General features: G+C 37.0%; 6 protein-coding genes, 1 non-coding gene and 2 pseudogenes across 10 annotated transcripts; 5 read left to right on the forward strand and 4 right to left on the reverse strand.

Annotated features, from left to right (window-relative positions):
• Positions 1–12934: 12934 nt before the first annotated feature.
• On the forward strand, positions 12935–14731 carry LOC121754712 (protein AMEIOTIC 1-like). Its single transcript, XM_042150026.1, has 4 exons — positions 12935–13015; positions 13782–13841; positions 14366–14438; positions 14538–14731. The coding sequence occupies exons 2-4, from the start codon at positions 13782–13784 to the stop codon at positions 14729–14731; spliced, it is 327 nt and encodes a 108-aa protein (XP_042005960.1). The 5' UTR covers positions 12935–13015.
• A 44-nt stretch (positions 14732–14775) lies between these two features.
• Positions 14776–17598, forward strand: LOC121754713 (protein DYAD-like). Its single transcript, XM_042150028.1, has 7 exons — positions 14776–15584; positions 15667–16050; positions 16130–16189; positions 16288–16441; positions 16533–16586; positions 16794–17237; positions 17311–17598. The coding sequence occupies exons 1-7, from the start codon at positions 14776–14778 to the stop codon at positions 17449–17451; spliced, it is 2046 nt and encodes a 681-aa protein (XP_042005962.1). The 3' UTR covers positions 17452–17598.
• Positions 17599–18194: 596 nt separating this feature from the next.
• Positions 18195–18266, forward strand: TRNAG-UCC. The gene has a single exon. It is a non-coding gene; the product is annotated as a tRNA-Gly (tRNA).
• A 134-nt stretch (positions 18267–18400) lies between these two features.
• LOC121754714 lies at positions 18401–20312 on the reverse strand (the record flags this gene model as incomplete). The annotated part of the gene is made up of 5 exons (XM_042150029.1): positions 18401–18716; positions 18786–18928; positions 19047–19137; positions 19673–19750; positions 20136–20312. Coding segments are annotated over 5 exons (705 nt in total), but the record flags the coding sequence as incomplete, so codon positions are not given.
• Positions 20313–21892: 1580 nt separating this feature from the next.
• LOC121754115 lies at positions 21893–25872 on the forward strand. Of its 3 annotated transcripts, none has more exons than XM_042149463.1 (2): positions 21893–22101; positions 25128–25872. In XM_042149463.1, the coding sequence occupies exons 1-2, from the start codon at positions 21957–21959 to the stop codon at positions 25304–25306; spliced, it is 324 nt and encodes a 107-aa protein (XP_042005397.1). In that variant the 5' UTR covers positions 21893–21956; the 3' UTR covers positions 25307–25872. The 3 variants fall into 3 exon arrangements, 2 of the variants coding, with proteins under 2 accessions (XP_042005397.1, XP_042005398.1); XM_042149464.1 differs by lacking the exon at positions 25128–25872 and adding an exon at positions 22343–22606; XR_006040546.1 differs by lacking the exon at positions 25128–25872 and adding an exon at positions 22178–22606 and having other exon boundaries at positions 21964–22101.
• Positions 25873–26350: 478 nt separating this feature from the next.
• Positions 26351–29133, forward strand: LOC121754114 (annotated as a pseudogene).
• Positions 29134–37882: 8749 nt separating this feature from the next.
• On the reverse strand, positions 37883–44078 carry LOC121753565 (polyamine oxidase 1-like). 2 transcript variants are annotated; one of them, XM_042148775.1, is made up of 10 exons: positions 43937–44078; positions 43557–43806; positions 42852–42980; positions 42705–42766; positions 42456–42613; positions 41303–41446; positions 39973–40122; positions 38785–39039; positions 38607–38688; positions 37883–38519 (listed from the first exon to the last, which is right to left on the reverse strand). In XM_042148775.1, the coding sequence occupies exons 1-10, from the start codon at positions 43986–43988 to the stop codon at positions 38314–38316; spliced, it is 1488 nt and encodes a 495-aa protein (XP_042004709.1). In that variant the 5' UTR covers positions 43989–44078; the 3' UTR covers positions 37883–38313. The 2 variants fall into 2 exon arrangements, with proteins under 2 accessions (XP_042004709.1, XP_042004710.1); XM_042148776.1 differs by lacking the exons at positions 43557–43806; positions 43937–44078 and adding an exon at positions 43074–43513.
• Positions 44079–52936: 8858 nt separating this feature from the next.
• On the reverse strand, positions 52937–53512 carry LOC121754715 (dirigent protein 22-like). The gene has a single exon (XM_042150030.1). It carries the CDS (start codon positions 53510–53512, stop codon positions 52937–52939), a length of 576 nt encoding a protein of 191 aa, XP_042005964.1.
• Positions 53513–55104: 1592 nt separating this feature from the next.
• On the reverse strand, positions 55105–66209 carry LOC121756484 (annotated as a pseudogene).
• Positions 66210–72089: the final 5880 nt, after the last annotated feature.

Below are 72089 nucleotides of genomic sequence, written 5' to 3' on the forward strand. Positions count from 1 at the left end.
ATTCACACGAGCACTGATATTGCACTTAGACTAGGTCACTGGCGGAGGTCCTCTTTCCAGAGGGCTCCCGCCTTACATATTAGTTTTCTTGTACCTTGTTTGATTGCTTGGTTTCTTTGGACGGAGAGGAACGACTGCAAGCATGATGGTCGTCCTTTTCGTCACTCTCATGTTATTTGGCAGGTCACTCACCACCTGCACGTGCTTGTCTTGGCCGGCAAGATCACCCCGATCCACTGGAGGGGATGTTCGCCGTCGGTTGATTTCATGCCTTCCTCCCCCAGACAGAGTGTTTTGCGGTCACTCATGGTCCTATGGCATTCCCCCTGATGCCCCTTGGGTGAAGCTAAACATTGACGGAGGACTTCTGCGTGCCTTCTGTGCTCCGATAGCCGCATCATCGAGCTTTGAGGCGGAGCTGTTGGCTCTGATTCGGGGGTTCGAGATGGCTATGGAGCTTTCAACACACATATGGATTGAGCTTGACTCAGCGGCTCTGGTTACCTAGTTGTCATCTGGACAGCTTGGCGCTGCGAAGTTCAGACATCACATGGCTTTGATCCGGAGTATGACTTCTCAGCGGCATGTTCGGTTCTCACACATCTACAGAGAAGGGAACCGAGCTGCTGATTTTCTTGCAGGTAGGGGGGTTCAGACTCCTGCCCTTACTTACTATGATCCAATCTGTGCGCCTCGGTATCTGAAGGCGCTGGTTAGGATGGACCAGCTGGGATATCCTAACTTCCGTTTCCGACGTAGAGATGTGGGTTGATCCAGCCTCTTTGGTGGCTGGTTTTGATAATTTTTCGTTTTCCCCTCGTATATATATTGTCAGTTCTTTTCCACTTGATAGTATGGAGGATCTCGACCTGTGGGACCTCTATTTGGCTTCTTCAAGTTCTTGTTTAGATCCTAGTCACTTTTAGGCTAAGATCATGTTGTTAGAACATTTTATTTTGATATTATTTACGGGTTGGAGGTCTGCCTACACCTCCCGCCCACAAAGGGCGTTTTTTATTAAAAAAAATAATAATAATAACGCCTTTTAGCAACCCTGCTTCACAAATCCTTTGTGCTGTTAAAATAATCGTTTCACGAATACTTGGTGAAGTAAACAGAATATCCCACAAACTTATGAATCATCCTCAAGATGGGTTTTCCCGTGGAGAACAAAAGAATGCTGAAAAAAAATCTCAACACTCTTATCCACAGGTTCTTGAAAACAAGTAGTTTTGGCAACCACAAGGTAGATGACGCACCCAGGATAAACAGGAGGAAAAGAAAGGGAAGGAAATTGTAGTGAGTAGCAGAAAACTGCACATGGATGAAATTATTAGCCTCTCAAGCTATCAAACTCTTGGTATAGGCGCAGTGTGCGCAATTCTACTTGTAAACTTAAGCACAAGAATCCTTAACATCTTGTTATCACCTGCTAGTGTGAAGATGTTCTTCTACCTGTTCTGAAAGAAAGCTAGAGTATCAACACCTTGGGACTTTAGCTATTTCCCACCCTTCATTGATAGACTACTCAAAACTTGCACCACTGACAATCATTAAAATGCCATTTTTAAAGCTGACGAGACAGCTGAATCTAAAAGATTCATGTTTCTTGGTGTTTCCTTATACTACCAATCAGAAAACTATTGGCTTCCTAAAGCTAAGATTTGACACCAAATAGTGTCCATGTGATGTGACTATAGATGGACTTTTGCATTATTTGATGTGAATCATGAATCAATACAATTATTCTAGCATTAATGTTCTCAGGAACATTTATCCAGTATAGAAGATTGATACTGCTATTTTCTAAGAACATACAAGGACCCCTTGTGTAGCAAGGAAAGGATTAATCTCTATACACTAAATCGTATCTCCAAATCCAGTCTACTTGGTTAACTGAATGCACAGCATCAGAAAATGTTGACAGGTAATGCTCCGTACCGGCTTTAATAAATCAGAGTCAGACAAGTTTAACTTGTATAGTACCTACTTGGAAACCGGAGCTTGAAACTACTTACGGTGTGTGAAATTTTATAAATGAGCTTCTAAATAGATTGGCCTTGAAATGATTATAAGCTCTAGAGTTGATTAAAGAAATTAAGATCACAGGTGAAGATTTCAACCTTAGGAACATGACGACTATCTAAAGGTTGTGTCAAAGGCTAGTGATGATGGTGGTTAGGCATAATAGTACACTCAATGAGATATCTGCAACTGTAAAATCTCAGAGGACTTTCAGCCGGGTATATTTATGACAGAACAGTTAAACAATAACGATGCTTAAGACTTCAGTTTCATTTTGAAATAAACGATATCATGGTTTGAATTTTCACAAGAACCGACTTGATGTTATCAAGTTGGACAGATTATGTGCACACTTGTATATTAATGACACTGGTAAAATATTGGTAGATAATCATGTGTGTCATAGTCCTCTACAGGATAAAAAACTCACTTCTAAATCTATATATATATGGACTAGTGAATATGAGTGATACCAATCTATGCATGTGCTAATCATATATGGAATTCTAGTTTGGTTCTAACCAGTAGAGCTGTAGCCTACCAGTTGTAATATTACAGAGATTAAAGTATCAAGGTTCTGCACTTGACAAGGCTACCACTTTCTGTTTTTTGCTTCTCCACGTGACAAGATTTCCTCCCACAAAGGTAAAATATCCAGCAGTTGATTTTCTGTCATTTGGGTTCCCTGCCCAATCAGCATCCGTGAATCCATGAATCTCTAAATGTCCATGATTCTCGAATAGAATCCCATGGTTCGCTGTCCCTTTCAGATATCGAACAATCCTCAGTGTTGCTTCCCAGTGAGCTACTTGAGGTGCATGCATAAACTGACTAACTACTCCAACTGCATAAGCTATGTCGGGTCTAGTGTGGGATAGGTATATCAATTTCCCAACTAAACGTTGATATCTCGTGCGGTGAGTGGCTTCAGCTCCTTCAACTATCCGCAGACCATGATTCTGAACCATAGGAGTATCTGCTGGCTTACAGTCCAGTAGTCCTGTCTCGGTTAACAAGTCAAGTACATATTTCCTCTGACTGATGAAGATCCCCTTCTTTGACCTTAGCACTTCTATACTCAGAAAGTACTTTTGTAATCCCAAGTCCTTCATTTCAAACTCTGCAAACAAATTCTTCCTTAGCTTGCTTATTTCCTCTTCATCATCTCCCGTGAGAATCATGTCATCTACATAGATGATGAGGCATGTAATCTTTCCTTCTCTTTTCTTCAAGAATAATGTATGATCAGAGTTGCTTTGTTCATACCCATACTTCTTCATTGCCTCAGAGAATCTCCCAAACCAAGCTCTAGGTGACTGCTTTAGCCCATATAGTGTTCGTTTTAGTTTGCAAATCTTTCCTCCTTCGAAATCTCCAACAAATCCAGGTGGTGGCTCCATGTAAATGGGCTTCTTCAGTTCCCCATGTAAGAATGCTTTTGTCAGGTCGAACTGATGTAGTGACCATTCCCTGACTGCCGCTATTGAGAAGAGCACTCGAATAGTACTCATTTTTGCTACCGGTGAGAATGTTTCAGCATAATCAACTCCATAAGTCTGAGTGTATCCTTTGGCCACAAGTCTCGCCTTATACCTTTCAATCGACCCATCTGGCCTCCGTTTGATAGTGAAGACCCATCTGCATCCCACAGTTCGAACTCCATCAGGTTTAAGACATACTTCCCATGTATTGTTCTTCATCAGAGCCCGCATTTCTACTAGCATTGCTTCTCGCCAGTGAGCAATTTTCATAGCCTCCTCGGCCGTATATGAGATTTCTTCTTCTTCGTAAAGTGCTGCTTCAAACGCACTAGCCATCTCTGTTAGATTTGCTTTAGCCAGATTCGCCATAGAATATCGGCTTCTACTAATCCTCTCAGGACTGTATCTCTTAGCCGGGACCCCACGAGTAGTTCTGTTGGGGAGTATATAGCGGCCGGTATCACCATCAATTGCTGCATTCTCATTCTCGTCTACACCAAAAGTGTCAGGAGTAATAACTGTATTATCTGAGCTAGTTTCAGGAATTACCTCGGATATCACTGGAGGAGGACTCGATTCAGGCGTAGGCGGGTGAGGAGGTTCTACAGCAGATGTGACTGACTCGGCAGTGACACTAGCTTGTTCTGTTGGTTCCACGTTTGAGATACTTGGATGTGGCATCGGAAAACTGAGGGGTCCAATTTTATCACACTCCCCCTGAACAGCACTCCCCCCCTGACCCCGAGGTTGGGTATGATAGAAGTATTCACTTTCTAGAAAATTACAATTCATGGTTGTTATAACCTTCCTAGACCCCGGGTGATAGCATCGATAGCCCTTCTGATTTACCCCATACCAAAAAAAAACACATTTTATTGCACATGCAGAAAATTTTCCTCTTTCGTGTTTCGGTACATGCACATAAACGGAACAACCAAAGATTTTGAGCGGAAGTATGAGAGGTGGGGGAATATCAGTAAGGGATGCGAGAGTCTGCAAAGGAGTTTTCATACCCAAAATTTTTGTAGGCAAACGATTAATCAGGTAGACAGCAGTGGCAACAGCTTCGGGCCATAAAAATTTAGGAACATTTGAGTCAAAAAACAGGGCTCTCGTGACCTCTAGGATTATCCTATTCTTTCGTTCAGCTACACCATTTTGTTCAGGAGTGTAAGGACAAGTAGTTTGATGAACTAACCCCTTTTCTTTAAAAAAAATAGTCATGTCTTTGTTAACAAATTCCCTACCATTATCGGATCTAAGAATTTTGATCGTGGTTTGGAATTGTGTCTGGATCATTGTAAAGAAACGGGTAAATATTTCAAAAACGTCAGATTTATGCTTCAAAAAATATACCCAAGTCAATCTAGTGCAGTCATCCACAAAAATGAGAAAATATTTAAAACCATGATCACCAACAATAGGAGCTGGACCCCAAACATCGGCATGCACTAGAAAAAAAATAGTCTTAACACGAGTATCACTTGATCTAAAGGATTGTCTGTGGTTTTTTGCCAAAACACAAGATTCGCAAGTAATATCCTTAAAATGGGAAAACTTTGGAAAAAGCAATTTTAAATACCCCGGGGATGGATGCCCCAATCTGCGGTGCCACAACCAAGCTTCCCGATTTGCAGATCCGTGAGCAAGCATTGCGGTGCCACCTTGTTGAGTAATCTCATCCACATAATAAAGACCTTGACGCTCAGTGCCACGCCCAATTATCCTCCTCGTCCTGATATCCTGTAATACACAGAAATTTGGATGCATTAGTAACGTACAGTTTAATTCTTTCGTCACGTGGCTGATAGACATAAGTTTATGAGATAATTTGGGCACATAGAGGCAATTTGTAAGCTTCAGGGTTGGGGATATTTCAATGGTTCCACTCCCACCCACAGCGGTTAACTCTCCATCGGCAGTTTGAATTTGGCTTTTAGTTGCCCCATTAAATTCACAAAAATCTTTCATATCGTAGGTCATAGTATCAGTTGCCCCACAATCAAAAATCCACTCACTCTCCTTAGGGTCAATTTTACTTTGGGCAATGCATGCAATAGGTATATTTTCCAAGGGTGCAAAACGATTAGGGCTTAAGACGGAACTTTCAGACAGTTTTGGGGTCAAACGTGGAATATAGTTTTTCTGGGGTCCTAACTGTAATTTTCCCGGGTCATATTGCATATATTCTGAACTATAAGGACCAGAAATTAAATTACTCATGCTTTGGGGTTTATTCTGAAAATCAAATTGGGAATCGGGGTTTCTCAACCCCAATCTGTTACCTCCATATGACCCGCCTCCTTTATTCTCCACGAAGGCTGCCTCGCCTTGTCTGCCGCCTCCACCCGGTTGAGGACCGGTATCTCCTGCTCTCCCACGGGTGTTAGTCATCTCTCTATTCCCTGCTCCTTGCAGAAATAATCCGCCTCCATCTTCGACTCCGATGGCTAATCGAGCTTTAGCCTTTTGATTTTCATCCCACCATTCCGGAAATCCAACGAGGAGGAAACATGTATCTCGAGTATGTCTTTGTTTTCCGCAATGAGAGCACCAAAATTTTGATTTGTCGGGTTTGAAACCGCCTTGGCGATTGGGCTGTTGCGCGGCGGTTCGTGGTGGTGGCTGTTTTGGTCGCGGTGGTGGCTGGTTTTTGACGGCGAACCCGTGTCCGACTTGGCCCGATGATGATCCATCATTGATTGCGCCGGTCTGGAGATCGATGTCTGCTGCCGGCATGATTTTCAACCGCGTAGCTTCTCGTTTTACCAGACCGTATGCGGTCTCGGCTGAGGGCAACGGGGTTTCCTTGAGAATATCCCTTCGGATCCCGTCATATCTTGCATTCAAGCCTGTTAGGAATTTGAACAGCCGTCTTGTTGCTACATACGTTCGAAGTTGGCTAATCCCCTTGTCGCAGCAATCCACAGGTTGATGTTGGCATCGGTCAATTTCGACCCATATTCCGTGGAGATGTCGCCAATATGTTTCTAGCCCATGTTCCCCTTGCACGATTCGGCCTGCCTTTTCCTCTAGATCGTACAACAGATATGGATCTGCAGTACTTTCGAATGTAGTTTGTAGGCTCTCCCACAGAGCTTGCGCGGTTTGGTGATGTGCAAAGTCGACAACAATTTCTGTTTCGGCGTTGTCAATTATCCATGAGAACATTATCATATCGGCTTCCTCCCATTCTGTGTACCCCTTCATTCCAGGTTCCGGCGGCTGCGGTGTACCGGTGATATACCTGTTTGCTCGTCTTCCCACGATGGCTACTCTCATCAGCCGTTTCCATAGGGGATAATTCATCCCGTTGAGTTTAACAGCTAGAGTAACATTCTTACTCATCTTTAATCGTGTCTCCTCCATATTTGGTTTCTCTTCATCGTCTGACATGTTGCAGGTTAAAAATAACCGCCTTCTTGGTCGGGAAATGTATTAGGCTATGATGATTTGGTTATGAGCCTTTGCTCTGGTACCATGTTGAAAGATATGAGTATTATTCATTCAACTTGTTCAGAGAATTACAATAGGTACGCCTCCTTTAAATAGGCCAAGGGTTACATAAAATTGGCAAGATTTGCCATAATACTCATTCCCTAATTAAATTTTTTTCTTTGCTTACCTATTTTCCTTACTTACATATTTTCCTTTCCAACATGAACTTTATAATTTAATTTAGTTTTTTAGTTGGTGCGGTTTAGATTTTTGCAAAATTTTAATTTCTTCTCTCTATATCATAAAAACAAGCTATTTGGGACAACACAATTTTAGTACATTGATGAAGTAGGAAAAAATGAGAAAAGTAATTGAAATAATGTATTGGATGGTGGGATTCATAAATGATAAAGTAAAAGAGAAAGATAAAAAGTGTTCATAAATGGATATGAACTATTTCTATGGAAATGATGGAAAAAAAAAATTCAACCAGGTGGAGTATATAATATAATCTCTAGCTTTGAAAAATATATGTACTTTTGGAACGACACTAGTTTAAATATACAATTGATAGAGTAAGAGAGATGAAAAAAAAGGTAAAGTGTGGTTGTTTAGTTTTAGTGGCTTGCGGCATCAACATTATTATCTCTTTTATTTAACTTTTTCCACTTTAACTATATTTATTACTATTATTTTTTGAAAATGAGTACTCAAAATAAAACGGGTATGCTATAGTTGGACAGAGCAAAATACTTTTTTTAATTTTGAGGGTCACAACACACATACGATGGACCATAATTAGAAAATTAGACGAATATTATATGATTGATTTTGATCAAATTTTGTTTGTATGATTCAATATTTGATAAATGTGTTTGTATTTTTCATTGCAATGGAAATAGAGAAAAATATAAATATATATGTAATCTATGAATGCTTATTGTAATATCTTCGCAAATAATTTCACAACCACCACGAAAGCTTTACATATAGTACTAGTATTTTTTTACGGGTCCCTTATAGTATAAATTATCTCAGTGTAAAACTAAAGACCAAATTATAGTCATTGGATCTAATTTTTTATGGATAGGACGTGATGATCATTAGAATATCAATTTACTTCAACCCAGGGCAATTAAGTTCTAACACATTTAGTGGGTTAATTACTTCATCACTGACATTCTTTGGTTCATTATTTAGTAAAAACAGTTCATCACTACCGCTTGACGCCTAATATAGTTAGCTTGTTGTTATCATTATTGTAATTCTATAAAGTAAAGGTCTAAATTATTTCATCACTAATGCTTATTTGGTTCATTATTTAGTAAATACAGTTTATCACTACAGCTTGACCTCACTACCGGTTCATTATTTAGTAAATATAGTTCATCATATATAACATCATCTCATCTCATCTGTCAAAAACGAGATCCAATCATTCTAATTTTGTACTCTTAGTACGATCTTGTAAATTAGTCCAACATGCATGGATTACAACTCTTAATTTTATGGCATAAATTTAAATAATTTAAATTTGTTTCTGACTTTAAAATGTATGATTGGCCTTAACATTCTTTTATATTACCTCAAATTCATATTATAGTTATTTAGTTATAACTTTTTTTGTTATATTTAAATTATATTTCACATTTCAATTATTATTATGTCCATACATTTATATTTTTTTAATTAAATTATTGTTAGTATTAAATTATATCCATACATTTATAAAGTCTGTGCATAGCCATTATGTTACACTAGTTTTCATAAATATTCAATTTTTCGGTTTTGTTCGATTTCGTCAAAAAATTTGAACCGGAAATCGAATGCTCACCCCAACAATGATATTGAAAATGTTATGTATCCAAAATAATAAGAGATTAAATTTTATTTAAATAAATTAGAATTGGGTTGACACCAATATAATGTATCGTCTCATATAGTACTATATGATTATATCCTTTTTTTGGTTTGAGCTTCTGAAATTGGACGGAGCCTTATTTATTATGCGTTTAAAAAGAAAAACATGTGTTTGCCGGGAATCATACCCGAGTCTATTGTTTAGCAGGCAATTACTATTAGTTTGATGTTTTAATTAAAATTACCAACAATTTAGGATATTTTTTAAAATCCGAAATAGTTTGGAATTTAAAATGATGGTTATCAATAAAAATTCGGCCCATTTTCGATGTATATTCAAGGTTTGATTTATATTGGTTGCATCACTAATTTATTTTCAAGTAGCAATCATCATTAAAGGAATAAAAATTATACACATAAAAATAAATAGCATATTAACCCCCAAAACATTATTTTGTTCATTTCAAATTTACTTGTAAATACAAAACATTATTATTGTTTGCCTATTTCTACACATCCTAGCTCCTCCTCTGAAATTCAGCACTATACATCAACGACCTCTCACCCTAACCAACTCCATATAACGAAAAGAATAAATGATTAATTATTACTACTATTTACGTATCACATGTTTATAATATCCCATCACGTAATGATTTATAAGAACTTTAGATATTTAACAATAAATACAATTAATCTTTTAATTATTTGGAAACAGCATTTCGGTTTGGAGTGTGAATCTATAACTATATAAAGTGGCAGTTGTGGAGATATTAATAGAAATGCCACTGAAAGCAGTTTGAGCGGGAAAACAAGAGTCCATTAATTAGGAGTAAAATATTCATCATCTCGAGAAATGGATTGACTGCAAATCTGTTGTCATAGAGCAAAAGTGGTCTCTCTCTTCGTGCTCTCCATGCGTTTGCTCTTCCCAAAAAGAGTTGGCTTACCAGAAAAGTTTGGTAGAATTATTTATGAAAATGAACACTTATTAAAACCAAACCTCTCTCCCTCACCCCAAAAAATTATCCGCCGCTGCAGTTCGTCTGCCTCGAGACCTCGCCTCCTCCGCTCTCCTTACTTTCTTCGTCCAGAGGTTGTGGAGTGGCTCCTGACCGTCTCCATTGATGGCGCTCTGCCGCTGCCTCGCAGACTCCGGTGCCGCACCGTCGTTGCGTGGGTCACCGCGGCTTGCTGTTGTCGTCCGGGTCGTCGTGCGGCTGCTCGCCGACATTCCCACCCATGAAAGCTAAGCATTTTATTTTAAAATCATGCTTAAAGTTCGACTTTTGAAAATTCAAACATTTGGTTATTGATTTGAAACTTTAGTTTGGAAGATGTAGATGGTATTGTTAGTTGTGTGGAGTTTCCCATGAGTTACATATTTTAACATGCTCATGCTCAGAATTTGAAAGTAGATAACCTTTACCTTCGTTGAAAAAAAGTGGAGAACTCTTTTGACTGTGGTTATTTTGATTTCTGCCAAAATAATATGAGCTTGATTGTAAGAGATTGGAAATATAAGGAGATAAATTTGGAATGTAATCTACCTTGAACATGATTCAGACTGATATAGGAAGTGTCGTGCTCCTTCCTCTGCACTCTCTCCTTTTCTTACTCTAGACATTTTTTTAATTGTGAAATGTGAAATTTGGGATAAAATTCTTTATAGATTGCGAGAATCTGCTGAGTATATACCGTGGTGTAGTGTAGAAGGGGTTAATTTTGGTATAATTGGTATTGATGGGGTATTAATTTGGTTTAAATTGGTTTAATTGTCAATCAATGGTTTTATTTGCTGATATTAATCATGAATTGATTGTAGGTAACGGTTGGAAAAAAAATTACGGAGCAGATTGGTCATGATAAATCGTGAAGAACTCATCGGCGACAACAGAGGAAGCAACCCGCCTGATGTGGTGGGGCTGGCAGTGCTGTGGAGTCTGTGTTTTCTGTACTGGACAAGAGGGCAGATAAGGATCTCCCACAAGTGGGCTAAGTCGGAGGCCATTCTGAGGGAGTTGCGGAACTTCCACCGCCAAGCTCCGCCAGGTTGCTGATGCTATGACGGTGGAGATGCACGCTGGTCTAGATTCGGAGGGCGGTAGTTAGCTAAGATGCTCATAAGTTACGTTGACAATCTTCCCACGGGGTGTGCTTTTATATATGACTGTGCACAAATGTGTTTTGTGTTTCCTGATTGAATTTGATATGCTTTTGTATCTATTCTATTTGATTTGATTTTAGCAATCATCTTGCTCAAATCTGGTGCATTTGGCCCTTAGTCGAAATCTCAACTGCCATTAGCTAATAATTCTTGATTTCAGACACAATAAACATGTTTTTATTTCAGATTGGAGGTATGGGGAGTAGGGCGATGGTAACATTGATTTGTATGGTGGGGTTTGTACAGCTTTTGGGTTTTCCAACTACATAGTAAAAGTTATTTGTTGAAACTTTTACTTTTAGTCACTGACATCATGATTTCTGATTTTGTTATGTTGACATATGTTTATGCAGGAACTATGATTAATTTTTATTTTTAGGATGTCCTTAATATCTCACTTTGATTGTGTTGTATACGATAACACTATTAATAAAAGTCAATGTTAATCACTTGCTCATGTTGGGTTATATGTGAAAAATCTCTGTTGTCATGGACAATTAATATTCATAATGTTGCGTATAAGGAAGTTTTTCAAAACATATGAACTTCATTTACTTTTGTATGATTTTTAGTTTTTATGCTTCTTCGAAAAACATTATAGAATCAACACATTTTTTAAATTGACAATATTGGCTTACGGAGGAAGATTTGAAGTATTACTCCTTTTTTTCTAACTAAGTTGAGTCAAAACTTTTGGGCACTAGATTAAGAAATTGTGTTGAAAAATAGGAGAGAAAAATAAAGTAGAAATTATAAAGAGAGAGTAAAGTAGGTGATAGAATAAAGTAAGAGTGATTGAATGTTTTGTCTTTTGTCAAAAGAGGAAATGACTCAACTTAGTTGGGACATCTCAAAAAAGAATACGACTCAACTTAGTTGGGACGGAGGGAAAAATTAATAGACATAATGTGATTTTTTTTCCTATGACAAAGTTGAAATGCCATGTAATGTGATTTCTGTGAACTAGGAGTACTTGCTTCTGTACCAAAGGCTACACCTACACTAGGCAAACTTGTAAGTGGCTCCGGGCGATGACGCAGAGGAGGATGGTTGCAGTGGTCGACAACTTTGGAGGAATCGGAGGGAAAGCGAACCGTAAAAACAAAGAAAGGTGACATAGAGAGGATTTTTTTTCGGCAGGAATTGACTAGATACAAATAATTCAAGATTTAAGCTTCAAAACTTCACTTTAATGGGTGATTTAAAGTTAGGAATTTCTCGGTAGACCAAAAAGAAACCTAGAGGAGACGATTACATTATATTATCTCTCTTTTTTCCATCTATGTGTGTATATATGTAGGTGTGCATAAAAGGGGTTTTGCGATGAAGGGTGGCAACAACGATGGCATTGCCGGTGGTGGATGGCAGTTTCAGACAACCGAGACCATGGCGAAGAAAAAACATGAGAGACAGAAAGGAGGTTGATTGGTTACGCCACCTTCAAGCATGTTGATTCGCTGTCGGTGGCTCATAGCGATTGAACACTGGACGTTATGAAAAAGTGTGATTATTCTGTTCGAAAAATATACAAAACTGTTCTAACCAACATTTCTATTTTACTTTAATTTTCAATTTATTTAATTTTACATTTGTAATGGTCTAAAATAGTGTTATTAGTAGTCCAATTTTTTATATTTAAAGTCCACAAAATAATACTTATTTTCACTATTTTTTATTTATGTTAATTTATTGAGAATGCGTAATAAGTGAAAATTATTTGGTCCATGCTACTACACTAGTTTGGTTGGAACAACAGTAGACACAGTAGGGGCATTTAAGTCATTTCAGATGGTGCTGGGACCAACTTTTCTCTCTCTGTTGCTGCGGCAGTGACGAGAGTGTCATTTAAGCAGATTCCGAGCTCAACCATTTCCATACTTCTCAAACATATTTACGAATCCTTAAATCATCTCTCACTCATTTCTTCACAGCTTCACCATTCCGATCTCCTTCCGTTTTCCATATTTTTTCACTCCTCTCTCTCAGCGCAGATGCTTGAATTTGCACTTGTTCAATCAATTTTCCGCTACTTTTCACACTACAGGTACATTTTTTTCGCTCTGAATACTTTACGTTTTGCTTTTCACTTGAACAACAACATCTAGGAGTTTAAGCATTTGTAACTACATGTTTGCGTAGAGAAACTAGGGTTTTCTGCATTTACAGTTAGATCCTAAAAATTTCTTCTCCGCGTCCAAAAACTGCTTCTGAAATTCAGCGCCAATCGTTCTTTTGTGATAAACATCGCTGCAGTTTTCTATTTCTCCGTTTAATTTTCGTCTCTTTCTTTTTTTTTCAACTTTTGAGTTTTTTTTATTTATTGTTCATCTTCATTCGAAAAACCACCTTCTTGAGAATCAAAAAATTAACTACAGTCATCATTTGAAAAACATGTTGGTTGATTCAATATTGTGAGTAGAAAAAAACATATCTTCTGTTACAGATTTTCCAGACTTCGCAGCTTTATTGTTTTCTCCTTCTCTGCTGTATGTATACGTGCTGCATGGAGTGTTGTACCGTTCAATTTTCATAGGGAAAATAATTAATTTTCCCCGAATTGTCTGCTGCGATTTCTATAAGAGATTAAGAGTATTTGCAACTTTCTGGTCTTAACCGCACCATTAATGAGTTACTACTAATGGAAATTTTGTTCCCATTCCTCATTTTCCAAAAAACCTAAATCGCCAACCCCAGTTTTAATTTGTGTGGCTCTCTTGATTATTCTTCTGCACCAACAACTTAAGATTACATTATATTTTCATCAGATTTTAGTTTCTTGATCAACGTGTTTTTGTGCTGAATGCCAACAGATGATGGTGATAGAGACCTACTACAGGAAACGCTCAAAGAAAGCCCATCAGCACTGCATGGTTCTCTCTCTCTCTCTCTCTCTCTCTCTCTCTCTCTATAGCTTTCTGTCTGTTATTTGTGTCCCACATTATATCTCACGCGCTGCCAAAAATAGTAATCTTTTCAGCTCAAGGCTATGAGAGTCATACATTTTGTTTTGCTTGGAATAAGCGTGTGTGCTCTCTGCATTGCGTGTGTATTGTCACTATTACTAAGATACCCCAAATAAAAAATGCCAAATCTTTTTCTTTCATCATTATGCTTGGTTAACACATGAGTGCGGTGTGTAATATAGTATAACCATTTTTTTTATCAACTACACGTGGATTTGAAAAGTGCAAAATGAATTTAAATCCCATTTTTTAAGAGTTTGTTTAAAACCCAGTTTTTTAATTGAAATCTTGAGTCTGTCTTGCATGGGCTGCAAAAACATGTGTATGGTTAATAACTTTAGTAGAAACATTCTATGTTGATGCCATGTTTAATCAAAATAGGGAGCTCACTGCCAAACTTACAAAAGGACTGAACATTAATTACGATGCAGGAAATGAACCAAAAAGATGCTGTGCAAGGCAGCGTTGCTGCGGCAGAGCCGCGCTGTACTCTTCTGCTTGAAGGTAGGTACCAGTATATACGTGTTTCTATTTTACCTTTTCTTACCTTTGCAGCTAAAATAATCGTTGAGGATTAACAAACATAAATCTTTATATGTGCAGATAGCCAGTTCTTGATTGGGGGCGGTGGAAATAAATCCCCGACAGAAAACTATATGAAAGAGGGTTATCTTTACGAGATTGATCACGCTCAGTTACCCCCACGAACCCCAGCTCACCTCCGCTCCATCCGAGTTGCTATGGCAAGAAATATGATTTCACCAATAAATTATATTCAACGAAAAGCAACTAATTAGTACTCCATATATTTATTGTTACTAGTATATGTTATTTAATGTTAATGAGTAATGTTTTGGAACTTAAGGTCTGCGAGAAGACGGAGGTGAATGTGGCAGCGAGGTATCCAAGCATGGAGTCGCTAAAAGCATTCTTCAACTACAGCTTGAGAGAGTCTCACCCTTCTTTGGATGAGAAGTTTGTGATGGGGTCGGCGCTAGCGGCGAAAGTGCTTGTTCGGATAGTTCCGGCTGAGGTCTTCATGGAGCAGAAGAGTTGGATTGCATTCTGGCTGATTGCACAAAGGAAAGGAAGTAGCTGTCTATCTGAGGCTCTCAAGGGGAGTGGGATGGTGACATGGGGGATAAGAAGGCAAGTTAAGTATTTAGGTTGGCATAAGGAGAGTGATGATAATAATGATGTTTATGTTGCTCAGAACTCATCTTCGAGTTTTGTCAATGGAGTTGAGGAATCTCAGATGGGATTATTAGCTACTTGTGATGATGGGGAATTTAGGGAAGATGGCCAGAAACTTGAAGATGGTGATTGTGGAGAGCGAGGGGAAGATATGGAAAATTGTGATGATCAGGAAAATGCACAGGATGAAGAAGAGGATGAAGAGGAAGAGGAAGAAGCAGAGGAAGAAGAGGAGGAGAAGATCAAGGTTGAGGAGATTAATGAGAACATGAATAGAAAGAGGTACTCTTTTAGGAATTTGAGCATAAGGAAAACGAAGAAACCAAAGCTTGAGATCAGAAAGCAAAAGCAAAATCAAATGCAGAAGAAGAATCAGGTCAAGAAAATCAAGGGTAGTAAGAAATCAAGGGGATCACTCATTCAAAGAGATCCAAAAGATCGTTGGTCAACTCAAAGGTAGATATTCTATTTATGTTATCTGGCTGTTTGTACATCATTAATTTGCTAGTTTTATTGATCAAAGCAAGAAAATGTGAAGGTACAAGCTTGCTGAGCAAAACCTTTTGGAGGTGATGAAATCAAAGGGAGCAACAGCTGAGAAGCCAGTCTTGAGGCCTCAACTGAGAGCAGAAGCAAGAAAGAGGATAGGAGATACAGGACTGCTTGACCATCTCCTTAAGCATATGGCTGGAAAGCTTGCTCCAGGAGGGCAGGAGAGGTTCAGGAGGCGGCATAATCCTGACGGAGCAATGGAGTATTGGTTGGAATGCGCTAATCTTGTTAACATCAGGAGGGATGCTGGGGTGACTGACCCTTATTGGGTGCCACCACCTGGTTGGAAACTTGGTGATTCCCCAACTCAGGACCCTATATGTGCTAGAGAGTTGAAGCTGCTTAGGGGTGATGTTTCAAAAATTAAAAGGTGGAAAATGTTACATTATTGTTTGATGATGCACTTAATCTTAGTACTCACATTTAATAATATTTGGTTTCTTGAACAGAAGTTTGGAACTGATGGCAACAAAGATGCAGTTGGAGGAGGAAGTTGGAAAGTTGAGAAGGTGAGGATATATTTATCCTACATAAGTACTCCTATAATATAGTAAAAGAGTAATGCAATTTTGTTTTGAATCACTAACTATAATTAACATGATTGTAGGGAGATTGGTGAAATTTGTTACAAGAAAAAGCAACAAGAAAATCAATCATTCACTGAAGAATCAAATACATATGACATAAGTCAAAAGCTGGATCAGCTTACTGCTTCTTTTGAATCCTTAAAACAAAATTTTAGCTGCGTGCACCTTTCAGAGGTATAGTTAATGTATACCGTTCAGCTTCAGTAAGTTGATCATCAAGTTGTGTACCTTGAACTAAACATTCTATGGTGTTTTGATTTTTTAGGAAAAGTACAGGGAACAATTGATGACCATCTCTGATTTTGTGAAAGACATTGAGGTATGTATTAAATGAAGGGCTAATTAATGCCTTGAGACATCATCTAGATTTGAACACAGTAATTTATTGTCAGTTGCAATACAATTTATAGGCTTATAGCTATAAATGAAAGCAAGACTTCTTGTTAGACTTAGAGATAGACCTGTTCTTCATCTTCATATAAGTAGTTAATTATGCCATCTGTTATGAATGGAAATCTTGAAACAGGGAAAATTTGAGAAGCTAGCTCCAAATGTGACAGAAACAGAAAAAACAGGGTCTTCATTAATGATAATGGGGATGAGAGAGAAAACAGCACTGGAGAACAAAGAAGAGCAAGTACATGATGCATTAAGTGCAGGTGGTGAGGGAAAAAAACTACAGATAGAGGAAAAAGCGGCAAAGATAGAAAGGCTGAAGAGTGGTTTCAGAATCTGCAAGCCACAGGGCACTTTCCTGTGGCCAAACAACAACAGCAGCAGCAGTTTTGTGAAGGTCCAAGTTGAGGTTCCCACCCCTCCTTCAGTTTCTTCCTCCACTGTGCCACCTCAGCTTCCCTACCACTATCAGCCACCACCACCACCATCACCATCCATAGTCAAACCATTGGCTGAAAAACGTGCAGTCAAAGTCACAATCTCCAACTCTCCTGCTTCAGTCAATCTAAGTCATGTAAGCAATCATGTTAATTTTGAGCTATGCAAGAAATTCTTGATCTTGAAATGTTATCTTTTTTTCTCTACAGTACAAGGTTTCTGCAAATAGACCGGCGTTGGAGAGTGGTGGTGGTTATACAGAGACAGCAACGAGCTGCTCTGAGGCAGGAAGCTGGTTGGCACTGTCTACTACTCTCAAGTCTGCATCTGATGATTCCAGCCATGGTTGAACCCATAATATATGTACTTACATATATATTCTGCTAGCTTTCTTTCTTTCCCAGTCAATATAAAACAATATGCTTCTGGAGGGGGATTGGAATATGCCATTAGTGATTAGGCCTTCTGCCTTCATATATCAATCTGCTAGTATATTTTTTGAGTATTTTCATACATTCGTTTGGTTTCGACGCTCATAAGTAATTAATTGGCATTCGGACGTTCATAAGTAATTAAGTGAGTTTAGTATATTAGTGCACCACCTTTTTATTGAAAATGTATAACATATATTGATTTGAGGCTTTAGAGAAATAAATGACTTCGACTAATTCAGTCTTCAAGTTTTCACCATGTTGATTCGAATTCACAAAAGTTCATCAAATTTTGATGTGCGTATTCGCAACTCGCAAGGTCAATACTATCACGTTCAAGTTTATACGTATAAATTCAGGAAAATGCATACATCAAATGAAATTGTACTATTTTTTAGTAATCTTAATAGTTGTACTATTTCTTACGTATGTTCAATTCATTGAAAATCTTAAGTATCCAAAATAACAAGACATTAAAATGAAATTGGATGGAGTCTCATTTATTATACGTTTAAAATGACAAAACATGCGTTTACCGTATAAGGCAGCAATGTGTTGTTAATCTAGATTCTCGATACGCAACACAAATGCTGATGCTGTATATGGTAAATATTCAAATGGTAAATATTCAATAATTTTATATTTCATTATTATAATATCAAGCGTTTGTAGTCCAACGGTTAGGATAATTGCCTTCCAAGCAATAGACCCGGGTTCGACTCCCGGCAAACGCATATTGTACTTTAATTTTTACATTTTTGTAGTCACAATATATTTATTAGTTTAAATATGGATTATCCATCATAATATATAATAATATAATTGCAATTATAGTTATATGGAGTATTATAATCATAAATGATAATAATAATAATAATAATAATAAATATAATTATCATATACAAATATACTCCCACTAAGGTGAATTATACATTGATACAAGCAATGGTTTTGTTCTGGATGGGGTGTTAATGCGTGTCGTTTTTGTGCAGATTGTGAAGAATGTACAAGGATGCCGACGACAAAAATATACAAACAGAGTAGCTCAACAAGTCCAGCCCTGTTACTATGGTTACCATCTTGCTCCTTTCGAACATTTTCACCAAAAGGATCATCACTATCACATGCCCTACTTTCGTCTTCAGCTCGTCCAGCGAACTGATCTTCATCCACTGCGGCCTCTCCTGCATCCCCATACCGTTCTTAATTATAACCACCGAAATCCAAACCCATAAAGGGAACTAGGATGGTACCTTCAAAGCAAACATCCCAAACAAGGAAGACCCTTTTAGTGTGCGATCCATGCTAGGAGGTACATCCGGAGGCACGTTTGAAATGAATAGTCCGTACAAGCCCATTGCAAATATTAGCATCACAGTCCCAGCAAGATATACATCTGGATTAAACAGAAACTAAGGAATATATGAGTTGAGTTGATGCCTCGAGATGGAAATGAAACATTTTGGTAAATGAAAATGCTAGATTTGCACTACTGAGAAGTTCAAGAAACTCACCAATTGCTTCAACCAATCTCAGAACCATTTTTCCAGTATGGATTCCTTTGACACAGCTCACTTTGTATGCATCAAATATGTAGACACACCCCTACAAAAATTCAGACTCATCTGATGCTTATCTTGTTATATTTGCTGATTGACTTTGAACAAAAAAGAAAATTTATGTTCATTAAGAAATAAACTAAAAAGTCTTCACTGATGCTATGATAAGAGTTTTGGTTTCAGGTAAGGCTGAAACCAAGACTTCTTCGACCAGAGACCAAATCCAAGTACATGAAAGCAAGTGAAGCTCAGGATCAACATCACAAAAATATCAGAATGTGATTTGCTTTGCAGTTCAATATACTATATTGCATCTGGGCACAATTCATGGTGACGATCATTCTGCATTACATAGCTAGGTTCCATTTCATAGTCTAAACTAGAAAGTTATTGGTCTTATAAACCACTAGAAATGTTCCAGGGAAGTCCTTAGCTACCAACAAGCTAGTTTGCTGAAAAGATTAGACTAAAATGCACATAGTAAATACTGAATACTAGTACAACTTTAGAGCTATAATCCTATTGTTTTCTACCTAATAAATTAAGGGTGGGGAGCAAGCAATTCATGAAAGAATGGTTACATTGAGAAAGCAGAGCAGAGAGCCTGCCAATGATCCTCCAATTGCTAGAAGTGCAAGAAAACGGAAGTCAAATATCAGCTGCATCGACAGATAGAAGAACTAATCATTCGAAGAAAGATTAGCTATGTTCAAAATTTGTACTATACTTCATAAGCTATCACCACAATTCACCATATTATGAAAGATCATCAGAATGCAGAGCTGATCACCAAACATTTATCTCTGTATTTTATATTTTTACCAGAACTGTAAACTCCTGAAAAACAATATTGATTCAAACACAACTTCAATTTTTTATTTATTTTGACACTGATTTTTTTAGGCTAGGGTTAAGATCGACTTGATATAGGCATTAGGAATTTAGTAATGCAAACTCTCTTCCAAAACACAAGAAAAGTAATACCAAAACAGAATTCAGCCGATTAATAGCGCGCTTGGTAAATAATTGAGGAAATTGACTTACTCTTTCAATCGTAGATTCCGTAGACTGTAAAAATCGTACGACGGGGTCTCCGCTGTAGGGAAATTCTGGCTGTTTTGGAGACGAGTCTTTTCTTGAGAAGCTGATGCCGAAGGGTTGGAAGAAGAAGATGGAGAGGGAGGAAGAGGGCTTAGTGAAGGTAAATAATGTGTGGCAACTTTTTTAGGAGTGAATAGATGAAGAGAGATGGGGTTGGGTGAAAGGAGAGATGAGAGCAAAGCCATTGAAGAAAAAAATGGGAGTGGATGCCGATTCTTTGATGCGGTGAAAAACGAGTGTTTTTTTTTTGTGGACGGGAAAGAAAAGGAAAATCAGTTGTCATGGCGGGAGGCCGGACCCCACACCAACGGTTATCCCTTTTCTTTTTTCTTTTTCTCCAATTGCAAATTCTAACTAAGAAAAGTGTTTTGATAGCAATTGTCAAGATTGGACTCCAATTTTAAGTAAGACCAATAATTGACAATGATCACCTAGATAGTATTACATTGAGCACGTGGCACCACGTGCGCAATGCCTTCCTGAAGTTGTGGTCAACCACAACAGTGCAATGGAAAGTGATGTGCCACTTCAGCGTAAATGTTTAGACACCTCAACTTTAAATATTATAAGTCCAACATTTAAACATTTTTGCTTTGAGAATAATTCTAGTTTTTGAAGAAGACTTATCTGTTAGGCTGAATCCGTGAAGATTTTTTGCGATTGTAACATGATTAATTGATAGCATAGACAGGCTCAACACTTATGGTTGAACTGAAAAATATCATCCTAAATTAATCAATTTAGTTAATGGAGAGATGTGGCCCACCAACAAGAACTAAAACCAGTCGGTTCAGGGTGATATATTTTGGATCTGATTTGGTTTTGTGCCACCACTTTTTCAATATAATTGGGCTACACATTTATGAATCAGGGAACGTGAACAATTGAATGACCATGAGTTGAGCCCTAAACTGGCCTATTCTCATTATGACTTAAATCAATATAATTGCAAATTTCGTGTTTATTATTTTGCTTTAACTTTAATTTCCGCATTCCATTGTTCAAAATCAATGATATAGTACATCATTATAAGCAAAGGTTAAAACATAAAAATGCCTAATTTAAAAGATGGGACATGATATGAATCACTAATATGTGAACTAAAATCGAAACCAGAACCAAAACTAGAATCGTCCGTTCATAATCAGAATTGTGAAGCCCCTCATGGCCTGATTATGATTTCAACATTTTTGGAACCAAAATCGACGATTCCAGAGCTATTAACACCTCTACTCATGATTAAAATTGGAGTGCGATTAGTAAGTTATACTCCCTTCATTCCATAAAAATATGGGCAATGTGTATGACGCTGAAATTAAGACAAAATTGATAAAGTAAGAGAGATGAGTAAAATGACATGGTAAAGTAAGAGAGAGGAGTAAAATGATAGTTAAGACAAAATTGATAAAGTAAGAGAGATGAGTAAAATGACATGGTAAAGTAAGAGAGAGGAGTAAAATGATAGTTAAAGTAGTGTTAGTGGATCGTGAGACCTACATTATTAAATTGATATAACTTTCTAAAAATTGAATGCACATATTTTTATCGATGGAGAGAGTAGTATTTGCAATTTCATAAGACCAAAATAAAAACATTTACCGTTAATAAATCTTAATTAAGTCTTAGTTAATGTAATTTATTAGTACAGCCGGCAAAGAGCGTTTTTACCTATATATATGGCGTAATATCCACGAGGCATAAAGCCAAGATTATCACTTTCAATTATAAACAAGATAGCAAAAGCCCTAAATTCTGGGAAAAAAAATGCCGATGAAGGTGCTGGAAGCAACATTAGCTACATTTGATGGTGTGTTTCAGCAATTTACCAATGAAGCCGCGAATAACAAGGCGAACTTTATCCTTTTCTATGCTGATAAAGAACCATCCACCAATCTTAGTTGGTGCCCAGGTACACAGCTTTTACTCATTCATATGTTTAATTTGGATTATTGCAGTCCATTTATCACAATTCAATATATTGACAGGTTCAATTCGCTTTCTAAAATTATTCTGTAATAGTAGTATCTTTCTATTGAGTTGATCTCCCCTAAATGCGCCAAGCTTTTAATTTCTATTGAGTTTGTCTATTTGACCATGATGAGAGTTTAATTGAAGCCAAATGTATTCTATTGCCACTCTGTAAATGCCAGGTGAGAGGAAGATATTGGCAGTGAAATTTCTGTTCAGAGATTATGACATCTCTATACTTGAAGGAACAATTCTATGTTGCTTAGGCCTGGATGATAAGTCTTTAGAAAGTTTAACCAGAAAGGTTACTGTCCTCTCTTTGTACCTTGGATCTGAATGCTTTGTTCCAATATAAGTATATGTATGTTTCTCTGTGTGTGTGTGTGTGCGCATCAATTGTACTCCTATTTAACAAATAAAGTGTTGAGTATATTTTTCTTTTCATACTTCTCTGGTTCCCGATTTGTTGCCTCATTGTAGTCCGAACGATGCTCTGATGCATTACTAACAAGGCAACTTTCTCTTAGTGATCGATTTAATCTTATGTTGGTTGTGTTTGCCTGAAATTCTGTCAACCTTGTTTTCATTGAAAATTCCTTGTTTCTGTTTCATCTCCTGTCAGCTGTTTTGGTCTCTTGGGTGATGATTTAACTGGTTTTCTACTTCAGACTGTGTTAGAGCTGAACCGGTGATAAACAACTGTTATCACATGGTAATTGGCTTTACATTTGAGGAGGAACCAACAAAATAAATGTTTTTTCTTGAAACTCCTAACTCAAGAAACTAAAACGCAACTTCTCTTTTGAATAGAATGAGCAAGTCAACATTATCCTAAATTGTGTTGGCAATCCACAACTTAGTTCTCTTGCAGGAATAGGAAACCTCGTGTGTTGTTGAACCTATTGAAATATTCCTATACCAAAATCTTGTTTCATACCCATTATATATGATATATGAAAATTGGTACATATGGAGTAGCATATTATTGGTACCATGATGTATCAAAATTTTAGCATATACTGAAAATTACAGTATAGACCAAATAATGAGCATTATTTTTGGACGAAGGAAAAGTTGGGGAGAAAAAGAGAAGGAAGAAAGGGGAAAAAAATTAAGAGATACTATAAATTATATATTTTAATAAAGAAAGAGAGAATAAATAAATTGAAATCCTATTTTTGGGCTTGAGGGTAAAAGTTCCCTCTTTAGTTTAATTATTACTCTCTTCGTCCTCAATGGAATTTTATTAAGTATTGTTAGTGGAGAATGAGTCCCACCTCGTTAAAAAGAAGAGAGTTTCCAAAATTAGAATGTTCATATTTTTTAGAGGCGGACAAAAAAGGAAATAGTTCATATTTTTTGGGGACGGACGGAAAAAGAAATAGTGCATACGCTTCGGAAACGGAGGGAGTATAAGAAAATGAGGATAATAATTTGATAACTTAGAATTATGCTACTATAAATATTTAAAAAATCAGGATTTTTTCCATGATTTAGTATTTTTAATAGCCATTAATTTAATACTAATATTTTATTTTGTAGTATACTTCTATATTTTATATTTATTAGATAAGTTTAAGAATAAAATTATAATTTCAAAATCCTAACCCATTTTCAAACACAATAATCAAATTTGGTAGGAAAACATTTCTCAAGAATCATAAATCATAATTTTAAAAATAATTTTCCTAGTAATTTGATCATGTTAATTCAGAATATACTACCCAAAATTTATAACTCAAAATACAGAAATCAATAAAGTATTTTGAGCCGAACCACCGCCGCCTGCTTGCTGACCGGCAACGCCGTCACCTGTCGCTCTTCTCCTCACCGTTGGCCACATATTAGTTTTCGAAAAGGTGAACATCTCAGCTTTCTAAACCCTAATTCCACCCCATAACTAGGTATTGTCTAGAGAAAATCGGGTTTATAGGGTAGTTTGCCTTTAAAATAACGTAAATGTACTCATTTTGTTATCTATTCCATATATGGGGAAAACGCCATCCTCATTGGCGTGTTTATAAGTGAAGACGCCACCCACATTGGCGTATATCGTCGTATTGTATTGAAATACAGTAGTTGTTAAAACACGCCAAGAAGGTTGGCGTGTTTTGAATAAAAACGCCTTCACCACTGGCGTGTTTCAATTCTTCATATCAATTCTCCACCGACGCGGTTCAAGTTAAACACGCCTTCCGTGATGGCGTTTTTCATTAGACACGCCAACGAAACTGGCATGTTTCATTAGACACGCCAACGCAATTGGCATGTTTATTCTGAAACCGTATATCAGTATTCCTCCCTCAAATGCGAAACACACAGCACACACATCAAATTATCGTCGCCCTTTTCATCTTCTCCTCCCCAAATCGCGATTCTCTCAACCTCTCCTCCCCGAAATCGGTGATTTGGCCCTCCCTCCATCAATCGGTGCTATTTTTCCCCGTATTTGATAAATTTCCCGGTTAGTATGCTTATTTTTTACAATATTAGAGTAATTGAATACCGTTGTTATTTAGGTTTATTTGGTTTGTAAATTGATGTTGTATTGTTTGGGTTTAAGTGAATTTGTGTATTGTTGAGATAGTTAAGATATTGGTGTTTAGCTAGAGTATAAATTTGATTATAAACCTAAACCCTAGGGTTGTTGTAGCTTAAAAATTGGGCAAATTGATTTGGTTTATGTGGGTTTTGGTTTATGTGGGTTTTGGTTTATTTGGGTTTTATTTGGGTTCAATATTTGGTTTATTAAAATTGTTAGGTTGATGTATATTGTTTAGTTTGAATTGTTAATTTTGTGTAGGTGAATTGTGTTATGATTTTGTGCAATGTTGTGTAGGTGAATTTGTGTATTGTGAATTATTTGATATTGGTGTTCCATTTTATGATATTGGATTAAATTGTATCTAATTATTGAAATTGTTTAGGTTTGTTTATTGTTTAATTAGAATTGTGAATGTTGTGTAGGTAAATTATGGGATCATCTTCAACTTCTCGTCGTCGGCTCTTATGTGGTCCGGCGGATCATTCTGTATTGTATTTTCAGAGACAACACGTCTCTAATAATATATGGGCAGGAGTTCCATCAGAAGACGTATGCTGCCGAAGATTTGAAGGAATCATACATCCCCGTGTTTTGGCAGTAGTGAACCAGATGGGGTTCGGCGGTATATTGAGGTGTGGTCAACCAAAGGACATTGACCACCATCTTATCACCGCATTGGTTGAACGTTAGAGGCCAGAGACTCACACGTTTCACTTTCCAGTCGGTGAAGCGACTGTGACATTGGAAGACGTGGAGGTCTTATGGGGCCTCAAAGTTGACGGAGAGGCTGTGACGGGTTACATCCCCTCGAAGGATGTGGGATATTGGAAGGACGTGTGTTTGGATTTTCTAGGATTTATACCAGACGCAATGGAGTTGAAAGAAATGGGTTGGAATCAGACAAGCTTATCAAAACAATTGAGGATTGAGCTGAATGATGAGCACGATGACTACATATATGTTCAGCGGGCTCGTATCTATATGTTCATCATCCGACGGATCACCATCTGAGTCTTTACTATCCGGGTCGACATCTTCAGAATCGTAAGGTGATTGTGGATCAAGAAAGTCGGCTTTATCAGGACCTATTATGTCCTCAACCACATCACAATTGTCATTGTCCCCTAAATGCACGCCTCCAAAATCAAAATCTTGTGTTGCAGCGAAATATGGTTCTTGGCCTCTCGTAGACGTACCAACATCATAACTTATGAGATGATGACTATTTTGTTGAGTAATTGCCGAATACTCAACATATAATTCAATCTGACCTCCCATAGCCATACTCTCACTAAACATCAGTGGCATGCATACTTCTTCTAGTAGCATACCTATAAACGTGACTGAAGATCCATAAAATATATGACGTCTCCATACTATTTGAACTTTGTTTTCAAATATGATTATCCTCATCCTTTCACAAATTGTTTCCACAAGCTTATCGTAGGAAATACTTTCATCCAACATAATGAATCCTTTTGCAAAAGGAGGATCATATGAAATAACTGATCCGGTAATTATCTTTCCACCCCAATATAAATTGACACACCACGTCATACTATCTGCAATAATGTAAAACACAAATAAATATGTTTTATTTTCACATTCATCATAATATTTCTATTAATTACACTACAACATATAATACCGTAACAATCATCAAATAATTATATAAATTACACTACAATATATACTATCATAACAATCCATCAAATATTGGTAGACTAATGTTTGGAAGAATGAGTCAAAAATTAGACATACTAACCGAATAGGAAGACTAATATTTGGAAAAATGAGCCAAAATCGAAATCTCCAAGCTAAAATCCACCACCGGGTCGACCCGAGCAAAGGTTTCCTTAAAGAGTTTTCGCCTTGGGGAGGGTTTTTCGCATTTGGGGGAGGGAAAGTGATTAGGGTTCGCGCTTATGGGAGAGTTCCCACTGATATCTGGTTCAAGCCAAACACGCCTACCCCGTCGGCATGTTTGTGGATGGAGACGCCAACTCCATTGGCGTGTCTCTTGGAAAAACGCCAGTGCGGAAGGTGGGTTTAACTTGAACCACGTCAGTATTGAATATCTCTCTATATTGAAACACGCCAGTGGTGAAGGCGTTTTTATTCAAAACACGCCAACCTGCTTGGCGTGTTTTAACAACTACTGTATTTCAATACAATACGACGACATACGGTTCGAAATTGAAAAACGCCAATGTGGGTGGCGTCTTCACTTATAAACACGCCAATGAGGGTGGCGTTTTTCCCATATATAGAATAGATAACAAAATGGGTACATTTATGTTATTTTAAACGTAAAGTACCCTATAAACCCGATTTTCTCGTATTGTCTACTTCTAATGGGCTTTGTTTTCCTAGTATACTTTATTCGATTATGCAATTCGCTATACGGGTGTTAGATTTCTTTTCTCTATTCGTTTTTTATGTAATTTTTGGAATATTGCATGCTTGGTAGTATGATATACTACTACTAATATGGAATAATTTCCATGCTCAAGAACACACTTTGTCAATTTTGTTCCGTTTAATTTCAGTTTTCCTGATATAAAATCGAAGAACTTTGTGTTTTAATGCATCTAACAATAATTGTGTTCTTATCTGATTCACGAGAATTTTCTCTTTATGAGGTCTGAGAATTCGAATCTACATAAAACAGCCAGCTTTTTTTGCAAGTATATGAGATATATGGAAGTAGCCTTTGTCTTGCACAAAACTTCTTTTATTATTCCCCCGAGGGTACTCACTCTCAGGATGCTTAGATATCTTCAAGTTCTGATTTTTGACATTTAGGTTTGTATTTAGAAGAGTATCTTATCGATGTCGTTGAGCTCAGCTTGACATAAAAAGTTGTTTGCAAACTTTGTTAATGCTATTAATGTGTAATTAATTTAATCATTTATGAAGTGTGACATTCACATATTTTGCAGCAAGTCTTAATTTTTTAGACTGCAGGGAGTCTGGAATAATCTTTCTATAATTGCCTTGATTTGCAGTTTTGGGAGAATGGCAAGACCTTTAGCTAATACTATGTTTTACAAAGGCATTTTTGCAGTTCCAGCTGCTAGTTCAACTGTATGTTTATTTAGTTTAATGTTGCTTAAAGATCTCTAAACTATTATACAGTTTCATTGCGTCATTTTCTATTTTGATTGGGCTGAGTTGGGGACTTATCAATTGCCAAACAGATTGGTCTGTTGGTTTCCTTGTTTCCTACTCCTTAAAATAAGAAGCATGAGCTTCAGTATTCCTATTGCATGAGAGAAACTTGTTGGTTTATTTTAGTTAACTTTATATCTCACTATCATATAAATTAGAGTAATAGAAAATTATACCAATACTGTTCATTAATTTGAGTCACCTTAAGCCTTCTGATCCATAAAATGTGAGAACATGATGACCTCCAGAATAAGGTTACAGTGGGCCATAATCATACTATAAAGACATATTACCATACCCCTTGATTGAGAACAAAAGCAGGTACTACTTGTGCTGCCAGAGAGGCAAGCATAATGTGTATCTGCAGTATTTCTTCCAAGCTTTTTATTAGCAGGCTCGTGATGATAGATGTTAACTTGTAGTACGTATTTAGTTTTACGCTAATTTACTCGGGAATGTGTGGAACTAGGAATTAGTATATCATTATATAGTCTTCCATCCTGTCTTAAATGCATGCTTACCAACTGAAGTGCTTAATGTGATAGTTATCATAGTTTACAGAATTCTGATTCTGATATTCATCTGACTTGCATTACACCCTTTAGGCATCTGGATCCTTTTATCAGGGCATACTTCGTTTTTCCACTTCTGTGCCCAGTGATCCCCGATACACATGAAGATTTCAGACCCACGACTAAAGTTGAGACTTCTGAAATCTCCTTGAAGGACATTGTTGAGCAGGTAGGAACTCTTGAGTTTACCCAAGCTTCTGCAACATGGTTGTGAATCACTGAGGATCTGAAGAATTGGTGTTATAAAATTTCATAATGCTCTAAAATTTTGTTTTTCCTATTAGTTATTTGGCCTTCTTTTATTAGTACCTTTTTCTAGTCTCAGTTTCTTTCCAATAAAGACATTAGCCCAACCTGTTAGTTATTTTATGCTGAATATGCAGGATATTAAAGAAAACCCTGTGATGTGCCAGAAGGTCCTCGATGTGGATTCAGTGCACTAGCAGTGAGGGTTTTGCGAGAATATAGAGGAACATTTATTTTTGTGCATCCTTACTTTGTTTCTGTCTTGAACATGTTATACAACAATTTTTCTGAACCAGCCACGGAGGGAGTAAGTATATAGAGCGTTTGTTCTAAGTAGTGCAATCCATTTGTACTATTTTTGGTTACACCGACACTTATTTATCTTTCGTATAGATGTTCCTATTGCTTCAAGAAATATATTAGAAGACCTTGAGATAAAGAATGCTGTGAAATCCTTCAGGTGACTTTACATACTTGAATGTTTTGGAGCGTGTGATGACTGAGTATTTGCAAACATGTAATTGTCCTTGTTCTATATATAACAAAACCTAAAGGCCTGGAATAAGATTTATACGAGATAATGAGTGGGTTACAACAATTGCTAATCACCAGCACTTCCTTTTAGTGCCGTTTTAAACATCTGTCGTTCTTCCAATTGATATTGACACTATTGGAATTTGGACAGAGCCTTTATGAAGACATTTAATAATCAGGGGGAAGTGATTCTATATGTAGCCCTAATCTTTTGAGGTGTTTAACATTATTATATTGGTTTAAGTGTTTGCTGTTGTCCATATTCGTTCTTAAATCCTCCCTCCCTCCCTCCCTCCCTCCCTGCTGTTGTAGCGTTATATTGAGAGAACATGTAGGGTATCCTTTTTGCCTAATACTAGCTCAATGGGTGGGGATTTTATATCGGAAAACAAAAATAAAACGTGCAAACACATCGAGTCATCCATAGTATGGTTACAACTAACAACTATTGAACAATAAATTAATGTTATATTTAGAACGTATTTCTCTATGTTAATAAGTTGAAAGATTAGATATAAAACGGCAAAATGAGACGAATTGAGGAAAAACAGTAGTAAAACAAAGGTAACAAGATGCAAGCCCAAAATGTGAACTTGTTAAAAACGACTTTATTTGACTTTTGCTTAAACATGACGACGAAACTGGATCTATCTGTAAAAGGAAGAATCGAATCGAATCGAGTCGAGTTGGATTAATTTAGTTGACTCGAAAAATAAATTCAACAACTAATTAATTTGCGAATAATCTTACTCCCTCCGTTCACGAAAAATAATCTCATTTTACTATTTTGGGATGTTCATAAAAAATAATCTCATTTGCCATTCTAGGATGTTCATAAAAAATCATTCAATTTCTAAAAACAGAATGTTTTCTTCCATACTTTACCCAATTTTTCTCCTCACTTTGCAGGCCTTGTTAATTTTATTAATAAATACTCCCCCGTCCTGACTAAGATAACACATTTTTGTTGATGGAAATGATGTGTTACAAGATAAACACTAGCCGGACGTAATACAACTCAATGAAGAATGGAGAAATTAAATAGAAATAAACTGAAACGAAAATACAAATCAGAAACTATAAATCGTAGAGGTAATTTGTAAGCCGAGTCGAGGAATCCTCTTTCCGCAAGACGAGATACGGCCCCGCTAGTGCTCTCTGATTGGCGTGACTTCCCCAAATATAAAACGGCTCCGTCTAGTTCGTTGCAGTACCGCAAACAGAACAAGCTCTGGCGAACTGGATGATGGCGAGGGCAAAACTTCGACAGAAGACTATGCAAAGAGAGAGGGAGAGAGCTATGCAAATGATATGCTTGGTTTGCTTGTGTAGTGTGTAGGGAATGCAAGAGATGCATGCATATTTATAGGTCAAGTCCACTCATTGATTGTTAATGGAGTAAACAGTCATTGTGTGTCATGATGGCTTGACTGTAACCGCCGAGGGTTACAAGCTGTTACGGGAGCTGGATAGACATGATGCATCTGGACACGTTACACGACGGGATTCATCATGGACCTTTTGGCACACGATGCATCGGGGTCCATCGGGGACCGTTTGGGACCCGCTATGTGTCGGGATCCGTCGTGGACCTTGTAGTACTCGTTGTGCGTTGGGTCAATCGCGAACCTTTTGACACATGGCACCCGTCAGAAGTGGCATGGGTCACGGTGCACTGAGCACAGAACACAAGACACGATGCAAGGAGCGTGGCTCGCGGCTCGTGATGAGGCAGCGTGCACGCGTGGGCTCTACTGCCCATCTTAGTCCACTATAATTATTACAAGTAATAATTCATCTTATTAAATACATGTTTAATAAGGTTCCCTCCACCAATGTGGGATAATTAACACTTTTAATTAATCTCTTAGTTTTATCTCATAGCTCATTTATAGCTCACAGTTGTGACAAACTTTAATTCATAATTTCTCACTCACCGGGAATCGGTTTAGAGAAAATGAATATATCACAGTCATCTACTCTGAATCTAGATTGTCGCTATTACATTTAATTTTACAAAATTGAATGTCTCGTCACATTTATTATTGGTCAAAGTCCATTGACCAAACACGATTCTAACAATCCCCCACATGAGTGGAAATTGCCAAATGCATATGTATGCAGACACAAGCTCAACCCTCAAGAGGTATGTGATAAGGTTCGTTTCATGCATTTGTTCTATGATAAAACTCCACCCATTTCCATAAACTAACGTGCAATTGTGAGCCAGGTGTGTATAAAGTCTGTCATGATCGAGAAGTGCATGAAACAGTTGAGCGGACGAACTTATCAAGAGGAATGGAGCTTTTTACCTCGCACTGCCGGTGGATCAAGCTAAATCAAATGGAGGATGCGAGAGCACCCGAATAGGAGATGGAGCACAACTTAAAGATCCCAAGGAGAATGGCACAACGGAATTTTTGAGAGGAAGGTTTCCCTTGGGATCAGAGCCTCAAACCTTCTTATAATAGAGATGGGAAGGAAGAAGAGACAGCTATCATCACAGTCAGCTCTCTACTAGAGTGGATTGGGAAGCTCACCACACCCCAGTTCTTCATTTTCGTCCGATGCACACTTGGTTCCGAGGTTTAATCGTTGTTGGGTGGTTATTTTTATCATATTTCAGGCTGTGTAACACCGTCCCAAGTGGGAGCGAAGATACAATCTCTTTAATTTCTGTTTTGCTACAATTTCATTTAAGTTTTCTACTGTATTTCTGAATTGCTTTATTGCTGGAAGCAAATTTGAAGCTGTGACTTCGACTTTGGTTAGATTGTTATGTTTGTTTGTGAATGATCTTGCTAATTTTATCATGTCTCTTAATTGTGAGTACGTTGGGCAGTGTTTAGTTGATGCAAATTCCGTTGTAGTAAATTCTGTTTTGGATCTGAGTTGTTGGTATGTGATTACTGTTTGATTATGGAGATTTCCTGGATGGAAGGTGTTAAAATGTTTGGATCTAACTTGTTGAAACGTGGTGAAGCAGATTTGAGTGTGATTGCAAGGAATGATTGTAGATTCGCGTCTAACTGAATTTTTGTGTCATAGATATGGAAGTTGTCTTTTCTGTTTCTGCATGGTTATGGTTTAGTCACTCTTTCTACATAATTTCAATTGATCCCTTAGCGTAGATCTATGGTTTGAGTTCATTATGTTGAGCCCATGTTGTTACAAGTTGTTCGTTAATTTGGCAATGTTCGAGAATCTTGTATATGCTTTGTTTCTGCACTAATTACTTGATGAAGATGAAGTTGTTATTAAAGTTTGATATACCATACATTTTGCAGGGGACTGACACCCACTTACTTTCGCTGTTATTTGGATATTTCACGAAATCGCAGTACGAGTTCTTCAGTTCGAACCTGGTAAGTTAGAGTTTGTAGGCCTAGTTAAGTTTAGCGAATGGATCCGTTTAGTTAGTCTAGTTCCTTAGTTTATCCCGTCAAGTAGTTTAACTTAACCCACTCTGAATGCGTGGCAGCAGCCATTTCCAAATTGTCCACAACAAATGTAAAACACATCGTCTCTGTGGGATTCGACCCTTACTTCCCTTTACCAAATCATAGTATGGTGGGTTAAGATCTTCAAGGCCCTGATTTCCATCCGTGCACCCAACGACACTTGAGTAGGTGGTATTGAGTCGACATGATCAATTAGATTTGCCACAAGACCGGTTCACAGGCGCCCGTAGGCAAAAGAAGACATCGCCCAGCCGGATCAGCCATGGACCCCAACTTGATAAATCACGACGATCAACTCACGACCCAACTTGTGCAGAAGAGAGAAACATCATCTCAACACAATTGAGAGAATGAACACGAAAATCAAGACTTTCAGTATGTTAGCATAAGGATAGGTAATTTTTGGCTTTGAACCATCCATAGTCAACACCATCGAATACACATGCGTGCACCGAGACAATGGTGTTAACACTTAAACACCTCAATCTCATCCGTTCTCACGTATTGTGTCCATTGCGGCCTTGGACACCACTTTGCATTCATAAGTGTGTTATATGAAGCGGCCACACCTCACACTTACATAGGTGATTTCTAGTCGAGTATCTTGCCATAATCGGTCTCCTTGAGAGCTCAATCTCCTCAGGATCCTTTAGGAATCATTAAATGTCATAGACTTAGCCTCACCACTAGGCAAGTTATTTCAACTGCAGTAGTATATAACCATAACGATTCGGTAACAGTTTAACTCCTTTACACTCCTTCAATCGAAATCTTTTAATCACTTATAAATGGCTCTAGCGTAGATCGAAAATTTCTTGGTTACTAGTGCGGCGACCGCTCTCATCGGAGTGTTGGAGCGTGACGATCACCTGAAGCAAGATAGCGCCTTCCGCGCTCTGGTCATTGTCGCTGCTCTTTGGAGCTTCTGTGTTAGTACACGCCATAGCTGGAGAATTGCTACGGTAAATATAGTTCTCGTGGGATACACTAGTCTCCAGTTCTCAATGACAGGCCAAGTGTGGAGTCGAAAAGCTTATATTTTTGTAGAATAAACACTATCAAGGAAACATTCCACTGGAAGAATATTTTAGATTTCAGTTGTTTAACCTTTGATTTTTCTTCTCTCTATTCTTATTGCAGATTAATGACGGACCAAGGTGGGGTCGAAAAGCTTCATAACATGCAAAACTAAATTGAGTCATAAGGTACTTATGGTAAATGTAAGGCTGAAATTTTTTGACATGACACGAACACCTCCAAAGCTAATGTGTTAACTTTCGGGTTGGGTTATGGTTTGGGTTTAGGGTTTATTGATTCCAACGTTGATCCCACGCCGCCCCTGAGTCCACCGCCCCCCTAGTCCCACGCCGCCCCTATAAGGATCCAAATAATACAAACCCAACCTTCCCCAACCCTAACCCGACCATCCCAACCCGATATCTTTGGGTTCTTATTGGGTCGACTCTATAAGGACCCAAATCCTGAACGTGCGTGTTCGTGTCGAGTACAATGCGATATTAGTACCTAATGATCCCAATGTGAATCCCAATGTTTTTGGAGATAGAATCAGAAATGCAGTTTAGACGATATTAGCAGTACCTAATGATCTTCGTGAGGGAATTCTTACTGCTTGGCATGATAATAGTACAATTGGTTCCAATTCTGATCCCACGTTGCCCCTATAAGAACCCAAATCCAGAGCGTGCGCGTTCGTGTAGAGTTAACTTCGTGCAGATTCGTGTTGGATCAAAAATTGCCAGCAAGTGAGAATGAATTGGAACTAGATGACGTAGCTGTTGATTTATTTATGTCACAAGATTACCATAAATAAAGTACTACTCCCTCCGTCCATGAAATATTGTTCAAGTTTGACTTGGCGCAGGTTTTAAGAAATGTGAAGAAAAATGAGTTTATAGTATTAGTTTTATAATAGAATGTGAGTGTAATGAGTTTGTAGAAAGTAAGGTCTATTTACCAAAAATAGAAAGAAAAAGAGAAGCAGAGTGGACAATTTTTCACGGATGGACCAAAATGGCAAAACTGGACAACATTTGACAGACGGAGTGAGTAGTTATTTTGGATCATATAAAAAATATGACTATTGATTATAATTAGGCCTGTCAAAAATATCGAGTATTTGATATTTGATATCCAAAATATATGTGCACCAGAGCCTACTTGTGCATGATATACATATGATATTAAGAATTACATGTGATTACATTAAGAATTACATGTGATGAGCTTTCAAAGTTGTTCGTCTTCGAAGCCGAGGCTACTTGTGCATGATATATACAGAGAGATCATCATATATCATGTACTCCCTTCGTCCACCACTCGGAGTCCCAGTCACTTTTGCGCACTCGTTTTTATAAAAATGATAATAAATAGTTAGTGGAGAAATGGTAAAGTAAGAGAGAGAATAATATTGAGAACAGTCTTCTTAACATTATTCTCTCTCTTACTTTACAATTTCTCCACTTTAACTATGAATAATATGAATATAACTAAAACGACAAATATCATTCAAAAACTAAAAGCAATTTGAATGAAGAAAAAACAAAACAAAATTCAACTAATCCTCCGAAACCTCGCCGGAACCATCCAGAAGAAAATCCGCCGCCACCTTCACTGGCGTTGCATCCCAACACTTTTCACTCTCCCTGGGTGTTGTTAGAATTACGACAATATTCTCTGTATATAAAGCTGGTGGTCATCTCAACCTTCAACTACACCGTTGACCCTTCGGCAAGCCTCCGTCGCGCGTCGTTCCATGACGGCCCACGTGCTACCACGATCACCTCTCGATGCGTCGTCCTGAAGCCATCGTTGAATCCTGGGACGACGCAATACCCAACGGGGGAGAAGCTTTGGTAAGAGGAGGCACAATACAAAGTAATGTTGAGATCTTCAGAATCGAGAGGATATTTAAATTTGAGGTCAATGACAATGGAGGTATTAGGGTATGAAGAGCTACTGAAATCTTCTCGAATGTGCAATTGTTGTATGTAGATATGCGATACCATGAACTCAGAAACTAAGATGAGTACATAATTATTCCACGCATGACACCACAAACACAAATAATACATCTTCGTCCACGCTTGTAACAACGATCCGTGTCAGTTATCATCTTGTCACACCAATCCTCGTGAGTCATTGACGTGTCACAACGATTCTTATCAGTCATCGATTTGTCACAAAGATGCGTAGGACGAATCTAAAAAAATACTCCCTCCGTCCCGGACTACTCGCACATTTCCTTTTCGGCACGGAGATAAAGGAATGAGTGTATAGTAAAGTCAACAATTGCGGCTGTAGGTGATAATTTTTACTAAAAATGGAAAGAGTTCAAATAACTTGGGACGTCCAGAAAAGAAATAAGTGCAAGTAGTCCGGGACGGAGGGAGTATGTCCAAAAGAATGTGGAGGAGAAACCTCAAAAAATATACTCTAAAGAAGATTTAATACCAAAGAAATTATGAACTGAAATTCTGACACAGCATTATGAGACACTAAGGGCTATTTATAGGCAGAATCTGTCCTAAGTCTTAATCCTATTTGGAAAAGATAACATAAATATACACCCAACGAAATCGAGTTATACTAACTAAGACCATCAGCAGTGGGGCGCCCTATGGCGCGCCACGTCAGCATTTTTATCCTCCTCCTTCTCCACCTGCAGTGGGGTGCCCTAAGGCGCGCCCTATGGCGCGCCACATCATCAATTTTGTAATATTTACAAAATACATACGAATTAAAAAAAACTAAAATACATTTAAAATACGAATTTTAAAAACTTCATTCATTTAATAAAAATTAATACATTACAATGCGAAATAATAAAAAATGCAAACTCAGCGACGGCAGTTACGAGCCCACACTTCTTCAATCATGTCGCTCATGAGCTGCGCATGCTCCTGTTGGTTGCGCATTGAGGCCTGCCTAGATAAAACCTCATCGAAACCTAACGGTAACCCTCTATCGGGTGTCTCGGTTGATGTGCCGGCAGAGCTATATGCACGGTCGTCGTCATTCCAATCGGTGATGCTTCCGCCTTCACTCTTGACTATCATGTTGTGCATGATTATGCACGCATATATGACATCGGCGATGCTTCGTCAATCGAACGACCGGAATCAGACGAACTAGAACTATTGGTGTCTTCGCCGGGATTCATTTTCGTTGGATGTTGAGAGAGAATATGTTGAGAGATAGTCGATATGTTCGTATGCACAACTGAATGAGAAACGAGATTTATATAAAAAAAACGAAACCGCGTGCCATCGTCCGCGGCCTTCACAATGGGGCGGACGATGTCGCGGACGATGGCCATCGTCCGCGACCATCGTCCGCGACGTCCGCAATGGTGCGGACGATGGCCATCGTCCGCGGTTTAAATCGCGCCCGAAGCATAGGCCGCGACTATCGTCCGCGGCCTATGCCACACACCCACAGTGGGGGCAGACGATGAATGGCGCGGACGATGCGCGCCATCGGGCGTGCCATCGTCCGCCCATTGCGGATGGCCTAACAAACAAATTGAATGATAGTATTTACAAATTAAATGAGGATTGTTTTATGTTTAGGGGCTTGTTAATTTTCTAAATTTAATTTATACGTTCGTGCATGATATAATAAGTATACTAGTAATAAAATGGAAACTCATGTACAAACTAGAAACTCATATATGTACAAACTCAAAACTGTTCAACACGGTATCACAATGTAAAATTTCAAGATTTTAATACAACACAATCTCAATACAATGTCAACACAATGTTATCACGGTGTCAACCGTTGACACTGTGTTGATATTTTTTGTTGCTGTTATTTTGTAATCTGTTGACATTTTTTAACGGTCCAAATCATAATTTGGAGTTTGTGCAATATTTAGAGTTTACATTTGATTACATTCTCATCCCTATATATATAGGATTGCATAATCAAGTGCCCCTAGAATGTAATCAAATGCAAACTCAAACTATGCGTGACAACAAATTTTTAAAATTATGATTTAAAATGACAATTAACCCATTAATTTATGTATAACACTCATTATGAACTTAATCATAAAGCAATTAGAAAAACAATAAAAGCACGTGAGAATTTCTCTAGGTCGTCTGTGAGAAACTACCTCTAAAAGTTATTAGTATAAAATACAATGCAATAAAAAATTAAAAGGACAGAGTATTTATAAGAAAATAAAAATCAATCATAATCTAATTATAATTTGTTGAAACCCAAAGTCCTGATCTGATAAAATTTCTGGTATCACAGCATCAATACAAAAGAACTCAGTAAACTAGATAGCTTAGTGAAACATGATTTATACAACAATATTATATTGCCTATCTTATAAGCAAATGTTCGTTGAAAAGAAATAAAAATAATAATTGAGAAGAATAAATCTTACTATGATTTCCTGTCACACTGAAGCATATATCCAATGTAGCTATAATTCTTTGTGTAGATCCACCAGGAGGATTGCTCGGATAAGCAGCAAACTCTGGTCTTTCGCGTTGTCGACTGCAGTCAGTTTCCCATCTCTTCATTTACTCCACAAGTCAGACTGTTATCTTTGCTGCATACATATATAGAACATGTCAGATGATTTTTTCTATTCATAAGATGGCCTTTGGAGCTCCAAGGTTGCTAGTACGAAGGAAGAGCTGTCGAGGGATATCAAACTTGTGCAGATTTGATACTGCCTCTTGTTGTATGGATCCACTCAAGGCTATCAAGGGTTCTATCCGAAAAGTTTGGCTTTCATTTTTCCGCTCCTTTTCTCTTCTCATTTCTTCAAGTAATGCTTTGGTAGTATCGATACCTGCTCAGTATAAAAGAGACTTCACATGTATATTTCTAAGACAGTTTTAATGATTAGAGGTTGTAGAGTTGGCATAACTTCTCGCACCTGAAAGGTAGCCTCCATGCACGTAGCCAGAGAACTTTTCACTGGTATGCTCACCGGTGAAAAATATCCGTCCCACAGGAGCCTGGAGGTATAAGGCGAACATCAAAATATTGTAAGGTAAATTACAGAGACATAGAGGGATCTTATTAATCTCTGTTTAGAATCAAGATGAAGGAACCTTGATGTCGTCTACAAGCTGATGATTTGTGTAAATTGGGTAGTTACTATAGCTACCACGCTGGAAACGGTTATTCCACCAACGTGGTACTAGTATGTCCATAGCATCTGGGATATCATGTCCAAACATGTTTCGTAAGACTTCCATTGCTTCTACAAGAGTTTCTTGGTCTGATTGTGCTTCTATTCTTTTTGATTCTCCATTTGTCAAAGTTACTACTAGGATGTTGGACCCTGGGTACGCATTCTCCATGTGCTGATGGTTATAGAGCAACAGCCAAAATCAGTTTCATAATCAATCACAATTAATCTCTCTCCAAATTTAACATCATACTCTGATTTGCAAATCAGTAAGTTTGTCCATATTCTGATCAACTTTTCTAGAATTAATGTCACGTAAATATAAATTAGATTTTCAATATTGACTATAATACAAGATTTTAATCTAGTAAGCTGAAGGAGATGAAAATGCAAAATTTCAATCATAACATAAACTCCATTGACATTAAATAATTGCATAATACTTACAATATATGCACGTTATGGATGTGAATTTTGACTATTACAGGTGTCTTAACATCACAGAACCCTCTAATGTTTGACACACAATTAGCTGGACAAGAGATCAAGAAACATAGAAGATTTAGGTTCTGTTGATTGGTGGGATAGTTTTGTCAGTGATCGGTAATAATGTAGCAAAGCATGTTGCAATCAACTGATATGACGAATGTGTATTATTTTGTGTTAGAAAATGACACAATTACAGTTTATTCCATAAAAATAAAGTAATAATGTATAGATCCATTGCACATTTTGAAGGATATATCCATTAATCTTATTGCAATTTGTTTTATCAGATAAAGTTATCCAACAAGCTTATTTCAATTTGTTTTATCAGGAAACTACGATAAACTAGCATGATATTGATTTATTTCAGGATGAGCTACACTAAATCACTAGCGCAACAACTAAAAGGTACGCAGCTTTAGATTTAAAAGTAAAAACTGCAATGATCAGCAGCAGTTTGCAGAATTACGAGACTATACATTTAGCATGAAAATCAGCTCAATGTAACAACTACTCCACATGATAAAGCAGCAACATAAGTAATCTATCAGCAACAAAGGGGGGGATAAGAAGAAATAGCAGCTTTAGCATCAAAGTGAAGAAATAATTAATTTGAGGTAACCTGCCAAAATGTGTAGTAGCCTCTTCGCTCGTGGGCATAGACGAAAAACTCTTTTTCAGGACCACATGGCCAAAATTTGTGCGGAAACTTTAAGAAAACCTTGGTGTACACCATAATGTCACAGTTGGAGATAGCCTCAGTTTTCCATCTCTGTTGAATTGTTTATATGTAGTATTAGTACTTAATGCACAAATTTACAATGGTATTATTTCATGGCGCCAATACATCATTCTTTTGTCAAGGTACCACAAAAATAAACATGCAAGAATCACTTTTTCTTGAGTCAAATTGCCAGGTACGAGCATATATGCTAGCAACCAAGCCAACCATGAACCAAGAGACGAGGTCCGATCATCTTTGCGTCCCCCAACTCAAATGGAAAAGAAAAGAAAAAGGAAACTGTATCTTGCTTAGTGACTGTTTCATTCATCCCTATCACTAATTCGAACAAATCACACATGAATCTTATGTTATGTACCTAATCTGCTACAATAAAGCATGATGGACTAACGATTGCCTAACAAAACAAAATGAGGCACTCCCAAGTATGCCTCAAAATTCCTACACCCTACACTTGGCATGATCAGTAAATCCTGACACATGAGGCCAGAATTAAAATACTGTGGATTGATAACAAGCTAAGCTGCCCACTGTATATGGATTCGAATAAGTGTGGGGCAAATGTAATAAAGTGAAAAACAGCATAGGTCTACATGTTTAGGGCCAATCAATAATTAAAACAAGCACATTTAATATGGTTGTTCACTGTCCATAATTAATTGTGATCTCCTTAAACTATTCTTATTTAATATCAGGTCCAGAATCTGCTCTTGGATGCTTGTTGTGCAGGTGAACCAATTAGGTAATCCTATTCCTACTCAAAAATGGGACCCCATGTCTTGCTATTCACTTTAGAGAGAAAAGGAAATAGAAAGGCCAAATTCGAGTAATAATAAGTGGACCCACACTGTATCATATCCACATAATTATGGTCATGTCATACCAACTCACGTAACATGGAGAAATAATTAAGATAATAATCACTAGATAAAAAATAAAGTACTGCCATAATTCAACACCCAAACATGTAAATAGCCGGCTGCGGTATGAATATGATGTCTTAGCAATCAGCACATTATCGATGTTATGATGTTTCTGCAGTCTATAGGGATCCCACTTCAAAGTTATCACTTACTACAACTATTCTTATTGGTGAATGGTCATATTTTAACATAAATGTAATCATAATAAATAATTCTTGTGATTAGCAAAGAATAAAAAAATAGAAACTTGACAAATGAAGGAAAGAGGAAAAAAAAGAGAGACTTACGGGCAACGGTGGTGAGAAGGAGATGAGGTGGCTTTGAAGAACGCCAATGGAAACAGACAAAATAACGTAATGGGCATCGAAAACGGAGCCATCCTCCGTTTTCACCGATACGCCGTTTCTCGAGTGCTGCAATTCCCGAACAACCTGCCCCCAAATTTTCATGAAAACAACTATTCATCAAATCTGCATTTAATATTCGGATTCTTCAATATCTATTCACCAAACACAATGTCCTAGGCTCATTATATTTCCATGTTTACTTTTTTTACTTTGTCATGGGTAATCAAAACAAATAATTTGTGTAAATATACTCCTACCCCACAAAAGTTTTTCACAGTCACAGCATTTCCATGTTTTAACTGTTTCAAAATGTTGCCAAGTGGGGTCTTGAAAAATCTTAGAAAAAGTTGCTAACACGATGAATTAACCATCATAACCCCACCAAGTCACCAACGCACTTTGGATGTTTTCTGTTCAAAGTATTCAAATTGAAGAATTGGAAAAAAAAAAGATGAGAAGAAATCCCATATTCCATCTTCGTCAGAATAAACCAAACTACAGTTAGCAACAATCAATTCACCAGCTACTACCATAAATAGGTTTGACTAGTATTGGGCCAGACAATAAAGCTAATAATTCCATATTTCAAGATTCAAGAATTTTCAAGAACTATACCAAACAGTTTCTCAACTACTCCAGTATATACCTGTACAACTATTCAGTAGATAAAATACTTGTAATATGTACATGCTTTATGTTAGTCAGACTGAATTAATTTTGTTTATATTTCAATCTGGATCTTGACTAATACTCAGTTGATTGAACTATTACTTCATACCATTACCAGCCATTCATTGGCAAGATGTCCCTTTCCACAAACTCAACAGCAAACAAACAAACAAACAGAAAAAGGGAAGGTGAGCAGCATTACATGAACGTACTAATATAATCACTTTCTGTTATATTTCCAGCCCCCTCCAATTTCTTTGTCCTTTTCCCAAATTAAAAATATTTCTCTATTTTGTTAGCATTTGATGTTTAAATCATGAAAAAGACAAAATGTTAAATCAGAAGAAATCGTACACGGGACCAGAAATTATTAATCAAGAATCAGTTGAGTTCGTACTGAAAAATTACTTCTCAACTTTTTTACCTTGTTGAGTTTTAACCTCGAGTCTGAGATTTCACCATCCTCCGTGGTAAATAGAAAAGTCTCGGCCATTTTGTACAGCAAATGCTCGTACCCTCTCTCATCTGCAACTAGAAACTCCCTATCACCGAAGTCCACGTAAGTCGATATTGGTTCCACCTCTGTAAAATACAATCAAAAAATTCCTTTATCTTCGGTAAAAAAATCGAAATCAGAACAGAGAGTAGAAAGGAACAAAAACAAAAAAATTACCTGCCATTTCAAAATCATGGAGAATAAAGTCAATTGCCAGCTCTATTGGAGTCTTCGGAGCTCTGAACGGCAATAAAGATGGTTAGAAAATTAGGAAAAGGCGAATAAAGAATAGAGTTGGAAAGAGGGAAGGAAGAAGCACAGTACGACGCCGTTTCCGCGAGAAGCGATGCATCGACATCTGGACTAGTCTCCTGCTTCCGCAGCTTCTGAATTGCGGACTCCACCGCCTTCTGGTAGGACTGCGCCGCTACGCCGCTCGGGAATATCTTCCCACTTTTCAATTAAAAAATAGTATAAAAAATTTGGGGAGGAATAATTAAGCAAGGAAATCGGTAATGGACTGTCGTTATCAGGAAAGAGCATTACCTAATCCGATAAATTAAGAATGCAATTAACGCCGGAGAGGCGAGAACATGAATTCTATGTGCTTTCGATTTTTCTGTGTGGTAAATTCGAAACACGGGAAATAATATATTCATCCATGATATAAAGCTAAATCCTATAAAGGAAAAGCTAAAGAGAAAAGGTATGCATTAAAGCCCAATTGACTCGATTTTAACCGAATAATCATTGCTCATTACCCCACACCAAACGTCTCCATCTCTCAATTCATCAACCGATCAATTAAGCTGACTAATTAGAAACCGAATTAATCAGGTGTTTGATTGCCGCGGTCAATGATGAATTTCATATCACCGATTAAATTTTGAAGATCGCCGCGTAAAATCAAATCATGCCAGCGGATACCTCACGCAATAAGCATGAACGTGTGTGTGTGTGTGTGTGTGTGTTTCTAGAGAGTGTGAGAGAGATTTGAAGTGAATTAATCAGCTAGGAGATGGAAGAAACCTGTGATCGTAGATGTTGTAACGAGCGTTGCTGTAGTCGGAGAGGCAGGTGCGGAGATCGGAGTGACGAGCGAGCTCCCAGACGGGGTTGGACTGCTTGCCGCCAACACCGGCGATCCAGCCGGCGCCGAGCTCCACCGTGACGCCACCGAAGTCCTCCTTCCTAATCCGGCCACCGATCCTGTCCGCCGCCTCCAATATGAGGACGTCGTCTACGCCATTCTCAGCCAGCACCTTCGCCGCCGTTATACCTACACAGAGACGTTCATTTTCGCAAACCATTAACCACTTATCACTCTACGCTCTCCATTCGGCATTTCATTTGCAATACATGTGTAATAACATTGGAAAACAAAAAGGAAACAAGAGAGAGAATAGTGCCTGAGATGCCAGCTCCAACAATGATAACATAGCATTTAGTCGGAATCTCCATTGAAATGATTGAAAACGATAAGAAGAAAAACAGAGAGAGTGAGTTGATTTGTTTGTAAAATTAGGGAGTGTGTGTGCGTTTTTTGGGCGAGAGAGGCAGAAATAGCGGGAGTCTGTGTACACGTAGGGAGGGGCCCACTCTTCTCTAATCTGAATAACAATATAATCAGTGCTCTAATTATTTCACTGTCGTAGCAATCACGAATTTATTTTTCTATATTCATGGAGTATTTCACTACACTATATGCAATATTGCAATGTACTTATGTACCAGAAAGTTTTATTGTGATAACAATTTAATTTTTTTCATTTCACTTTTTTTGTTTAATATTCTTAACTTTCATATATTCATTAAATGTTACTAATACTTATGAAATTAAAATAATTACTAAAAATTAAAAATTGCTTTAATAAAATAAAATAAAATAAACTATACTTAAAATACATTTGGAATGAAATGAAATATTTTTAGAGGTTTGAATCTAAAATGAAAAAAAATCGACACCACCCAACCTCTACAGTGTGGGGAACATGCTCTCACTGGAGGCCGACACTGCTCCGCGCCACCGCCCCGTCCCTCCTTCCTGAGCTGCAATGGAGGGCGTCGCCCGGCCAATATGCTAGGGCAGCACAACACTACCCTCTTCCCCTGTTGAGGAGAGAAAAAGAAGAAAAATGTATTATTCTCATCGTATATAAAAAATAGTCTTATATTTATAGTTTCACACATCATCAAAATTAGTCTCATATTTTTTTTATTTTTTTTTCTCTCCGCCCTAGTCTCATATTAAAAGTGAAATGTTTCTCCTAATTTATCCTCACTTTTTATCTTTGCATTTCCATATTATCTATATTTTCTCTTTCTCCCTTTCACTTTATCTTTTACTCTCATACTCCCTCTGCTCCTTGTTAATAGAGACATTTCTTTTCGGCACGAAATTTAATAATAGTGTGTTAAATGGATGGTGGAAAAAGTAAGAGAGAATAAAGTAAAAGTGAGAATTATTTTTTACCAAAAATAGAAATGACTCAATTAACTTGGAACTTACTTAAACAAAAAAATGACTTTATTAATATGGATCGGAGTAGTACTTTACTAATTTCATAAGTATTGAAACTCTTTCGTTTGCTACTGAAATTATCTTTTGTGTACTAATAGAGTACTTTATAAAAAAGAAGAAAGAAAAGTGAAAAAATAGAAAATGTAAAGAGTGGGAAAATATTTACAGGACATAATTAATGTTAGGAGAGACAAAATAAAAAAAAATGTTGTAGATTGAAATACCTTTAAATGATTGGGGGCAATTTTAGTATATTTAAGAAGTGTAAAAGCGTCTTACATATACAAAATACAAAACAAATAAGGAAATTATAACTGATGTCAAGAGGGTTCGAACCCGTCACCTCATGCAATAATGTCTAAGCTCCTTGCCGCTAGGACAAAGGCTCTGGACGAAAAATGAATTAAACTTTTAATGGAATAAAATGCAAGTTTAGTGCTTGTTTTAAAATAAGTTAAAATTTAGTACTATAGTTTAGTACATAGTACTTTTTTATAAAATTAATCCGCAGAATATTTGTAGTATTTTCGTGAAAGCATAATCTGTCATATATGATCTGTCAATACAACCATTTTCATTAAGAAAAATGGGTTTAGGGGTTAGAATAAACCCTAAGAAAAAGTAGAGAAAATACTGCCCTAAGAAAAATAGGATCTGCCAATGCTACCCTAAGAAAAATAGAAAAAGTAGGATTAATTCTGACAGATATGTCATGATACTGGATTGTCCAAATAGAGTTATTTTACTCCCTCCGGTACAAGGGAGTACAAGAATTTAGGTTGTGGTGTTTAGTGAATTAAATAGTAAAGTAAGAGGGAGATTTAAGTAAGAAAGAAAGAGAGATAATAAAATAAGAATGAGAAATAAAGAATGAAGTAAGAGAAATGATAAAGTAGGAAATGAGTGAGTTTATCATTGCCAAAAATGAAACGTCTCACTTATATTGAAACGTATTCCATTTACGTTGAGACGGAGGAAGTATGGTATTAAAGAGCTATTATTTGATTACAATTATCTATATGCATTCCATTTTTCTTATCTATTGGTTGAGATTTTCTAGTTATGTATTAAAATGTTGTTAAATAACTAAATTCTAATATACTCTCCCCGTCCCCGTCCACCAATAAAAGAGACTCTTGACCCGACACAGATTTTAAGAAATGTATTAGTGGAATGTTGGTCATACTTTTACATGAAGTAATAATTTAACAAAAAAATGTGGGTGAGATAAAGTTAGGGAAATGTAGATCAACTACCAAAAATAGTAAAAAAATAAATGAAAAATTTATTGGTAGACGGACGAAAACAATAAAATGAGAAGTTCAGTGATGGAAAGAGTATAACCTAAGATAAAATCTCAATCACTAGATCAAAAATGAAAGGGATCAAGTGAAGCGGGCCGACTAGGTTGGGCTCTCACATTAAGTTGGGCCTAATATTCCATATATATGTATAATTTAATTTAAATTTTATATTAATAGTTTAATTGAATAATTGTTCTGGATACACTGTATCTATATATCATGGGGACTATATATTAATACCACTAAAAAAAGAAAAGGGCAGTTGTCTGCTATCTATGACTGTATATTGATCAAATTGATTTGTGCTTAGTGTAATAAAAAAAATATTTTGCATAAAGTGACCGGTAAAGTTTTAAAAAGGTATACATGTCTACTAATACCTAATTCCTTCTCTCAAAAAGTGAAAAAAATATGTGATTAGTTAATGTAAGTAGGTCTGTTGATAAAATTGTTAAATCAATTTGCTGGTGTTTCCCCCGCCCTCTGTTTGGTCTACACAAATTGTCTATTGAAATGGACAATCTAAAGTTAGTTGGTTCCATTAAATCTGAATTTATCATGTACTATATTATATATTGAAAATACATTATTAAAAAAACACTAAGTCCAGATTATCTCATACTAATATCTACCGGCAATATTTAATTTATGTACCACTCACACATACTCACATTAAAGTATTGGTTATATAAAAAAAGGATTTTTTTTAGTGTTGTTAATATTACAAATATATTCACAATACTGCCACGTACGGTTCCAGATCAAATTAATTATCTTTTATATTATGTTATGATGTAGAATATTATATGGTATTCATATGAAAGTAAGGTGCACTTAACAATTCCTTGATAGAGGCCATGAATACGACTTCACCAAAGTAGCATATTAATTTTTTATTTAGTGGATAATAACTAACAAATATCGTTACTTCATGCTCCACTCAACCGTATTTAAAAAAATTAATTGTGTTAGTTAAGATAATGACGACAACATATCATTAATGATTTTCCGATGATCTAAGCCAAAATCTTAAGAGTTAGAACTAGGTCATTATCATAAGTTACTAATTATGTTATATATATGTGATGTACAAATAAAGGTTTATATAAATGATTTCCAAATAAAGGTTTGATGATGTAGCGTATTTATGTCGTCCAATAACGAATCAATTAGGTACAATATTTTTATATTAAGTTAATCCCTTGATCCTCAGTTTTTTTTTATTTTGGTATATTCATAAAATTTATTTATTTTTATTTATAGAAAATATTATGCATAATTATATCATTTTATTACTAATACTACAGCTAAAATAAATATTTTTCTACTCATAATACTTCAATTACTTTATTATTTATTTTTTCTGGTTACGGGGGAGTATTATTTATAAAAAAAATTTCTGTTTCGTATCAGTATTAGAATTTTAAATTTAATTAGAAGAGTATTAAAATTGGCAAAATCTATCTGGGATGGTTGTTTACATATAATTGGCCCATTTGGCAAATGGAAACTGATTGTTTACATATAATTGGCCAATTTGTGAGTGCAGCATTGATCATAGCACATACAGGGACGGACCTAGTGTGGGCCAAGCCGCCGCTCCAGCGGGGGCTTGGCCGGTGCTGGTCACAATAACCCCACCATGGCTACCGTGCTTGTGTCGTTGCTGCATCTTTCCCGTTTTTGTTTTTACAGAGAAGGATGGAAGAGGGAGGACGGAGGGGAAAAACGAGAGATTATTTATGAGCATTGATTTTACAGCTCTGTGGGGTCCACTTTGATTGTTTACATTTTACTGTTCATGTGTTTTATTATTTGGGGAATGCATATAATTGTATGTATGTTCCAATAGATTTGGGAATATACTTTTATTTAATAATAGTATAATCTAGTTTGCTCTCTTATTATTTGTTGAATAATACGGTATACTATTTTTTTTCATTATAGTTTAACACTAGGTTTATATTTAACACAGGAGTATTGTTTACATATCTTCGTTATATCATATTTTTTTGTGTATCTATTTTAATAATACTGTATAAAATATTAGTAGTCATTTAAATTAATTTAGTAAAATTCTACTTCATTTATTTAAAATCAAATAATAAAGCACTATCATGATAAATATCACAAAAAATGACAATTTGTAATCAGTGTGATAATAGAAAAAAGTTTAAAAGTTTGTGGCGTAATATTCTGATTGGAAACGTTACGAAACTGATCAAAATTTAAATAAACTTTATAACTCGAATACTATTATCTCATAGGGTTTTAAAATATACTATTAAATTTTGTATTGGAAATTTATTATGTACTTGTGTTTTCATCCTTTTATACATCTGTGGTAATAAATAAAGAAGGTAAGAATATTGAAATATATTATTTTTTTATAATTTCAGCACCGGCTTATTCAATTTTCTAGTTCCGTCTCTGAGCACATAACACTATTATTTTTTTATATTTTCCTACTAATTACTGTTAAACTTTTTGTAAATTTTGATTTTTGATATATTATCTGTAAAAACTGCATGTTAGTTATTGAATTGTTAATTTGATTTAATTTTACAACTAGCTAATATTTCAACGAATATTATTAATATGGCTAACTAGTTATTATAAAAATAAAAATGAAGTCGCATTATACTAACAAAGCAACATTGTTTTAGGCTTTATCCATAATTAGAAAGCCATGTCAATACTATTATCTGCTGGAATCTTTATCAATTGTAAAATAAGAGCAATTCAATAATTAAACAATTAGCATCAATTTTAATATTGGTATATAAAATCATAATTTGTTGAGAGTTAAGGAATTTATACTCATTTTTTTTAATTTCTATTTGTTTTGAGTTGTGAATGGCATCAGCACTAGAAAGTGATGAGGGTCACATATTATGGTAATTAAAAAGCATGTGAAATTAGATTTGAAATATCGACAAGAATCTAGTGGTCAAATAATATAATTCGAAATGCAGATTAATATTTTTTTTATTAAACTGTCAAGATAAGTGGAACCAGCCATATATAGATACGTGGCTTACCAAAGTGGGTTGGCTGAGTGAAGGAAAGCAAAGCAATTTGTCTAACCCTTAATATCGTACAATAAAGTTAATGCTCATACTATTTCTAGTAAGATTAAATATTTAATTTGTCCCACAAATCGACTTGGGCTCGTAATATAATACTAACATTATAGGAAGATGCGAATATAAAAAAAGGCTAAATTAGTATAATTAAGTTTTTGACTGTCAATCTCACAATTTTTAAAAATCGTCAATTATATTATAACTTTAACAGATTTTTTCAATTGTACCATATTTCGAATAAATTGTGTATGATGTGGAAAACGATGTCTTTGATTTTTTTGCCAGTTATATAGTAATCACCCGTATAAAGTATAAACCATTGTATTTTGGTATGAAGAGTATAGAATATAAGAGTATGCTAAAGCATTTTAGCTTCTAAATCATTGGGATAATTGAAAAAAATATTATATTTACGATATAATTGGTTGTTTATTTAAAGTTGGGACATTGACTGAAATTTAATTAAACTTTATAATTTTTATGGCAATTTACTCATATAAAAATGATAAATATCAATACAAATCTCGTATTCACTTATATTGTTGGATTTCTTTTTTAAGAGTAATTAAGAAAAACTCACGGCAACTATTCAATTGAATGAAATTAATAATATTATCTTGTGCGTATGAAACAATTTAATAGAGTAGTGAAGCTTGTAAACACCGACACTATACTTCACTAACCATCAACTGATTAAACTGATCCCGATTTAATCTGAAAAGTAAAACGCATGATATTATTTTATGTCATACCTTATTTGATTTTATTTACCTATATAAATGAAATCATCCATAAAACAAGTGGTACGTGCACGGTGCACGTCTGTTTCTACTTTCTAGCACTTGAAATAGGACTTTCCCCTTGGAAATAAGTGACAAGTCAATTGGAATAATCTGTGTTCATATATGTTCAAAACATGAATTTCTTCACATCAAATAAGCATTAGAAATTTCATGCTTGCAAAGTCATGTTTTAGCTTTTATATTTCCAAAATTTATTGACTTGGGTATGCTACTAATGATTGTATCTCGTAAATTCTTGGTTGGTGTTTTGTAGTAGAAGCTAAGTTTGCCACATTTTATCAACGGAGGATTGGAAAGGGTTTCGACCACTCAAATTTAGATGTCTTCATATGATTTTGTTTATAGACTTGGCAAAGGAAATATTATTCAAGCGAACCACACAAAAAAGTCTGCCACTGCCTTGAGCCGAACCACACAAAAAAGTCTGCCGCTGCCTTGAGCATCCACAACGGTGGCAACACGCCGTCCGTCCGTCCTTGCCGCTGGCAAGGACACGCTTGTCCGCCGCTGCGCTCTTGCCGCTGGCACGGACGTGCTCTTAGCTAAGAGCACGTCCGTGCCAGCGAGCAAGGCGACGTGGCTTGTTTCTATTGGCCGTTGGCATTTTTTTAAAATAAAAAATAATACCAAAAATTAAAAAATATATTTTTTCGAATTCCAAAAAATATACAGATTATATTAACATTTTTTTTGAATTTTTTTTGAATTTTTTTTAAAAAAAATTAATCCCAAAATCATCTATAAATACACACATTCATCATTCATTTGGGCGAAATTCGGCCACGAGTAGTGGGTTTTTTTTTAATTTTAGGAGTTTAATTATGTAATTTTTAATTTGTAGGATTTTAATTATGTAATTTTTATTTTTTAGGATTTTAATTATGTAATTTTTAATTTTTAATGTATTTTGTAATATTATTCCGGGTATTTTTAATGTATTTTAATTTTGTGGAAATGTTTTTATTTAAATTGAATAATGGAATGGTTGTGCTCGTCCTTGCGGAAGAGCACGGATGTGGGTGTTGTGCTCTTGCCCAAGAGCAGACAGAAAAAGTGGGGCCGGGCCCACAACCGTGCTCGTTGGCAAGAGCACGGCTGTGGATGCTATCCGATACTAAAGTTTGTCTGAGTATAATTCTATTTTTTTTTCAAAACCCAAATATAGAAAATTAGATATGCCAGGTATGGTGAGGGATATTATTAATATAGTGGGTTAAATGAATTTAAGATATTTGTATTATGACCCATTAATTGAGTTAAGTCCAAATATTTTTTTTTCTGCTTATTGACTTTTTAATTAGCTTGGGTCATAATTAGGTGATTATCCCCTATTTCCTCATATCCCCCATTTAAAATAACAATTAAACATAAAGTAACTCTCCATTCGTGGATTTTTCGTCCAATTTAGGGTAGATTTCTCCTGAATTTTCTATGTCGCAATTCATACATTTTATTTCACCTAAATCATCTTTCTTTATAAAGTTAAAAAATGAATCCAAAGGAGAAGATAATCTCTGAACAAAGCAAAAAAACCAGCTCCGGCATCAAACGTTTTCACAAATGGTGAGAGCGTTGGGCACTCAGTTGTGCCACTCAATTGGGCTTGGCCTATATCCCACCGGGGTGGGTCGGCTAGCCCACTTCACATTTCTACAGTAATCATCGAGTTAAGTGGGATTTTAATATAGTGGGCTACATGAATTTGAGATATTTGTATTATGGCCTATCAATTGAGTTAACCATTAAAAAAATATTAATTAAATAAAATTTGTTGGAGGGTAACATTTATTTTATGATTTTCCTTTTTTATATCATGTTATTATTAGGTTTAAATAAGACTTTTAGGAGGGTTATGATTTTCATTTTTTATATCATGTTATTATTAGATAATAATGTCACTTCATTTTTTTTAATTCAAAACATTTTTTGGTTCAATATCATCCCTTACGCACTGAGAAACGATTCTACAAAATTATAAAATAAGATTAGTAATTTTGTATACTAGTCACCACTACCAAAGATGATATGATTATTGAGTTATGCTACTTGGCAAAATGATTATTGAGTTATGAAAACTCTCATATATTGACAAGTCAAGGGAGTAGCATATAACCAAAATTGTATGATAAATGTGTATCTATACATTTATGGATAAAATATTATCCAAGATTTCGTACTAAGTTTAACCATCAAGAAGTATTTATCTCAACGTGATCATATTCACTGTTATACCACACGTACTCCAATTTAATCAACTATCCAAGTTAGGAATAACTTCTAATTAATTCGCAATAACAATTATTAAGTGTGCATTTTCATTTCTGGACTAGTTATATTATCTAAATTTTTTTTATTTAGGATTCAAGTCGTGCTACGTAATACGTAAAAAAATACTACCAATAGAACACTTTGAAACAATTTTAAATTTTAAAGCCAATTTTTTTAAAAAATACCCAAGAAAATTTACACGAATATACACTAGTAATTTAGTTATACTAGCTATATAATTATAACTTGAGAAGTTAATTTCTTAATGATAGTTCAGATCAACAATAATAACCAAGTAAAGAACAAGTATCTTAGTAATATTATCAGACATTCAAGTTCAACGATTGCAATATGCCACGCCCATACATAATTAAAAGACAATGAACAACTATGCCCACACACAAATAACAAGAAAGAGATATAACAATCAATAATGCAAAGCAACCACATTCATCTCAACAATGGCAAGAGCCATAGTGAAGTTGAAGAAGTACGTCTGCAGCGTAACGATCCCCCTCGCAAGGCGGAACACCCCCGTGCCCCCAACGATGGGCAGCTCCCGGTAGCGCTCCTCGATGGGGTTTCGCCCGAGGACGGCGAGCGTGCTTCCGTTGCACTCTCCGTCCGTGAAGACGAACGTGACGCCCATCAGCATGCTCACCTCCTCCAACGATGACGTGGCGTAGAACCCCTGCGCGTAGCCCACGCGCTTGGAGGATATCTCGGGGCCCGCCGTGAGGGGGTCGTCGGTGATGGTCAGGACCCCGAAGTACGGGGGCTGGGCCGAGAAGACGGGGGCGCTCGCGACTTGCACGGCCGAGAGGTTCATCTCCGGGTTGCGGGAGTTGTGGTAGTAGAAGTGGAGTTTCGTAACCTTTGGTTTCGATTGCTTTAGATTTTCCATCCAATTTTCGACGGCTTTGGGGGATTGGTTTGTGGCGTTGGACATTGATAGGATTGAGAAAAGGATTAGTGTAGTGTGGATTATAGAAAGCTTTGCCATTTTTGTGTGTTTGGTTAAGCTTTTTGATGTAGTCTCATATTTATAGCCTTCTCCTTGCATGATTATGTGTAGGGTGAGTTTGGAGGCTAATGTATATTGTTGCTCGTGGACGGACTGAAATCGCAAATTGGAACTGGTTTAATTCGACACCCCTCAACTTTGATATACATATGTTTGACACATGGTTATTTGGAACCATTTTTAGGAGTTATTATTAGGATTATAACGCTAATTGTTTTTCAAATTTTACGGACAGTGATATTAGCAAAAATGTGCTACAGATCTGTAAATTTTGTTCAACGGAACTTTTTTGTTGGTAATAATTTTTATAATGTGTACAATTTTCAGCACATCATTTTGTATAGTGATAACATTTAAAAACATAGATTAAATGACATACTTAAATATCCAAAATAATTTAGTTTGTGATCATTATACTTCTCTTGTTAATGGACAAGCAAAAGGTGACAACTATGGCTGGAACAATTCCAATTTCTTTTGCTATAAAATTTAAAGAAGAGAAAAAGGAAGTCTCAAACATTGTAGTATCTTATTATTCATAATTATCATATCAATAAAATATGGAGAATTTTGAATTTATTACTGATCAGCATATCATATTTAGATGATTTGGTGGTTGGTTCTGGACAAACTACAATTATATCGCATAAATTGTATATTAATTGGACTATTTTTCTAAAAAAATGTTGGCTACATGCTACAGCAGTTCGCCTGGCTTATTATATGCATGGAATGTCACATGTAAATCATTTTGGAATGTTAAAAGTAATATAAAATGAGTCATGCATGAGAATGTTATAAAAATAAACAAAGGAGTATAATTTTATTTGTCGTGTCGCATTCAATAACTGGACATATATAATCACCAATAAATACTAAATATTGCGTAAGGGGATTCTATCAAGTTTGGGGCTACCTACTGGTATAAAATAAATTATAAATTATAATTACATATACTATAAAGTAATAGTAGTATGTCATTCCCAATTTCTTTAGATTGTGAATATTTATTTGCTTCTGAAAAAAAAACTGAGTAAAGGTTCTTTAGTTAGTTAGCCAGCATTGGATCATTTGTTCATAAAATTCCAAAGTAAAGAAGAAATACTACGTGACCAATGACCAGTTTAATTAACTATTCTTCTTTTCATTTACAAAATATGTGGAAAGGCAGGAAACAAAGCATGATCATAGAGAATGCGAGGAGTAGAAGCGTAATCTTCCGTTCATTTCTTGAAACAAATATCGAGCCAGTTTCATAAACCACCTCTGTTGTAAGAATTCATTCCACTCCATCACAACACTAAACAGTGTGGGCCCTCGTTATTATTTCTAGGGCTGATGAGAATTACTAAATCTCACACACTGAACACCAATAAATGACTAGATTTGACCTCATATCTGCCCATAATCCATATCTAGTAAAGTGAAAGATCATTTGTGGTGAATTTACTTCATATATTTTGCGTACGCTCCTTGATCACAGTTGTTAGCTTAGCTTATTAATTAATTAGCTGTGTATTGATTCCTTTTATGCTTACGATTTACGATCATATACTTTGTTACACATGAGATAAGAGTAATTAATTAAAACTCTATACAAAATCATCAAGTAGATGTTGCAAGTGGAGAATTGACAAACACGAACACACATTTGCATTAATCAAGAAAGAGAAGCACACAAATTAATTATAAGAAAGAAAAACAAGGAAATCAATAATGGAAAACGACGGCGTCTGCCTGGATGGAAGCTTCACTAGTGGTAGCATTAAAGAAGTAAGTCTGGAAGGTGATAACGCCACGCGCCAGCCGGTGCCGCCGACGATGGGCAGCTCGCGGTACTGGTGAAATATAGCGTTGCTGCCGAGGACGGCGAGGGTGCTTCCGTCGTTGAAAGAGAGAGTGAAGTAGTCGACGAGGACCACTTCTTCCAACGACATGGTCGCCTACATTCCCTCATCACGGTCAGCCCGAACGAGTAATTAAGGCGTGGTCGTGTTCGCCTTTGCCATTGTGGCGGCGGAGGGGGCGGAGCCGCCTAATCTGTGGAAGTAGAAGTGGAGTTTAGTCACCTTTTTTGTCAAAGCGGCAAATTAAGGGAGAAATTAGCGGTATCAATGGAAGGAGAAGATTGAGGAAATAATTGAAATTATGTAAAGAATAATAATGAATATTATTGCGTAGAATAGATTGATACAATTTCCATAGATAGGCTAATAATCCTCCCTATATAATTGGGGCTGTAAATCAGTGTACAACCTTGCAATACACGAAACCTTCTACTCCCAATTCTCTGTGTTCCCAATGTCGATCAATACGAGTTCCGCCTCTCTCGATTACCATCGTTAAGATGGTATCAGAGCAGGTTGTTCTGGCTTGGGACTCAGAAAAGTATCATCATTGTCCCGGAAAATACCTTTCTCGACCTTTATAAACCCACAAAAAAAAATCGAAACCAACTCAACCACCATGACTACCGTCAATAATAGCCCCATAAATCTGCCAGCCGCACAATTCACAGAACTGATGCGGATGATGACGGTTAATCCCAAAACACCAAACCATCCGACCCCACATCTGGAGTCATTAGGCGATATCATCCTGAAAACCAAACTGGACGGGGATAACTATCCCCTCTGGGTGAATCTGATGGAACGAGCCATCGGCGGGAAGGGTTTGACCTCTCACATTACTGGAGTTTCAGACCCTCCTCCGATCACCGATCCAACTTATCCAACGTGGCAGTAACGAGATCATTGTTGTTTTAATTGGATCATAAACAACATTGAGGCTAGTCTCGTGAATGAAGTTTCACAGTACAAGACGACCAGAGATCTATGGGACGGTCTGGCCACTATATATGGAAGCGGCGCAGATCCGTTCCAAGTATCGAACCTGCACAGACAAGTGTATGGAATGAAACAAGGAGGAATGACATTAGAGGCATTATGGCAGAAATTCCAGGATCTATGACTGTCCATAGACAGTCGCGACCCAAACCCATTCGACACCCCTCAAGCATAGAGAGATACAATCAAATCGTCCAGAGGCATAGAGTTTACCAATTTTTATGGGCTCTCGACTATCGGTATGACACCGTCAAGAGGGAAATCTTGAACAAAGAACCCCTCCCGTCAGTGAGAACCGCATACTAAATGGTCAGGCGAGAGGCAGTCAACGCCGGCATCCGGTCATCCAAGACCGAGGCCAAGGATTCCGGAATTGGAATAGGCCTTAGCGCACACTCGTTCGACAGAAACAGGAGCAACAACACACAACCTCCCAAATTTCAAGCCAACCGGAGGGATGACGACAAGAGTAAACTCGTATGCACACATTGCGGGAGAAAGAAACACACCAAGGATACCTGTTTCTTGATACACGGGTATCCGGAGTGGTGGGAGGAGATGAAGAAATCGAGGGCCAATCGGAGTTCAAACCGAGGAGGAAGCTCAGGCCGTGCATCCGTGGCTGTCGGAGAGCGAGCTACCTACACCGAAGGACCTCCGGTGGGCAGCATCACACCATCCGCCTCAATCGAAGAGGACATAATCAAGGGAAGCAACAACGAAAACAACGGGGCAGTGGCGTCGGTTTCGGTGGCCAGAACCTGGTCGGAAGGTATGAAACCAGGTTCCATCGCCGGCGGCGGTCAAACGACGACAGCCGATGGGCAAATCGGAGCAAAGGCCGGTGACGCGAAGGTCTCCCAGACGGCTAGGGTTTCGACCAAAATGAGAGGATACGCGTTAAATGCCCCATTTTTTCCAAAATTCAATTTTTACCCACCCAAGATTCCTATATTTCATAAGCTACCCCAAGTAAATCCCAGAATCAACCCACAGAAAGTTATAAATCCCAAAATCCACCCCATTCGTCCTAGAAATACCAAAAACCACCCCAGGACTTCCATAAATTTCAAAACCCACCCATTATTTTTCCCAAACCTCAAAATAACCCCAATACAGCCAAAACTTTGCAAATTGCACCCCAGTTACCGAAACAACCCAAAAGTCAGCCATCTATTCTGTGCAGAAACTCATTTGAAGCCTTGGCATGTTCCTCTACCTCACAGTCACATACCAATGACACCCAATGGATATTTGATTGCGGAGCCACCGACACAATGTCATTTGATGCCTTAGATTTCCTAACCATTTCAAAATCCTAAAAATCCTATGTCCAGACCGCCAGTGGAGACCAAGAGCAAGTCCGGGGAGCGGGAACAATTAATATTTCCCCCACTTTACGCATGTCTAACTGTCTTTATGTTCCGTCATTATCACATAAGCTTTTGTCCATTAGTCATGTGACTAAGGAACTGAACTGCAAATTACTAATGCAACCGAAATTTTGTATGTTACAGGATATCAAGACGAGGACGATAGTTGGGCGTGGCACTGAACGATGCGGACTGTACTATGTGAATGAAATAGCCCAACAGAGTACTGCGATGCTGACTCACGGACTGACAGACCGGCAAGCTTGGCTTTGGCATCGTCGGTTAGGACATCCATCTATAGGATATCTTCGTCTACTTAAATCCTAAGCTAGTTACTTCTATGCAGTCTTTTCATTGTGAAACTTGTTTGTTGGCCAAAAGCCATAGACACTCTTTTAAGCTGAACAATACTAGAATGAAAAAACCTTTTGCTTTAATTCACTCTGATGTGTGGGGGCCTGCACCCGTTACTGGGGGACAATGTTTTCGTTATTTTGTGCTGTTTGTGGATGATTTCTCTCGTATGACTTGGGTTTATTTCTTAAAAAATAAGTTTGAAGTTTACAAAAAATTCACATAATTCTATACACTTATCCAAACCCAATACAACCAAAACATCTAAATCCTTAGGTCAGATAATGGGGGAGAATTTGTGAATGGGAAAATGCAAGACTTTTTTCTAGAACATGGGATAGTCCACCAAACGTCGTGTCCTATACTCCAGAACAAAATGCGGTAGCAGAAAGGAAAAACAGATATATCCTTGAAGTCACCAGAGCCCTCTTAATCGAGTCTAAAATACCCAAATCTTTATTTCACGTCTTGGTATTGTCTCCTCAATATCCATGTCCTTGAAATTGTATTGTGATAATAGTGCAATCGTATCTTTCTGTAAGAATGACAAGTATTCAAATGAGCTAAACATATGAAATTAAAGTTTCTTGTCGTGAAAGATGAAATTTGGGAACAAAGAATATCTATGAAATATATAAGCACACAGCTTATGGTTGCTGAGCCATTGACTAAGGCGTTGCCGCTTAAGACATTTATGAAATAAGTTAACAGAATGAGTCTTGGGTTTGGAAACGTCTAATCTTTATGTTTCCATGTTGGTTCAGACACTTAAGTTATGGATATTTTGAATTCAATAAAGTTGTTTCTACTTTTCCTGCATATAGTTATTATTTGATATGCATATATACGTTTTTAGTATTAATGCAGGAGGTCTTGAAATAAGACAATTATGGACGCGGTGTCACTTATAGATTATATTAGAGGTGATATTGGTGATGTGGTACATGGAAGGAACTATATTGATTGAATGATATACGCTCACCATGACTCTCATTAGTAGTTTCTCTAATATAATACTCATGATTGCCAATATTGAAAGTATTTATAAAGTCCAATATTATGCGCGTTTTATGTTTATTATGTCGATTTTACCATGGCTCTGTCAAGTGTGACAAGTGGGAGAATCGAAAACTGTGTCCCACATGTTAGCCAAGTGGGAGAATGTTAGTTTTATGTCTCACATATGTGACATGTGATAAAATCCTAAACAGAATTGGATTTTTAATATAATACATTAACTTGGTATACGACACATTTTTCCCTAATTAATTAGCTATCAATTGAATGTATTGATTTAAATGGGACGTTTCCTAATTAGTCATTAATTATTGACTAATATATATATTTGATTTTGATATTACTTAGTAAAAAAGAAACCTCTTAATTAAATAGTCACTTTGATGGGAAGGGTTTTAAGGTTTTAAAATTTGGGTTTGTCCTCTCTCTGCCTATAAATACAAGTGTGGTGATCCCATCAAATCACACACATTACAGAGAACACATAAACGAGGGAAAGAGAGAGAAACAAATCCTTGGAGTTGGAGTTGCGCTACTACGACAAAGAAAGTCTGAGGAAGTTCTCTCCATCTTCCCCAACCACTTCCGCTATGGATCGTCAAGGTAAGTTTTCGATCCATTATGTTTATGGTTAATATATGAAATACATGATGTTCAAAGATCTTGCTTTATATATATTCAATTATGTATTCTTAAATATATAATGATTTTCCAACGAATAATTCTATTGCATTACATGGGCTGCTTTATATATATTCAATTATATATTCTTAAATATATAATGATTTTCCAACGAATAATTCTATTGCATGTATGCCCATGTACAACTTGGAGCTCTATTGCATGTATGCCCATGTACAACTTGGAGCAATTAATATACTATGTTTCTTGAGTGCGCGCCCTAGCAATTAATATACTATGTTTCTTGAGTGCGCGCCCTCCAATTTTGATTTCATTTCTGTATAATGAATAATTAGTGCATCAAGAAGAACAAAATAATAGTAGTGCCAATCTTCAATTTGATTTCAGTCTTGTCCTCAATTAACCAATCGGTTGGGGACACAAGGCACATCCATAGGTTAGATAACTGCAATATCAAAATCCATGAAACTAGTGTACTATATATTTCAAGAGAAAAAACAATGGAAACAACAAATGTATGCAAATATTTTGTTTATATATAGTCATTTATAGATTAATTTATTAGGATGGTGGGTAACTGTTAACTGTTACATGCATGTTTCTAAACAATTCCTTCGATATTATGGCCGTTAGCCAAAATTATTAATTTCTTTCATACAAAAAGTTTGAAACCCTAACCCTAAGGCTCCACATCCCGGTTCGACCGTATTGTGAGAGGTGTTAAATCAGGGTATGCAGTGATCCGCTAAGGGGAGAGGCCCCCGCATCCCGGTTCGACAGTATTGTAAGAGGTGTTAAATCAGGGTACGCAGTGATCCGCTAAGGGGAGAGCCCCCAAAATTATTAATTTCATCACACGCATGTAAACTCCTTGTCCAATATTGACGGAATACATATCATAAAAAAGCTAGTTGAAATACCTAAGTCCGGTAGGTGTGTTGTTTGTGATTTTCCTAGATGTTCAATTTGCATTGCCACTAAATACATTCATTTTGTAATATATGCATAATATTTTATGCAATTTATATTTTGATTCGTTGTAAACAATATACATATTATGATATTCAATTTGTTAAAGAATATAGATAAAGAATTAACCAATATACGAGACTACTATAATATTTGTATTTTATAAATTACCCCATAGGCTCTTACCTTAATATTAAAATAACAAAAGTCACGTATAAAATTTTTAGGCATTAATTTGATTTTAATTATCAAATAAATTTAGTTATACTGCTAGTCTAATGGGAATAGAAAGTGGAAGGTATCTAATTATTTTGGCATGATAAGGTAAATGAGAATGGTTGGAAAACCTTAGTATCTTCTGATTTTACTTTTTCTTATTCCAGATTTTATTTATGAAATTATGTGTGTGTTAGTGAAAATTTAGAAACTTTAATACAAATAAGTAGTATTACAGTTCCAAATCGTGACATAAAAAGCAAGAAAACAGAGGGAGGAGCAACAGAAGCCGCAATTCCAGCCGTGTATTTCTCTTCCCTGCTTTCCAATATTAATTTATGCAAAACCAAAAACTTTTGTGAAGAATTTGTTGCTCCATTTCCCTCTTCCATTTGCCAAGAAATAAGATAGGGCAAAAGGAATGGGGAAACGATCGGAGCTTCTGGATCTGGGCTTCAGGATTGCTTCCAGATTTCAATCTCACTGCCCGGATGTACTACCACCCTCCTTCCAACAACCACCACAACGACACCGCTGCCGCTACCCACGGCAACGGTGAGGATGTCATGCCTCTCGCTGATACTATAAACTTCATTATTTATACCGTTGTGTCATAGCCTCTCAATCACATTATATCTTAGGCACCATTCATTAGTATTCAACACCACCCACCACTCTTCAAATGTTTATCTTTGCTTTACTTTTGTTGTGTGCTGATTGTGATGGAAATGAGAAACCTATATATATGTAATAGAATGCAGTTTTGAAGCCCTTGTAATACTAAATCAGATTCATGACAGGTAATGTACTACAATAAAGCAAGTAGTTTGTCAAAGCCTAACTAGTTTTGTAGTTAACACTACAATAAACAAAGCCCACATAACATCATACCTTGTAAAGCACACACCATTTAACAAAATATCGAATTCACCAAAACTTAACGGAGAGGCAAACTGCACATACCTACCATCACTAGCGCATTTACTCAGATGAGACAGCAAATATGGAGCACAAGCTATTAATCCTTTAACATGGAGTAACGAAAATATTACCAGATTTCTTGTACAGAAACGTCCAAGTGCTGTTAGGCGAAAACTGCTGAGAGAGAAGTAGCTTGCATCTATGGGCAAGTACCATGGAAGAGGTGAGTTCACTGCAAGATCTTTCTCCCACACAACCTTTAGAAAAAAAAGATTTATTCAATTATCGTATTTTAATTTCTGGGATATACCAGTAGGCTCAAGTGGTGTGTCAAAGTTTTGCTATTTACCTCAAAACCAGCTTTCTTTACAGCTTCAAGGCACTGGCTGTTAAGTCTTATGTCAGGGAGGCCGTTGCCTAGTTCGATTTCAGTCTGTACAAAGAGAACGTTAGATAGACCAATATAATTGTGATGGAGCGTACTTTAATAAGTATTTCTACAAATACTACTCACCTTAATCTTCTGGTGTTCTTTATTTTTAGGATCATAGGCATCAGTCATGCACCACTCGTATGCAGCAAAACACTGACCAGGTTTGAGTACCCTGTATATCTCCTTATAGCAGCCAACCTGGAGGAAGGTAGCAAGTCAAGGAGCTCCCTAGTATTTAGTCAGAATAGTGGGACATTCATATCCAAACATTTGCATATCAAGCTCAAAATAAAGAGGGTGCCAATTTACATACTGCATCAGGGGCATGGCATGTCGCTTCAATTGCATACACTGGCATCATAGCTGTTGTCAGGGATTGGCATCTTCATGAAATCTGCCTGTACTTTTAACATAAATTCTTAGACAAGTAAAAAATTTCAAGATAATTATTGAATAGAGATTTCAAGTCCAACATTACAGACTTTAACAAAGTCACAAGTCTTGTCCAGTCCAGCAATCCGGTTTAGCACCTATACCATTACCATACAGAGAAATGCGAAAGGAGATCCCAGCAAGGAGAAGGAGAAAAAGGAAGTTCTAGTTTAGAGATGACCATAGGAGATAATGATGATGATAATATGAGATCATATTCTACGTATGACTGTAAAGTTTTAACTTAGCAGAAAGATGTGCTTCAACACAGGTACATGGAGTCATAGTAGAGATACAAATGCAGTTATCCAATTAAATAATTATTTTACTGTCAACATAGAATTAGACACATACCTTTCCCCTAGATATCTGGTATTCACTGTTATTGAGACCTGTGATCGATGTCATGCTGCAAGAGGTTGAGCAGAGCAATGACAGAATAAGTACGGTTCAAGTGTGCAAAATCTAACTGAAGTGCAAATAAATCTTGATGGTAACAAGCTAACAAGATCTCACACTTCATAAGATCTCACACTTCATAATGATCATAGAGCAAAACAGAATCAACATGCTGATTATATAAACATGACAATGATAGTCAGTTAAGCCACTTCTGCCACCACCACATGGATGGAAAACGAGAACCATGGCTGCATAACCGTCCATCAGGGGAAAATGAACATTTTGGATTAAAAATCTGAAACTGTTTGTATCGTCTTAATTGCTTGATCTAAACTAAAAGATGTAGGGAGAAAAAGTGCTTATCAAAATGAAAACAGAATGAATTGATTTCTCGTATCACCTAAATCGAGGAATTTCTCTTAACGGTCCACCAATTCCACATCCAACGTCCAAGACCTACAGACATGGACAAGACTTCACAATTATTTAAATCAGAAGAAATGTAAATCCATGGTAGTTCAGAAAAGAAGCCTAGCACACCTTCTGTCCCGGTTTCAGGCCAAGTTGTAAAGCAAGGAAGTGTTCATGCCGCTTGATGCTCTCTTGAAGAGACTCACCTTTCCATCTGTCGGATATTACATTAATCAGATTTAGTCATTGTTACAAGCTGCGATTTAAAGAATCTAAAACTTGCATGGCCTGAGGCCTGAACATATTATAGTGTAACATAGCACTTTTGGCAGCTTAAAATGACATGATTTATTGCTGATGGATCAAGAAATGATCATACTAACAAAATTAAAGTCATATTTGACTGAACCTTCTAAGCAAGTCAGCAACGGGTCCAGATATTGAGACTTTTACCTCACAGGATGTATGGAATTGGAGAATTCAGTAGCTTCTTTTATGGTACTACTTCAAAGTCTTAAGACAAGGTTGCTCTTTTGAGAAAAATATGGTGAATTCACGATCAAGGAAAGTGATTATCATGCAGAAAATCATTTACCTGGGTGCAAAATGGAATGATTCTCCCCATCCATACTCATAGAAACTTGTGACGAGATCATAGTATTTATTAACCTGAGAAACAAATGGCCAAGTCATTTTTCAAGCAATGTTTTTATCTAAAACAAAGTACTGTACACTTATAATCTCAACACCATTAATCAACCTCACAACTGAAGGGGACTAAATTTGTTTTTGTAAAGGAGGCCTATGTACACCCTCGTCAACAAGAGGAATACATAGAAACTCTTGTCTACAATATAATTAGTTTGTGAGGCTCTCAATTAACACAGGAGGTGAAAACTTTTATATATCGAAGAAATAGTGAAAAATAGAGTGAACACAGATGCAACAGTTCGTGGTGTCACTACTTCTATAACCATCAATATCACTTTCTAAAAGTCAGTGACACTTAATGTCATCAAAACAACCAAAACGCTCTAGTATTAAGCTTTTTAGATCATGGATCAATATAAAATTATTAAAAAGCATTAAAAAAAAGTACTGTAACATTGAAACCAAGAGTGACAAAATAAGAAATCTCACCATGTCAGTGTAGTTAGCTTTTCTGTCTTCCTGGTCACCTCCGTAGCAAACATGATACTTTTCGTACCTGATTTGCAAAGAAATGAGTAACATTAAAACCTTTGGTCTACAAATAAAGGAATATTCAATGGAGCAGAAATGCAATAACAGAACAGAAGAATCTGAAAGAGCAAGTTCATTAATCACTCTTTCTAAAATAACAACTATGCAATATGCATACTATTTGAAGTATGTGAAACAATTCATAACTTTTACTACTATTTTTCAGTGAAAAAACAGAATTTTTATCCCTCAAGGCCTCGAAGCATTTCAATAAATTTAGCTCAAAGTGATGCTGAACAGTTTCTTCGAATCAAAAGAAAAGGTTCAGGATAGTATGCATCACATCCGTATCATACAGGTTAAATACAACATTCTCTCCTTGAACACAAAGATTAGGCATGTTACTGATTGATAGTTCGGTATTAAATCAAGGAAGCCATATGCAGTGCCAAAAGAAGAAAGGCAAAAAAGAAGTACTCGGGTTAACTTAGCATCTTTGTGCAAATTTGACTCCTCTCCAGTTAAACACACATGTGCACACACGCAAAGAGGCAATCTCTGGTTCGTGAAAACATCTAGTAATATAGATTAAACATAGCAAAGGGCATAAATTTTCCAATCTCCATTAGCTTCCTCTACAGTTTACTCAAGTCATATAAATTTAAAATAATGGTTGACAGAAACAGTTTTTGCAAATAGAATAGTTCGCCATCACTCTCACTATTCCATACACAACAAGACTAGAAAATTCAAAGAATGTTGGCCATGAAAAATCCAGGCAAATGGAACCAGTTTACCATATGTCAAGATGTGAGGTTTCACTCAATATCAGACCAACCACACATTCAGATTCATTTTGCTATAAGTCCACTACTAGCTACCATGTCAATAGGAGACAAAAGAAAAATGAAGAAAAAAACAACAGGCTTCCCGTTTTTCCAACAATGCCTCTGTTAGAAAAATGAGGCATCATAATTGCCTTGAAATTAGGCTACAAAATTAATTATGAGAAGCCATTGAAAGTAATGTGGTGATGCTTTGTAAGTAATTAACAAATGAAATCATGTGATTGTCAGTATTGAACTCCACCAATCAGCTCATCACACACACAAAAATCTTCACATACTACAATATTAGAGAAATGAGGGTTATACTTGTCAACAGCGGAGAGAACATCATCTTTCTGGATCTTTCCGCCGACGCCAGATGCCAGATCCAATGTTCCCGCCTTGGACATGGTGGTTAAATACAAATCCGCAGCGGAATGTGGAAGATCTGAGACGAAAATCGAGTGAGTGTCACGAACGTTTAAGAAAAATCATATTGCAGGAGACCTCACCTCACGCCCAAACTGCTGGATTACTGGAAGAGTCCAAAGGGGTGAGAAGTCTACACTGATCAGAAAAGTAAGCAAATAAAAAGGTGAGAATTATATATGGCTCTAGAGAGAGTACAAAAGGTGACAGCAAGATATGCATTTGGAGTGTTGCACTTGCATCAGACAAGAGTGTGCTTGCCACGTCAACCCATCACGAGCGTCTACATGATTTCGATCTGCCGGCTAGATATTCAAACACTTTAAGAATCAACAATTAATTTTGTAGTAATACTATTAATTTTCATTTTTTACAACTTTAGAGCATACACAATAGGCGCCATATAGTCCGCCCTATAGGGCGCCTTATGCTCCGCCACATCAGCATTTTATCCTCCTACTCATTCACCTGCAGTGGGATGCTTTATAGTCCGTCCTAAGCATTTTATTTATTTGAATATTTAAAACACTACAAAATTGGAAAAAAAACTTCATTTCATTGAAAATTCAAACATTACAATACGAAATAAAAAAACTACAAATTCTCAACGGCAGTGAAGGTCTCAAACTTCTTCAATCATGTCGTTCATGAGCTGAGCATAGTCTTGTTAGTTGCGCATTGAGGCCTGTCTCGATAGAACCTCATTGTAACCCATCGGTAATCCCCGAACGTGGGGTAGGTTCGTCGTGCTGGAGCTAGATCCACCTTCAACATCGCCCCAATCGGTGACTCTTCCACCTTCGTGTTTGACTATCATGTTATGCAAGATGATGCACGCATACATGATATCGGCGATGACTTCCTTATACCAGAAACGCGTCGAACCTTTCACTATTGCCCACCGTACTTGGAGCACACCAAATGCCCGCTTCACATCCTTCAACGCAGCCTCCTGCTTTTGCGCAAATAAAACTCTCTTGTCACCCATTGGACAGCTGATCGTCTTCACAAAACAGGCCACCTTGGGTATATGTCATTGGTCAAGTAGTACCCCATATGATATTGGCGTCCGTTGGCAGTGAACTCGATGGTCGGGCCGTTGCCATTGCATTGCTCGGTGAAGAGGTTGGATGAGTTGAGGAAGTTGATGTCGTTGTTCGACCCTGCTACACCGAAGTAAGCATGCCAGATCCAGAGCCGATGGTCAGCGACGGCTTCGAGGATCATCGTCAGGTGGCAGCCCTTGTATCCACTAGTAAATTGGCCTCTCCACGCTGTCGGGCAATTCTTCCACTCCCAGTGCATACAATCTATGCTCTCTAGCATTCAGGAAAGTCGTGTGTCGTCTCGTGCATCTTCATCAGGGCATGGCAATCCACAACAGTCGGCTTTCGCAAATATGTGCTGCTATAAGCCTCCACAACTCCCCTACAATAATTCTTCAGGTACTCGCTGCTATAAGCCTCCACGACTCTTCGAACATGTCCACCGTGGTGCCGTAGGCCAACTGCCGGAGAGCAACCGTGCACTTCTGCAATGGCGTAAGTCCGGGTCTGCCGATGCCATCTTCCCGATACTGGAAGTATTCATCACATGCCTCCAATGTTTGGACAATGCTGAGAAAAAAATCTCGCCGCATTCTAAAACGACGGTGAAAAATCGTCTGGCCCCACCGTGGTTGCTCGACAAAATAGTCCGCGAACAGACTTTGGTGAGCTACGTCGTGCTCGCGGCGGATAAACGTCCGACGTTGAATCAGCCTCGGGATCTGCACCACCTGGACCTGCTCCGCCGCTTCACGCTCGCGCTCCATTTCGGCCAAGCATTCCGCCGCAGCCTCATGAACGCAATCGAATAAGGCCCGAGTCAAGGCCCGAGTAATGCCCTCCGAGGTACTCCAGTCGTCGTCTGGTCTCATTTTTTTTAGTGAGAAAGATTGGGAGAGAAATATTGGTGTGTGGGGAAAGTGAGAGATGTGAGAGAAAATTTGGTGTGGAAAATGGAATGAGAAATGACATTTAAATAGATAAAATTTTGAAAAAAAGGAAAACGTGTTGCATCGTCCGCGTGACCCGCAGTGAGGTGGACGATGCGTGTTCCGACACCATCCTCCGCGGACGATAGCCCGCCCGATGCATAGGGCGGACTATCGTCCGCCTCACTGTGGATGCTCTTAGATCCCAAACTATATTCACTTTATATAAAACTACTATCACCACTGTGGTATGCACTAGCTATATAATTTTCACATAATAATTAAATGTTGTTAATAAAATTAACAGAAATAGATTGCTATATTATTACCTAAACTTTAAAAATAAAAACTGCATAGTAGTAACATTTAATTAGATAAAATAAAACATGTTTTAATTACTTAAATATAAATTTAAAATAAAATAATAGTAAATGCATATTATTAGCCGGGGCGGAACTATTTGACAGGGTAAGGGGCAAAAATTTTTTTATCATTATTTTGTTCTTTAATTTTTCTAATTTTTTCAATTTTCTTTATAAATGTCCAACCTCAAATTCTCGAAATTTCTTTACATAAATATTTTTCCCCTTCTGAATTGAATTCTTGGATCCGCCCCTACGTATTAGAACACTTTAAAATAGTACAAATAGAGCAATAACACTTCAACGACTAAACAAAACCGATGTTATTTTCTCTCTAACCATATTCTCTATAAGGAAATAACAATTAATTTTGTAATACTATTAATTTTTATTTTTACCACTTTAGATCCCAAATTATGTTCACTTTATAAAAAAATGTCCCATATCATTTATTTACTTTTAATTCTCATTTTTTTCTCTTATTTATTTACTTTTAATTAATAATATTTCAATTCTCATTTTTTGTTTAACTCTTTTAATTTAACATTAAAATTATATGTTAGCTACTGAAATTATTGATAATGGACAAAAAGGATGAGAATGACGAAGAAAAATTATAAAAGTCCTAACTTTACTAATCTCCATAGAAAAGTTGGATAGACAAATAGCATAGGATATCCTTGCATGAAAACCTTATACAACTACTCTCCATAAGTAAAAAGAAACAGGTATGTTGGACTTTTCAAAATCCATAATGACAGTCTTATTATCTTAAAAAAAACTTTCACTTTTCCTAATTATTATAAGAAATAATAAAATATTTTCATTTTCTCAATTTCATTAAAAAATCATAATAGTAATCTTTTATTTCTTCCAAAACTCCTTTTTTTATATATGTATAGATACTGATTTAAATCTTAAATGACAATATATAAAAATTGTTAGCATGAGTTCCTGATGTGACTCGACTAATGATGTAAGTTTTATTTTTTTTCAGTGATATAAATGTTGTTGTTTTGAGCCCAAAGAGCATCCACTATAGGCGGATGCTCTCAATCGCCCCGCCCCCTTTTTTTTCTACAGCCCCACTTTTTTGTCCATAGCCCCAATTTTTTCCTCTACTGCCTCACTATAGGCGGACACTTCCAATAGCCCCAAAATTTTATAACCAATTTTTATTTTAATTTTAACTCAATTATAATAAGTAATTAAATTTATCGGACTATACGTAATTATAAAAAAACGGGTATAAGTGAAGAAATTAAAATTAAACACCACATTTTCGTTGTATTAAAGTGGGGGTAAAAGTATACAACGAAATATTATTCTATTAAACATCATAATAGTGTTCACACTGCACCGGCACCTCCCCTACGTGCCCAAACTTCTTCAACCAAATCGGCCTGGAGTGTGGTATGTGATGTGCTCCTGCGCATATCACTGAAACGTTGGATCAAATATTCATTGCTCCGTGGTACGCCCATCTGGATCGGCGCGGAGGCGATTCCATTACTTGTACTTGCGCCCTCTTCCGGTGCCCAACGCTCTGCCCCAAATCCTTCATCTTCTATTATCATATTATGTAATATGATACATGCTAACATAATATTTGCGACATCATCTTCGTGCCAAACTCGTGCCGGGCACCGTATAATGGCCCATCGCGCCCTCCGCCACTTCCGCATTGCGTTCCGCCGCTCGCGCCGCTTCCTTCTCCTCGGCCTCGTACTCCACCTCTTCGATCAGATAATTTCACGCGTCCTTCCATAAATCGTCTTTTCAGACTACAAATTCTAGTGATAGAAAATATGTGTGTGAAGAGGTGGAATGTTTGGTGTGCAAATAATGAGAAGTGGAGGAGGAGTATTTATAGATGTAATTTTCGAAAAAAATTTAAAAAAAAAAAAAATCAAAGTGGGGCGGACATCCATAGCCCGGCGCCCCACTATAGACCGCTCCACCCATCGCCCCATTTCGCCCCGCGGACCCCACCATCGCCCAGCGATCGCCCCGTAGGAGGCGAAGCCTCTACCGCCCCACCCTCGCCCCATTTTTCTTGTCCGCCACGGGGCGGACGTTCTCTCCACTATAGACAGCCCCACTCTCGCCCCATTTTTTCGTCCGCCCCCTTTCCTCCTATAGTGGATGCTCTAAGAATTCATGGCTACATTGCAGTTGTCAAAAAACGTAACATAATATTTTTTTTTAAATAAATTTTCTCACTCTGAAGTTGTTTTGCCTATGCCTATCCACTAAGATTGTGTTCATAGAGCACGCATTTGTTGCGGAAAAGCTCGTTGAGGAATATTTTTTCCACAACCTATGCAGGGACATAACAACTTTTCGGCATAGAATTTATATGCATAGATTTGTTAGTGTTAACAATGGAATCGAAAAATACACAACAAGAGAGAATCAGAGGGATTACAATTTTGGTAATGGAAGAACTGAGCAGAATACAAAAGGGGGATTACATTTTCTAGCCCTAACTGAATATGGATATGGATCCTCTGCTGTGCAATTTTGCACAGCAGAAGCTGCTGTTTCTCACACATGAATAAAAAAATCAAATAAATTAAATAAATAAAATAAAATAAATTTATATTATTTTATTTATGTATTAGAAACAGCAGCTTCTGCTGTGCAAAATTGCAGAGCAGAGGATCCATATCCAACTGAATATGGCCAACTAAAACAAGTAATCAGCGACAAGCTGATCCAACGGCCCAGGAACAATCAATCTTAATGAGTCAGATCTACTGCCAATATTAAAACATCTATTTAAAACCTTTTCCCATTAGAAGTGTTGAGTTGATTTAAGCACAAAAGCTACAAATCTCCACCTTGCTCAAGCAACTCTAACCTTTATTCTGCAGGAATATCAGCCTCCTGCAAAGTTCAAGCTTCTCTCTAGGCAATGCCTTAGTGAGCATATCAGTTGGGTTAACCTTTGTGCTCACTTTGAATACCTCCACTTCACCTTCTATCTTCCCTCTGATGAAGTGCAAATGAACATCTATGTGCTTACTTCGTTCGTGGAAAACCTGATGTTTCGCGAGGCATATAGCACTGCTATTATCACAACCTATGGCCACTGATCTCTACACTATTCCAAACTCAGCAGCCAATCCTTTCAGCCAAAAGCTTTCCTTAATTGCAGTTGTTAAAGCAATATACTATGCTTCTGTTGTTGACTGAGCAACAACATCATGTAGGCTTGACTTCCAACTAACTACAGAGCCAAACATTGTGAACACATAGACTGATTGTGATCTCTTCTTATCCACATCCCCAGCAAAATCAGAGTCACTGAACCACGTCAAAGCATCACCAGACCAAGTATTGCTTCCTCCATACCAGATTCCCAGTCTAGCTGCATCTTTCAAGTATGTCAAGAGCCATTTAAGAGCTGACCAGTGCTCCTTCCCACAGACAGCGCCAATTTGTTAATAATGGAATCGAAAAACACACAACAAGAGAGAATCAGAGAAAACTCTATTGATCGCTCGTAATTTTTGTAAATGGAAGAACTGAGCTAGAATACAAATTGGGGATTACAATTTCTAGCCCTAACTGAATATAGCGAACTAAAACAAGTAATCAACGACAAGCTAATCCAACGGCCCAGGAACAATCGATCTTAATGAGTAAGATCTACTGCCAAGATTAAAACATCTATTTAACCTTTTCCCATATGAAGTGTTGAGTTGACTTAAGCAAAAAACTACACTTAGTAGTGTAGCAAACACGGGACGTGAAGAATAT

The sequence above is a fragment of the Salvia splendens genome, chromosome 11 (assembly GCF_004379255.2).
Source record: "Salvia splendens isolate huo1 chromosome 11, SspV2, whole genome shotgun sequence".
NCBI classification, from domain to species: domain Eukaryota; kingdom Viridiplantae; phylum Streptophyta; class Magnoliopsida; order Lamiales; family Lamiaceae; genus Salvia; species Salvia splendens.

What these genes read in the sequence shown, in the direction of transcription:
- LOC121754712 (XM_042150026.1), top strand. Translation starts at nt 13,782, where the DNA reads ATGATGGTGATAGAGACCTACTACAGGAAACGCTCAAAGAAAGCCCAT. An exon ending in AAGCCCATCAGCACTGCATG is followed by an intron (nt 13,842 to 14,365) that starts GTTCTCTCTCTC and finishes ATTACGATGCAG; the next exon opens with GAAATGAACCAAAAAGATGC. An exon ending in CTGTACTCTTCTGCTTGAAG is followed by an intron (nt 14,439 to 14,537) that starts GTAGGTACCAGT and finishes TTATATGTGCAG; the next exon opens with ATAGCCAGTTCTTGATTGGG.
- LOC121754713 (XM_042150028.1), top strand. Translation starts at nt 14,776, where the DNA reads ATGAGTAATGTTTTGGAACTTAAGGTCTGCGAGAAGACGGAGGTGAAT. An exon ending in GATCGTTGGTCAACTCAAAG is followed by an intron (nt 15,585 to 15,666) that starts GTAGATATTCTA and finishes GAAAATGTGAAG; the next exon opens with GTACAAGCTTGCTGAGCAAA. An exon ending in GATGTTTCAAAAATTAAAAG is followed by an intron (nt 16,051 to 16,129) that starts GTGGAAAATGTT and finishes TTTCTTGAACAG; the next exon opens with AAGTTTGGAACTGATGGCAA.
- LOC121754115 (XM_042149463.1), top strand. Translation starts at nt 21,957, where the DNA reads ATGCCGATGAAGGTGCTGGAAGCAACATTAGCTACATTTGATGGTGTG. An exon ending in CAATCTTAGTTGGTGCCCAG is followed by an intron (nt 22,102 to 25,127) that starts GTACACAGCTTT and finishes AATGTTGTGTAG; the next exon opens with GTAAATTATGGGATCATCTT.
- LOC121753565 (XM_042148775.1), bottom strand. Translation starts at nt 43,988, where the DNA reads ATGGAGATTCCGACTAAATGCTATGTTATCATTGTTGGAGCTGGCATC. An exon ending in TGTTGGAGCTGGCATCTCAG is followed by an intron (nt 43,807 to 43,936) that starts GCACTATTCTCT and finishes GTCTCTGTGTAG; the next exon opens with GTATAACGGCGGCGAAGGTG. An exon ending in CCATGATTTTGAAATGGCAG is followed by an intron (nt 42,614 to 42,704) that starts GTAATTTTTTTG and finishes TGTATTTTACAG; the next exon opens with AGGTGGAACCAATATCGACT.
- LOC121754715 (XM_042150030.1), bottom strand. Translation starts at nt 53,512, where the DNA reads ATGGCAAAGCTTTCTATAATCCACACTACACTAATCCTTTTCTCAATC.